Source organism: Typopeltis vanoorti, chromosome 8 (genome assembly GCF_054136105.1).
Source record: "Typopeltis vanoorti isolate ZY-2024b chromosome 8, IOZ_Tvanoo_1.0, whole genome shotgun sequence".
Lineage (NCBI taxonomy): Eukaryota > Metazoa > Arthropoda > Arachnida > Uropygi > Thelyphonidae > Typopeltis > Typopeltis vanoorti.
Genome location: NC_143556.1, coordinates 108,599,407 through 108,665,417, shown reverse-complemented (window position 1 = coordinate 108,665,417; position 66,011 = coordinate 108,599,407). Strand labels below are relative to the sequence as shown.

General features: G+C 36.6%; 1 protein-coding gene across 1 annotated transcript; it reads left to right on the top strand.

The window, feature by feature from the left end:
• Positions 1-16,852: 16,852 nt before the first annotated feature.
• On the top strand, positions 16,853-60,425 carry LOC150104269 (stearoyl-CoA desaturase 5-like). Its single transcript, XM_090396446.1, has 5 exons — positions 16,853-17,044; positions 44,947-45,124; positions 46,809-46,939; positions 58,510-58,715; positions 59,996-60,425. Exons 1-5 carry the CDS (start codon positions 16,853-16,855, stop codon positions 60,423-60,425), a joined length of 1,137 nt encoding a protein of 378 aa, XP_090252572.1.
• Positions 60,426-66,011: the final 5,586 nt, after the last annotated feature.

Here is a 66,011-nt window from a genome sequence, read left to right as displayed (position 1 = left end):
TGTATCCTGAGGTATTCTGGAGCAACTAGCGGTGGATGCTGCTTTCTACATGATCCCACAAATGTTCGATGTGATGCAAATTAAGAGAATTAGACAACAGTTAAGAAAACTGGCACAGTGAGATAAACTCTGTGCCGTTTTCTTACTGGAAGAGTTCAGATCAATCAGACCACATTGTCACCTGGTCCGAAACAATCCCCCTCTAAGAAGTAGCGACCAAGGTGTGTATGTGTGCAGTGTGGCTGAGAGAACCCAGCGATGTTCATGACAACAACCCATACGAAGATATCGCTACTATCCGTCTGTTCTGGAGGGAATGTGATCTGGTTGAAACCAGATCCTCTAGTTCATGATAAGCACAATCTCTTGTTCATCGTTAAAATAGCAGTTATAACTATACACGAAAATAAGAAAACTATGAAAATACGTGATCGCTATTGTTTCGTAACTATGCAGCAAAACAACACTTTCCTGTGAAACTTAAAAACAGTTACTATAATGAAGAAGTTTTTTCTTGAGAATACGTTCTCCTCTGTATGAAAAAGTACTTACTATTGTGCTTATTAAAAGATGACCAATTCCGGTCAGTCAGTCATATGTCCGTTTTTATGTCATTTAAAGACTCGTGGGCGATAAGCTTGCTATCTAGTTCAAGTTCAAGTTTATATCTGTGGTAGCCATCACCTGAGATTACTAAAGATGATGGGTCAGACAATTTTCCTAATGAAGAGTTGTATCGTAGAGTAGATAGACAGCGAAAGGCAAATGCAAACACGAAATTACAAATAAAACTAAATGAGCTGAGATAGGTCTGTTAAGAAATAAAAAGTTAAAGAAAATACCAGCAAATGAAAGTTAAATATAGAAGAAATAGGATTGATAATGAACAGTGCACGAGAGCTCTGTCTGATTACTACAGATTATATATTTTGTTTGTCATTCTAAATTCCTCAAACATCCCAAAAGCTCAAAAGCCAGTGTCCTATCTAGCACTGATAACTGCCCTAAGGCGCGCTAGTGAAGATAATCAGAGGCTTAGTAGGACGTAGCGTTTGCTTGGCAGTGTTATTATTCAAACTCTAAGGTTGGGTTGGATGATGTTACTTCTCAAATCCAATGACACTCAACTCGTACAATTCCATAAAAATATTTTTGTAAATGACCAATTGAAGATGAAAGTTATTCACAGTTCGAAGTAATATAAACCTATTCTGAAACAACTGTATTCAATTTCATGATATTTCATCATATTTCATGAAGAAATATCATGAAATATGAATGATATTTCCATTGATTTTGCATTCCTTATCTGTTCTACCATTCGATGACCATAAGGCCTCTGGAGAAAAATAAATGAATACGTAATCAAATATGAAAATGATACTTAACCAAAACAGAAAATAAATTCTAACATTCTTATGGGAATTATTGTTGCTTTTTGGAATGTTGTAATGTGAAATGGGATATATGATACCCAGGAAAATACCTAGTAATGAATGGGAATGATTTCTCAGATTGAAAAGGACAAAACTGGTTCGTCTTTTAACTAATAAATGTTTAGTGTTTGAGAAAATAAATATGTAATTTTTAACACGTGCAATATAATGTATTCCATTGTAATGCATTTTGCACGCTGGAACTGCAGAACAAATTCAGTTTTTACTTCATGATTAACCTCAGATGGATACAAACTATAAACGAAATGTATCCCTTGTCCTTCCACTATGATGTCTCCAATTTTTTAGAAAACTAAAAAAGTCGATATCTTAACTTTTAATAATAGTAGATTACTACGTCAGTATCAACCATTATGACTATATTACTACCCAGAGATTTATTTGTTTATGGATTTTTTATTGCGTGTTTTTTCCTTTCTTCAATACTAATTGTTTGTTTTAATTTGTTTTCTAATTTAATATCTCAATAGGCACCTAAGTAGCATTTGGCAACATTTCTGGACTGCTAAAAACGAGCTCGTTATACGTTTGATTCTAGTTGTCAAGTAGATGTTTTTCTAGTTATTTTTTCAGTTGGTTTCTGAGTTAGTTGAACTCTGATGTAGGAAAGTAAGTTTTTCATTTTTTTTTTTTTTCAGGAGCTCTGATTGTATCTTGCAATTTGGAAAAATCGACCATAGAACTCACACTATTATATAATAATACAGCCGTACCCGGGTTATGCGAAGCGTTGGGCTGCAAATAACTTACATTATTAACACAAACAAAAATGTAGGGGCAGCGATTCTTTTTCTACTTGTACATATATGGAATGGTGTAATAACATTGTTGTGTAGTCATATCTGTGCGTAATTAATGTAAATATAATATTTAGATCAGATACAGAAGCGAAAATTGAGAATAATTTTCGCAAACGAAAAAGTTATTATGAATGAATTGCTAAAGGGAACACGCCAACCAGTTTGAACATCACTCTATACAGTGAAAAGTTTTCCATTTCGGCCATAAAATTGACATGTGTATGGATAACTGTATTATTGACTAGTATAGCATTTTTTCACTTCACACGTTTAGCTTTCGACCTATCTTAGTGTTCATTACGCCATCGCCACTAACTTTAATCATTTTAGTCCTACTATCTAATGTAATAAATATGTTTACGCGGCTTTTTGATTTCAATGGAAGCAACGGCACCCTTATTTTGAATTTTATCTGCCATTATTAACACAAACCAAAATGTAGGAATCGTAAACGTGATTGTCTCTAAAATCGTCGTATGACCGAATATAGCATCGTATAAATGAGCAGTAGTCAGAATTCAAAAGCACTGCGTGAGCGGATCGTCTTAAAGGGAAGTGCCGTAACGCGGGGTATAGCTGTACTAATCAGAATCTAGAATGTCTACAATTGCCTTCCATACTACTTTCGCTTCCAGATCTTTAAAATCATCGTTAACTGAGTTCATTTTAAAATGAACTCCGTGAAAGCTGAGGGATCTCGACCTGCTGCTAAGCGATTTCCAAAAGTTTCTTAGGGGTAGAAAATTTCTTTAAACCAACAATCTTTATGAAATGAAAAAGACCATAGAAAGATTATTTATTTTAATTTGATAATGAACTATATTTATTATTTAATATCCATAAAACAATAAACGTAAAACTTGCGGCTTGAGTTTTTCCTATAACTTAATATCAATATCAATATAAAAAATTTAAGTCCCCACTGTCTTATCTTATCTTAAAATTTATAAATAAAACACTAAATGACACCTTCAGGGAGTCATAAAACTCATTGAGGAAGAACATATATTCTCCCGACAGCTGGCATGCCTGTTCTTGAATTCATTCACACTGTTTGTAATCACTGCATCCAGGGCCATTCATTTTAATGACACACCACTCTATGATAGATAAATCTGTTTGGCATCTCCACCTTGATAGCATTCATTCTCAACTTCCTAGGATGCCCACTTCTTCTTTCTACTGATCAGTTCTGATACATCTGCATACATATCTACTGATATCTTATATGATACTTTCAAAAGTGTTGCAAGTCTCAATCATGTTAACCCTCTTTCTTATGTCTGCAAGTCACAAATACTGAATTTATCTTCATAAGCTGTATTCCATCCTGATATCATTTTAACACTCTTTTTCTGCACTCACTACGCTGTATCAGAATAACCAAGGAAACCAATAAACAAGGAAACAAGAAGCCCAGACCAGCGCACGCCATTGCCTAAGTCAGATCTTATCAAGGCGTTGTAAACAGGCAAAATGATTTCATTATCTTTGAATGTCAAGGTTCATTTCAGCATTTCAGTTACCCTCTGAGTTGTATTTGTAATCTTTGCTATAAAGCCCTTTGAATTTCAACTTCCATTCTACTAAACCTCCATCATTTATAGCTAGATCGGTTTCTTCTAGCATAATCCTACCAATATAAAATGCCATTGGATATCGAATCACACCAAATTGCATGCCTTTACATTTACGAAAATAACTTCCACCCATTTTCACACGCCCGCAATTTCAGTCGATTGAAATCGTTCTGCAGGTACTGCATATCAGCCGCATTTGTGCGGCTGATATGCAGTACCTGCAGAACGATTACTTTGCTTATTACTTTGCTTATTATCGCATTATCAGCAAATAGCTATATGTCTCTTGTCAAATTCTTCTCAAATCACTAATGTGGGCATTGAATAACTATGGACCACTTGATATCTGTCAGTCAGCCATCTTCTTAATCGCGCTAATATTTTATAGCCAATCACATATTCTCCAATTTATACAATAATCTTCCATGTCATATTCTGATATTCCGGGACTCATTCTGATATCGCATCATTTAAGTATTTTTAAATGCTTCCCATGAACTATCGATATTTTTTCTGTCCAAAAACCGATATCATGGCGCAGAAAGTCAGTATATTCCTCAGTTGGTCATAATCTCCTGCTTTGTGGTTCAAACATGTAACTTTTTTTAATGAAACATTCATAATCTTAGCCAATTCTCATGTACGTAGAGTATGGTAACTGTCACCAATCAGAGGCAGAATGATTACGTCTTTAAAAGTCTTAGAAAAGCAGAACATGTCGTGGTGTTTCCATTCTCCTTTTTTATTAAACGGTAACATTATTACAGGATGTGAGCAAGTTGGTCACAGGTGACCTTCCTTAAGAAAATACATGCTGTTCATAGGAAAGTAGAGATTTTCTGCCAGTCACTTTACGAAAATCTTCAAACCAGTCAAGAGATACTAATAGGACGATAGTTGGATAAATCAGTCTTTGCACCATCCTTGTGCAATGGGATTACCCCACATTCTATTTACACTGTGGAAACCTCCATGTTCTGAGACTCAAATTATATAGTTTGGTCAAAGGAATAGTCAGTTCAGCTGAACACTCTTATTGCATCCGTGATCATATTCCATCTGTTCCTATTACCAAATTCTCATTCAGTTTGTGCAACAGATCTTGTACCTCCTCCTCTTACCCCTGAGTATCTTTATTCAGTGAAGAAGTAGCAATGATCTTAATTTTGCATCTACCAAGTTAATAGTTTCTGAAAAATAGGCACTCATTACTTGAATACTCTATTGTGCATCTTTTACTCCCATATCATCTGCATTGCCTAGAGTGATTTTTTCATATTTATTCTTTGTGTTATTTTAAACACTATAATAGAATTCTTCTGGATTATCTTTAACTGCTGCAAAGTCAGTTTCCTTTCATACTCAGACTTAACTTTCCTTACAACAGTTGTAACTATTCCATCCTGCTGCTTATTATTTTCAAAATGTACATCATCCTTATGCACATGGTAATCCTTCCACATGATCCTTTTCTTACGAATCTCTTCCTTAATAAGATTACACATCCATTCGACTCCTAACCTATTTATTCTTCGAACTCTCGGGGCACATTCTGATATCGCATAATTTAAGTATTTTTAAATGCTTCCCACGCACTGTCGATATTCTTTCTCTCCAAAAACCGATACCATAGCGCAGAGACAGTATATTCCTCAGTTGGTTATAATTTCTGCTTTGGGTTTCAAATATGTAACTTGTTTTGAATGGAACATTCATAATCTTAGCCAATTCCCATCTGAGTACAGTGATAACTGTCACTAATCGGAGGAAAAATAGTTACGCCTTTAATTGAGAGATCCTGTGATACTAATCAAATCTAACAATCTTTTACCTCGAGTTCCTTCTATCACATGCTTCTATCACAAAAGCTCACTGAATTCAGTTCCAAATTTCTGCTGAAGATTCGCTGCTTCCCAATCAATGTTCGAATGATTAAAGTCCACATTATGATTACTCGTTTCTTTATTTGGTATGCATTTCTTCCTTCGCATATTATCAATATTCATATATTCATATATAGATATATAAGAGAACTTTCCAACGCCGCCCGTTCAGTGCCTATCACGCGATATCGCGTGACGAGAGCTCTCGCTTGTCGGTTGATCACGCGTTATCGCGTGGACGTCGCTAACTAAATAAAAAAAATAAAAAAATTGGCTACCACACGAAATTCCAATTTTCAAATTGGCAATGAAAGTTTTAACTTATCTTATGAACAATAACTAGCTGGTTTGTTCAGTGTTATATAAGGAAAATGCATTACTTTCCAATATGAGATTTGAAAATACTCTGGATTTTTTATTGTTCTTTATTAAGAACGGTTTCACAAAAGAGTCAAGCTGGTGAAATGTTTAATCAAAAGCACTAATAACAGCAATACTGGCGTCTGTAGAAGTGAGTTTCTTCCTGTTATCTAGTTCAATAACAAGTAAACAGCGTGATGGATTTTATTTTCCTAAGCTGCCAATCATTTTCGACACTGAACTTTCTATGTTTGGATAATATTTGCTTCCTAGTTCATAATAATAATGAATGACTATTGATTGATTTCTATGACATCTACAATAAAAGTTGTTTTCAATGTGCAATTCAGTCATTGCAACTCTAAACACATTTCCTTTATTCGCATTTCTTCACCAGTTTAAAACATTTCAAAAATGACCTTTCAATTGACAGTTATTTCTTTCTTATGTAATAAACATGCGTCCTTCTATAGTCACGAGACCTTTATCAGAAAAAACAAAGCGTATGACTTTCGAGAAAGTAATTGTAAATATTATTGTTCCTATATTCGAGAAATCTTTTCCTTAAATGTCATAGTAAATCATTGAAAATAATGGAAACAGAAGGAATATATTCGAATTGCGAGTGATATATTTATATTTAAGTCATTTCCTTCCATTTCAAGATTGCCGGAGGTAAACTTTCTTCAAACTTCTTTTCAATTTATTTAAAATAATTCTTATTTGAGAAAACATACATATAATTAGCACATCTATTTAACTAAGTAATGCAGTTTCCTTCTCACCAGAGGAACTGCATCAGTAACTACTGTATCATTTTCTATTACGATAACCTTAATTCCTCATTCATAATTTTTATCTATTAAACAGAGAGCAATACGATAAAGAAAACCAGTTTCTCAAATGTAATTGTGTGGAACAGGTGATTCTCTCAAGTGCTTTTTCTTCATTATTGTGTTTGTCAATCTCATATGGGACGCACCAGTAGATCATGTTCCGTAGATATTCAATTTCTTATTTGAATCTTAATTTATTTCATTCTTTTCTAATTCAAAAAATATTGACATTTAAAATCATATTGATATTAAAATTACTACGAAACAAAAGGTAAAAAATAAGTTTCCTTCCTTTAACTATGATAATGCATATCGTCAGCGTAATCATATTTCATCGCTACTGATTTGTTTTTTCAGATTTGTTAATCTTAACAAGGTAGTTTCATAAAATAATTATTTCTTAATCAAATTTCTTAATCAAATAGTGGGAGTTGTCCACTGTGTACTGTTGTTGTTCATAGCCTAAATGTTCTACTGCAGGATAAAAGACCTCCCACTCTTTATCCTATCCTGGGGCTACTCTTGTCTATGTGACGCCGATTGCCATCTCTTAATCTTTTTCTCTGTCTTCCAGGTTTTCTGACTCCTTCTCTTGCAGTCACTTTGTTTATTAGACGGTCAAAGAGAGTGACTTGGCAGTCACTCTCTTTGACCATCTATCATCTTGATATCTTGCCAAGTGGCCTGCCCATTTCCAGTTTGATTTTCTAGCTCTCCAAATGACGTGTTTTATTTTTGTTAGGTCTCTTAAGTCCTTCCTTATTTTATCTGATCTAGATACTCCGAGTAAACTCCTCTCCATTGCTATTTTGCAAACTTGGAGCTTTTTTTGTCCGTGTAGTGGTTAGTGCCAAGTCTGAAAATCATAAGTCAAAGCTGGTAGGACAATCATGTCTAATAATTTTCTATTTAGACAAATAGAGAGGTCCCCCTTTCATCTAATGGTTCATTTCCCAGTAGCTCTTCTAAACAATGCCGATTCTGCACTGGATTTCAATGTCGAAGCGATTTGACATGGTGATCATTTGTCCTAAGTATGGTATTCAACGTCAGTGGGAATATGTTTGTTTCCTGATAGTTTATTGTTAAAATTATTTTCTTGCTGTTTGTTCTTAATTCATTCATCATCAGATTAAGTTCAGAACCATCTTCAACAAAGAGAAACTACTCATAGGTAAAACATAGTTTGTAAACATCTTAAAAACATTAAAATTGTAAAATCATTAACATCATTGTTTAACCCTGACAATTAATACCATAATCACCCTAATCCAGATTCCTGAAAATGGCTTCAAGGGCAGCTGTAAAATGTTTAGAAGCAATGGGATAACCTCATTTGATGTCTTTCTCTCTCTCTCTCTCCATCCTAAAGCATACTGCATACTGTACCGAGACACAATATGCAGTAGATGAAAACAATTATTTAATGTCCATTTTTTACAATCGTCATGCATGGCAATTCTATAATCGTATAACCATATAATACAATAATACACATTGCTTTGGAGGAAATCAACGGACACCATAGTATCAGGAACACGCACCCACAACGCCCAAATTAATAAGATGTTGGATCTCCTTTCACTGCGATGACTGCGGCAGTCCTACGCGAAATACTTTCCACAAGTGTGTGATTCGGATCAATGGGAAGTTTGGACCATTTTTCGTGGAGGCATGTAATGAGGTCTTGGACTATTATAGGGCGGACGTCTCTTGACCTCACCTATCTCTCCAGTTCATCCCACAGATATTCATTGGGGTTGGGATCAGGATTCTGTGGAGGCCACTGAAGTGTAGTGATATTCATGTTCTCAAACCACACGGTAACAGCAGCAGAAGCAGTAGCCTTATAACACCGTTCATTGTGTTGCTGAAAGAGACATTTGCTCAGTTCCGCAAAAAACGCCACAAAGCAGGGGGAACTTCATTGTCCAAAATGTTCAGATACCTCTCGGAGTTCAGTATTCGTTTCAACACAAACATAGGTCGGAGGCCAAACCAGGAAACACAGTGCCATACCAACACAACGCCAGCTCCGAATATCATAGTTGGGGTTATGCGCTCACTGGGACTAACTTAGACGTTCACTGGAGTCTGAAGAACTCACAACCCTTCCATCTACTCGGTAGAGGGAACAGCCTGACCTATCGCTCCAGAACACAGCATTCCAAACTTCCACGTCCGACTGTATACGTTCTTTGCTCCACTGAAGACGACGCTACATTTTGGTTCGGGTAATGTAGAGCTTGAATATTGCGGTCCTACCAAGGAAACCCATGTTGTGGGCCTCGTTTCTGAATGTTTTGTTACCGTGGATGTTAGGTTCCACAGAAATGTCGCGTTATATAAATCGCGTTATGCGAGACTCGGATCACATAGAAAAAGTAGAATTATATTCCGACATTTGTTTTAAAATTATATAAACAACAATGACTTATCCAACAAAACAATATATTTATTTAATTCAGGTAATTCATGTAATTTAAGAAAACATATAAACTATGAAACAAATACATAGTATAAATTTATAAAAATACAAATTGGACTTCTTCATTCGTAAACTTCATTGCACATAATACATAAATGTTTTAGACAAAAAAAAAATAAAGTGCATAATTTAATCGTAATCACTGTCTTCAAAACGAACATTTCGTAGGTGTTCTTTATTTACGAGTGGCCGGACGTCGTCATCACTTGAAATTTCTTGGACATCATTTCTATAATTCTCATTGCATACTTCAGCTGGGTTAGTTATCAAGAAGTCTGTAATAAGAACTTGCTTACCACTATGCTGCAATTTTTTATTAAGTTCATAATATGGAGCTAAACAAACATTCAATTGTCTCGTGAATTTTCAGGAGGGATCATTATCCGTAAAATAATGTCCTAACTTTCTAGCCAACTCCAATCCTTCTGCTAATTTCTTTAAATTGAATTCTTTAACGGATTCATCACAATCAGAATTTTCGTCAGAACTTTCCCCGCCATTTGGTTCGACGTCATCTATTAATTGTACCAGTTCCTCCTAATTTAAATCTATTTCCCCATCAGTTAATTCACTAATTTCATTGTTCAAATATATCCCAAAAGCCATCTAAGTGGCCATTACTATAAAAATAATTTTTTTACAGAAAAGAGCATTACATGTTGTATGTTATTCACTAGAAAATAAAGTGCTCAGCTTGAATTAACACACTTATGATTTTTAATACACTTTCCTGGCAGAAAACGAAGACAGTTTCCAATTAACACTTTATAAGGTAAACAATTAAAGTACATGCGTGTTAAAGGGTATTTCCCCTAATATAAATTCGGTACTTATAACTACATGCGCGATACGGGCAGACGCAAATTTAACGAAGATAAAATTTGATTTTTAAGTCGTATATTATATGAAAAGATAAAGGGTTACTACAATTTGTAGACCGCGTTATATCGAAACTGCGTTGTATAATAACCGCGTTAAACGAGGGTTACCTGTATATATATATATATATATATATATATATATATATATATATATATATATATATATATATATATATATATATATATATATATATATATATGTAGAAAGTATTTTTAAATTGGGTATAGTTATGTTACAGATACCAAGATGCCAAAACACATCTCCAAGAAGGGGATGTATAATGTTTCGTATTAAAGGCAAGGGGGCCACTACCCAGACCGGTTTCGACCTTTATTGAGGTGGGTGAGAGTGAAGAATAAACCCATCATCGGCCTATTGAAAAATAAAGGGGTCAGAGTGTCCCCGAAGAGAAGTAAAAGAGGGGTAAGGAAGTGACAGAGAGGTCAAGGTGGGGTGCTGGGGGGGAGGGGAGGGGAAGAGGAGAGGAAGCGGAATAGGATGGGAAGGGCGGGTGGGGAGGTAGGGGTAGGGAAAAAGAAGAAAAATAGGCCTCAGCTCATTATTCTCATCTTGCTAGCTTAAGGCTATCAAGTGATATTTCCTCACCCTCCTCGGAGATCTGCCTCAAGAAATCAAAAGGACCACGGAGGGAACCGGTGACCAGGTGACCCGCCCCTTCAGGGCAGCCCGCCTCGAGTTGGCCTGCGCTGCCTGGGTTTTTCCTCCGAACTACCTCCGCGGGAGACCAGGGAACAAAACAGATCACAGGGGGGACGCAGAGACCAAGGAAATGACTCGGAGTGGAGCTGCTGCTGCAGATGGAGATCTTAAAGCAGCAGCAGGCAGAACTTGATGGTGTTGTTTCTGACAGTACACAGGATTGGAGGTGAACACCACTTGATCTTAAATGTGGTGTCACCCAGAGCCTCCCTTTCGAGATGTAAAAATCTCCTTAAGGAACCGTAGGGCATGTAAAATACGATCCGGGAGAGAGCCAACAAACTGGGAGGATTAGCAGAGTTATAAAATTTTTTTCTTACCTTCGAGATGTGATATTTAAGCTCATTTATTATGAAGATTAGCAACTTCTGCCTGTTGTTGGCTGGTGGAGCAAACTGCAGGAAGATGATCTGCTCCTGCAGCAGGAGGGGGATGCGGAGCACGTCGCTTAACCTCCCAACATCCTTTTCGGCCACCTCTCCAAACATCGAGGCTACCCGTCGAGAAAGGACCTGGCATGGAGGATAGCATATGGACACCTTCCAGCGAATGTGAACAGATGGTGGTTCAACAACACCTTGAACCCCCTATGCGACTTCTGTCGGAGCCCGGACACCGTGGGGCACGCCATCTACCGGTGTCCCATTTCAATCTTCATCTGGAGGAGGTTAAGCGACGTGCTCCGGATCCCCCTCCTGCTGCAGGAGCAGATCATCTTCCTGCAGTTTGCTCCACCAGCCAACGACAGGCAGAAGTTGCTAATCTTCATAATAAATGAGCTTAAATATCACATCTGGAAGGTAAGAAAAAAATTTTATAACTCTGCTAATCCTCCCAGTTTGTTGGATCTCTCCCGGATCGTATTTTACATGCTCTACGGTTCCTTAAGGAGATTTTTACATCTCGAAAGGGAGGCTCTGGGTGACACCACATTTAAGATCAAGTGGTGTTCACCTCCAATCCTGTGTACTGTCAGAAACAACACCATCAAGTTCTGCCTGCTGCTGCTTTAAGATCTCCATCTGCAGCAGCAGCTCCACTCCGAGTCATTTCCTTGGTCTCTGCGTCCCCCCTGTGGTCTATTTTGTTCCCTAGTCTCCCACGGAGGTAGTTCGGAGGAAAAACCCAGGCAGCGCAGGCCAACTCGAGGCGGGCTGCCCTGAAGGGACGGGTCACCTGGTCACCGGCTCCCTCCGTGGTCCTTTTGATTTCTTGAGGCAGATCTCCGAGGAGGGTGAGGAAATATCACTTGATAGCCTTAAGCTAGCAAGATGAGAATAACGAGCTGAGGCCTATTTTCTTCTTTTTCCCTACCCCTACCTCCCCACCCGCCCTTCCCATCCTATTCCGCTTCCTCTCCTCTTCCCCTCCCCTCCCCCCCAGCACCCCACCTTGACCTCTCTGTCACTTCCTTACCCCTCTTTTACTTCTCTTCGGGGACACTCTGACCCCTTTATTTTTCAATAGGCCGATGATGGGTTTATTCGGGTGATCTTGATGAAAAAGGGTCGGGCAGAGTACAGACGTGTTTATCAGCGCTCCTTGTAGTATTACAGCAGTGAAGCTAAGTTTTGTTTTTCAGAGTGAAGTTAAGTTTCGTTTTGTGATTATTTGATGCATCAACAGCGTGCTCGATCATCAGAGCAGGTAAGACTTTTATTTTATTTTATCTTCAAAAACATTTTCCAGACCCTCTACTGTTCCCAGCCCTGTGCAGCACTCGGTGTTGAAGGGACAAGGCAGGTCCTTCCCCCACATCAAGTCTAGATTATGGATTCACCATATGAAGATCTCTCCTTCAAAGAACCTCTAGCTATCTTTCGGCAAATTGGTAACATCCTACACACCAAATGGCCAGGAAAGATAGAAGTTCATCAGATTATGGAGGTCGAGACAGAAGACCCTCAAACCTCCGAAATTTCTCCTAGCCTCACTCATGACAGCGTCAATTCCTCCGCTGCAGAAACTGTCACAGATTCTAAGGATTACCAAGAAGTCAGCAGAAAGAAGAGAAAGAAAGGGTCTCTTGCTGCAGAACCTGAATCTGCACCTGAAATGGACACATCAGCACAATCTAGTGCAAGCACTGAGACAAATATACCAACACAGTCCAAAGAGCGGATCCCACCAGTAGTCCTGCGATCGAAGGAAAAATGGTCGTTACTCGCAGAGACGATGAAAAAAAGCAACATAAAGTTCTCGTCAGCCAAAAACACAGATGACGGAGTACGCATACAGCCCGAAGGAACAACGGACTACCGCCAGCTCACCAGACTTATGGACGATCATAAAATCCCGTACCATACTTACCAACTTAAAAGTGAAAAGAACCTCAAGGTAGTGATCAGAGGATTAGTAGAAAATATAACAACAGAAGAAATAGCTACTGACCTCAGATTACAAGGCTGGGAGCCAGTCAAGATTTCGCGAATGTATCGCGCAGACAAGCGCCCCATGCCTCTGGTCTTAGTAGAGATCAGTAAAGACCAGAGGGAAATTTATGATCTTAAAATAGTCTGCAACTTGGTCATCAAGACCGAGCCACTACGAAGAAAGGCATCGGCTGGTCAATGCCATCGCTGCCAAAAATTTGGGCATGCACAAATGTTATGCAGAGCAGACTACAAGTGTGTGAAGTGCGGAGGCAAACATCCCTCGCACACTTGCGTCAAGCCAAAGACCACACCTGCTAAATGTGCGAACTGCAGTGGTCCACATCCTGCAAACTACAAGGGTTGCTCTCTCCACCCATCAAACCTTCAAAAGCCTAGACAGGAATTAACCCAGCCCACTCAGAAAAATATTGTGAGATCTGTGCCTGAAATCCAAGTGCAAAAAGTCACACCAGATAAATCATATGCTTCTGTGGTTTCCTCGAGTAACATTAAGGTACTCCCTGCAACTAGCTGTCAAAATTCCTCAGCAATACTCGCTGCCTCACTTGGGGAGATGCTAATGGCCTTCAGCAAAACAAATCCAAGCCAGGCCGACACCAGCAAATTCCTTAGGAATACTCAAGCCATCTTCTCCATGATTAATGACTAACCCGGCTTTAACATCAAATTCTATGCCGATAATATTCTGGAATGCAAACGGTCTAAACAGCAAAATTTTGGAATTACAGGAGCTTACAGATCATTTGCAAATTGATATTCTCCTCATTAACGAGACACACCTACGTCCCTGCGATAATCCCAAACTCAGAAACTACTCGTTACTTCGAAATGACAGACTAAATGCCAGAGGTGGTGGCACTGCCATCTTTGTCAGAAGAAACATTCGCTATAATGAGACTAAGAAGATTACTACATCTAACCTCGAGGTGACAGGCATAGAAATTCTTACCAACAATGCAGGCAGCTTAAAGATGTATTCTGTATACAACCCCCCTGGCAAACCTCTACTCCCCTCTGATCTCTCTCAGCTACTGGATACAAATGAAGCAGTAATAGTAGCAGGAGACCTCAATTCCAAGCATCCTTTATGGAACAGCAAAAGCTGCAACAACAACGGAATGATCCTCTACAACTTTGCCTTGCAGAGAAATATCGTTATTGCAGGCCCGATTGAGCCAACACATTACGGAGCGACCGGCAGACCTGATGTTTTGGATATTGCTATTTTTAACAATATTTCTCATCAATTCAGACTTCAAGTAGTTGACGAGCTAAGCTCAGATCACAATCCAGTACTCTTAAGTCTAGGGGAGGAACCTGAGCTCATTCCCAGCCAATCCCACACAAACTTGCAAAATTCAAGACTAAAATGAACACTATTATAGACTCAGTACCGACTATTTCCACCCGTGAAGAAATCGACGCGGCAGTCAACAATCTTGAATGTAAAATACAGGCTGGCTTATCCGCAGCTTGCTCTACTTCTACCCCAGCTCAAGTAAACTTACTTCCTGCAGAAATCCTTGCTCTGATAAGGAACAAAAATAGGCTCAGACGCCGCTATCACAACACGCTATCTCCGCAAGACCGTCAAGAACTAAACAGAGCGTCCAACCTCGTCCGTTACGCTCTAAAAGATCACAGAAACCAGCAATGGGAAAGAAAACTCTGTTCTCTCAAAACCGAAGATAATTCTCTGTGGAAGTTGACTAAAGCTCTCCGTACAGATCGCTCTAACATCCAGCCCATTCACGGAGAAAGTGGTCTTGTTTACAGAGATGACGAAAAAGCAGAAGCACTCGTTCAATCCCTCCAACTTCAGTGCCGTCCTAATTATGCACAAGCGGATCTAGTCTTCATAGAAAAAATACACCGTAAGGTACGCTCTGTGCTTCGGAGACCTTGTAGCTGTGAAAATATCTGCCCCACCTCACCTAAAGAGGTCTATTCAATCATCAAGAAGCTCAAAAACAAAAAAGCCCCTGGTCCAGACGAAATTACCAACAAAACAATCAAGGCCCTCCCACACAAAGCTGTCATGCATTTAGTAGCGATTATCAATGCAATTCTGAGAATTAATTATTTCCCCTCAAGATGGAAACAAGCCGATATTTTCCTTATTCTCAAGCCTGGTAAAGCGCCTCAGATGCCTCAGAGCTATAGACCCATCAGTCTTCTATCATGCCTAGGAAAAATAGCAGAAAGAGTCATTCTCAACCGACTTAATGAGGAGGTGATTAAAAATAACATCATTCCGAAAGAACAATTTGGTTTCCGTACTGGACATAGCACTACACATCAAATTCACAGACTGACTGAGTTCATCACTACAGGCTTTAACTGGAAACAGCACACAGGAGCTATCTTTTTAGATGTTGCAAAAGCTTTCGATACAGTCTGGCACAAAGGTCTCATCTACAAATTAATTGCAGCCAACATCCCTCTTTATCTTACCAAAATTATTAACTCCTTTCTACAGGACCGTAAAATTCAGGTTAAGTTGCGTGGAATTAGATCCTCACTGAAAAAAATCACTGCTGGTGTCCCTCAAGGCTCGCTGCTCTCACCGCTGCTTTTTAACATCTTTGTTTCTGATGTTCCTAGCACATCACTAACCACTATAGCTAGTTATGCGGATGATATGGCTATTCTTAGCAGATCTCTCAGGCCTAATATAGCTACTCAGCGATTACAAACTGCAGCAACAAATTTAGAAGACTGGTTCAAAAAATGGAGAATATCTGTAAATGCCGATAAAAGCACTGCCATTCTTTTCACAAGAAGACAAGCATCTCATGTTGGAGAAGTTAAACTTTTTAACACAGCCATTCCATGGAGATCTAGCACCAAATATCTGGGCATTCAACTAGATAACCGTTTAAACTTTAACTCCCACATAGTTTATGCATGCAAAAAAGCAAACTCTGCAATTGCACAACTCTATTCTCTCCTCAATAGAAGAAGTCAAGTCAGCACTGATAACAAACTACGGATCTACAAAACAATTATCAGACCATCGTTAACTTACGGATCACCAGCCTGGGGGCACACTTCCCCCACAAACATCAACAAGCTACAAGTTATACAAAACAAGTGCCTCCGTATGATCTTCAACGCTCCGTGGTTTGTCCGAAATACTCTCTTACATCGAGATGCCGATATTCTAGATATTCCCACTTTCCTCCATAACAGTGCTACTGCTTATTTTGCCAAAGCAGCTGTTCATCCAAATCAACTCATTCAAGAGTCATCAAATTATGACGAACACGATAGGTGGAAACACAAGCGCCCGAAAGCTGCTTTGCTTATCGATTCTGGTACCTCCATACAACCCTAAATAGGGTGAGCCAGGTGCTAGCTAACACTTAATTCATGACTACTCATACAGATTAAGGGATCGAAGTCCACGGGACTGTAATCCATCTAGCCAAATCAGGTTATCAGGTTATCATGGGTTTATTCTTCACTCTCACCCACCTCAATATCGACATCGACAGAACGCAGCGGATTCCAGAGACAGTTCCCGAGGACCCCCGAGAAAGCTCCGGCCGAAGGCAGACGTCTATCTCTCAAGAAGATCCAGTTTCAACGGCCCGAAAAGAGAGCTCCATGCTCAGATTCCGCAGTAGTACCCCAGCTTTGGTAAGACCTTTTTTTCTTTTTATTGCCTGTTTTATCCATCTATTCTGGTATCGCTTTGTTTGCGGCGAGGAACGCCCAACGTTCCTCGATTTTGCCCTCCCTTACATCCCCTTTCTACACCCAGTAGTCAGGAATTTCTGTAACCATGGCGCATTTTTTGCCTAGAACTAGGACGCTCGGTATCCAGCTCACGAAGCCCGTAGATCAGCGGGCGTTAGCGAGAGCTCTAATCGAAACAGTAGGGGCTGAAAATATATATGGTTTTATACCTTATGGGAACAATAGATTCCAAATAGTGGTCAAAAGCGAACAAACAAAAAAGAAATTATTAGAGGGTTACATTTGTTGTGGACAAAAAATCAGACCGTTTCTAGTAGGGAGCCTACGCAAAACGCTAAAAATAACCAGGTTTCCACTAGAATACCTAGAGAACGAACCTGAAGTCAAGAAATTCTTTAGCCAATGGGGGGAAATTCACGATATTAAAGCAATGGAGTACGCAGACTATAAAGGATGGAAAACAGGAGACGTCGAAATCCAGATTGAAATGAAAAAAGAATTCCCCAACTTCGTTTTTTTGGGGGGAACGAGGGTAATGATCAACTACCCGGGTGTGAAAAGAAGGTGCTTTAGATGTAACTCGGAAGAACACCTTGGAGCAGATTGCCCTCGAATACAATGCTGAAATTGCAAAGCATCAAAACATAAAATAGAAAGCTGTCCGGAACCTTGTCTGAAGTGTGGGGATCTTACCCACAAAGTGGACACATGTTCAAACAGGACAAGCTCAGAAGCAATTGGAGGGACCATAACACCGATTAGGGCTACATCCATCGAGAAGCCTGAGACAGTAGCAAGGAGCGATTTTCCGGAGCTCTGCCAACAGGCTGAAAAGGGAGCATCAACGGAAATCACAACCTCCACAAAAACCCAAAAGATATCCAAGGCAAGCGGCCACACGCAGGACAACATCGCCAGCATCAAGGTGGCAAACTATGAAACGCGCAGGAAAGAGGAAGAAGTCACACCCAGTGCCCCAACAAAGCGCACAAGAGAAACGGAATCAAAAGAAAAGAAAAAAGCGAAACAAAGCAGCCTGATGTCATCGGAGGACGAGACAGAGTATACCCACACTAAAGGTCGATGTCAAACAATAGGCACAAAGCCCCTCGACAATGACGTAACAATGCTAGAGAGCCTACCCCCAGTAAGGGATCAACCGACAGAACCACAAGTCCACGAAATGGACTCTGAAGACGAAGGGGAGAGGGACTCCCCATACAGGCTCGTCATTGACTCGGGTGCTGAATGTGAAACCAGCACCGACGAGGAACCAGAACTGGCCTGCATAGAACAACCAACAGATAACGCCCCCCCTCATACTAACACCAACATGGAAGTTAAAATCGCAACCTTAAACACTAACGGACTACGCAACCCCTTTGCGCAAAGCGCTGTCTGGAGGCTAATGTTAACACACAAAATCAATATCCTCCTGATACAACAAACCCATTTCTATAAGCACTGGGACGTGGAGAACTTCTCGAGAAGCTATCCGGTCACCAGCTCCTGGTGCTTCGGGGACGCTCACTCGGGAGGGGTGGGGATACTAATTCGCCCCCCAATCGCGGGGGGATTTTTCAACGTCCAAAAAGACGCCACAGAACGCCTAGTAACGGTGGACTGGAAGTACGGTGGCCATACCATCCGACTGGCTGCAGTTTACGCCCCGAACAATCCATACCACAGAACTGGTCTCTTCTCTGCCCTTGAAAACTATCTCCTGGGAGCAGAACACCTAATAGTTGCAGGAGACTGGAACTGTGTGGAAGACACACGTCTAGACAAAATCGGGGGGAATCCAAACAACGGAACTGGCGGCATTGCCGCTTTAAAACGATGCTGTATTAATTTTGATCTCGTCGATATCTGGAGGCGGAATAACCCCTCCAAAGTAGAAACTACGTGGTGCCGCGGCCAGATAGCGACAAGACTAGACAGGGTGTACGTGTCCCAAAACTTGGAACAATATGTTCAGAGGATACGTCACACTGCAGTGCACAACATGACAACCGACCACAAAATGGTCATACTCAAAATCACGCTCCCAGAGGTTATGGAAACAGCCAGAGGGTCTTGGAGGCTTCCTCCCACCTTTCCCAGTCTTTTTAGCGACCAGCTACAGAACCTCTGTGACAGATGGACAAACACCAACTGGGACTGGGAAAACTGGCTGAGCTTCAAGTGGCAGGCTAGGGAACTGTTCCAAAAATGCGGGCGCGAAAGGGCGCCTACCAACAAAGCAAACGGCTGAGGGATCTCTACAGGGAACTCGGCTGGTACCGGACAAACGAACGGAGCGGAGTTCCCTGCGGACATCTTATCAGGCAAGTAGAAATAGAGCTGCAGCAAGAGCGGCAGAGTAGAGTCGAAGACCTCGATTTTCGAACGAGACTCTATCTCAGAAATTTGGAAACACCTTCCGCCGCATTCTACAACCAACAACGGGTGGCGGCTAATAATGAGAAAACGATTCACCAGATCGAGGAGAAGGGCCAGATTTTACGCTCAACCAACGAAATACTCCGTCACTTTCATCAGCAGTATATCGGTATCTTCTCTGACCGGCAGGGCACGGATGACTTCAGTGAGTGGGACGCAACACGTTTTCCCGATCATCTTAGTGCCCTGCAGGACAGGCCGATAACTGCAGCCGAATTAAAGGCCACGTCCAGAATGATGAAACCAAAGAAGACCCCAGGGCCAGACGGACTGGGGATAGAATTCTATAGATCTATCTGGGAATTTGCATTGGCAGCGTTAATAAACATCTTTAACGAATTCCTCACTTCGGGAAACATCCCCGAGGAATTCGTTAAGAGCCACACCATCTTTATCCCCAAGAAAGACCGAGATCGGACTTTTTCGAATAACTGGCGTCCAATCTCTCTAACCAACGTAGACTACAAGATTTTTGCAAAAATTATCTGCACGCGCCTTAAGGGCGGTATCGAAAAAATAATAACAAGCTCACAGGTCTACGGGATCCCTGGTAGATCTATGGAATTCAATCTCTTTTTGTTAAGAGACTTGATCAAACTGGTCAAAGAGAAAAAATACCCCCTGGCACTTCTCTCCACCGACCTGGAGAAAGCGTTTGACAGCGTCAACCACAGGTACTTGCAGAACATCCTACAAAAAACAGGCGTGGGCCCGAGACTTTGGCGTACAATTAAAAACATGTATGCGGAAGCCACGACCCAACTATCTATTAATGGGTTTCTAACAGAACCAATCCCCATAAAGAGAGGGGTTAGGCAAGGCTGCCCGCTAAGCTCCCTCCTCTTCTCCCTAGTATTAGAACCCCTAATCAAAAGAATTGATAACACCCCCGCAATTAACGGTATTCCACTTCCCCAAGGCTCCAGACAATGCAAAATAGTGGCATATGCAGACGATGTAGTGGCTACACTCAGAGACTCTGAGTCCATCTATATCTATCTGCACACGCTGCAAAAATTCAGCATAGTCAGTGGTCTTCGCGTTAACGCACAAAAAACCAAAATCAAAAGTTTCGGAAATTTCCATAGCACTGGACTTCCCTACGGTTTAACGCTACAGACACAGCCCCTAACTATACTAGGCGTGCCCTTTTCAGACACCCTAGCACTACCAATCCAAAAATTGCAGGAGACAAGCAGGAAAGGATAAGGCTGTTCAAACCAACCTTCTTCTCCTTTTATGGTAGAGCGACAGTAATAAAAACAATCGTCACCCCAATGCTGATGCACACTGTCAATATCACAGGCATCACACTGGCACAAGAAAATAAATTATCAAAAGAACTCCTGGATTTCTTCTGGAATGGGAGAAAACGCAAAGTAAAGAAAGAATACCTACAACTCAAACAGGAAGAAGGGGTTATGCTCTGCCTGATTACAAAAGCTTGCTACAAGCAAACACGTTCAAAACCGTACGGAAGGCCTTAAACTCCAACCACATTTCTGGCCTACTAATTAGATATTTTATAGGACTTTTCCTCCCCCTCTTTGGGATCACGGACTATGCTGGACCCCGCGCAAGGGGGGGGGGTCCAGCCCAAGCGGTACCGTACAGTAGTGAAATCGATCACAACACTCAGGGACAGAGGAATAGCAATCCTCACACACAAACCTAAAGCAGTATACTGGGATTTCTTCCAACTTTCCAGGCGTGATACACCCAATCTTAGTACAAATAATGAAATTCTCTTCAGAAACATCAAAAATAGCTGGGGACAGCCTTTTCATCGGGATCTAGCCTGGAGAATAGCCTACCGGCGGCTCCCGGTGAAACAGGTGAAATCCCGGTATGTACCTAACCCGTGCGACCCATTCTGCGATGTCTGCCGGGACGTGGAAACGGTGGACCACTTCTTTTATTTTTGCCCACCAGCCCAACGCATCTGGCGGAGACTCAGCACAGCATTGGGAATCCCCATGCTGACAGTAGAAGAGGTCGTACGACTACAATTCCCGCCACCAGTCCAAAAAACCCAAAAGTTCACTATCTTCCTAATCATTGTACTAAAATATCACATCTGGAAAGTACATAAAAATCCCAGGTACGAGACGCAAATTTAATGTATGCAAGAATAAGAAAAGGTTTCTTTTTCTACTTACCCAAATTTCTTGCACAAGAAAGGCACTTACTAGGAGACTTTAAATTTGTGAATCAATACTGCAAACCACCGACAATATGCTTTCTTATACAGGGACGCATCAAGCCCTGTATATCTCTTTAGAACCCAAAAAACCCACCCCAGGAAAATGAATAACCACTCTGTCTCCCCTAGCCACAAAGCTTTCGCTGGCACGGTTTCTTTACTCCAAGCAAGGGGGGGGGGGGAAAGCTGAGAACCCGGGCGGCGAAGGCTTACTGCGAGGCGGTGCCGCTCCTCGTGAGCGGCATCTCCCGGGCCAGTCTCTTCCCCATTCTAAGTCCCACTGGTACCAGGTATACAAGTTCCTAAGTAAGTTCCTATTCATTCCTACTTACCGGAGCTTAAGTCCTGTTATTTTAGATTTAAAATAAATATTTAAATAAGTCCTATTATTTACATCTTGTCTTTAAAAAAAAAAAAAATTATTTACCTGGAATAAAAATAAGGATATTATATCTAGAAACATAAAAAGAACCTCCATTAATACTGGAGTAAATCATTACTTTAGATAAAATAATATGTGAACTATAGACAAAAGTCTATGTTTAACCTTTTTCTGAACAGATAAATTGAGATTATATGTTACAGACCAATTAGCCAATAAGGCTAAACAGGTTGACTGAGGCCTCTTTTTACCTCCTACTATCCTACTCTATCTTATATCATACTCCTCTTTTACTGTCTGCTGATCCACAGCATGCTTTATTCTCCAAAGGCCAATGATGAGAGACATGAACTCCCATTCTACCTCAATAAAGGTCGAAATCGGTCTGGGTAGTGGCCCCCTTGCCTTTAATACAAAACATCATACATCCCCTTCTTGGAGATGTGTTTTGGCATTAAGGGTAAATATTAAGATTAGTGATCAGAGCTCGCTCCACCTTTACCTTGCTTACTTGGGAAAAATGGAGTAAAACCAGGTTTAAAATTGCTTGGTATCAGTAACATATATATATATAATATTATGTGACTGCGATATTCCTTATTTCGAGCAGACAGACAAATCTGTCGAAATGCGTATGGAAGAACACATGAGAGACATTACTTACAAGAGACAGCGAGCAAGTGCATTATCAAGTCATACCCTCTTCTCGGCCAATCCTAATGATGATAACCAAAGTCACAAAGTCTGCTGGAAAAAATCTACAAACATCTTCCGCTGCAGTGACGAAATAGAGAGAAAAATTGTGGAATCGAGAGAAATCATCTTCAATCCGGTTCATCTAAATAACAACTTAAGCTACAACCTCCCGGATAGTCATTCAGCTGTAATCATGTACTGGCGTTCACGTGATGCAGCAAGCACGCACTCTCCCAACAATGCAACAAATGAAAGAAAACAGCTTCAAATACAACTACAACGTTTTAATGCTAATTATGTATAAAGACTGTCTATGTTGTTCATAGTCTTTTAACCCTCAATGTTTAGTGTTTTTTCTTTTATAATGTCACCTGAAGAAGGCTGTTACAGGCCGAAACTAGTCGTGTGTTTATATTAAAAACCTTTTTAATTAAATCTCGGTTCTAGTCATTCAATTTTTTTCATAAAACTATGTATGTTAACCGAGTCAATGATCATTCTGTCATATATATATATATATATATATATATATATATACAAGTAAGTATATATATATATATATATATATATATACTGTATGTAATAAAATTTTTAACTTGGGGATATTGTATATATTGTATATATATATATATATATGTAATAAAATTTTTAACTTGGGGATATTGTATATTAGGATAACCAAGTTATTTTATAAACTTGGTTATTTTAACTCCTAATCCCAAGTATGCAAACAATTAAGTTTGCCCCTGAAACAAAGTTCACGTCTAAAGATGGTACAACACCAGGGCAACTCATTGTAAAGGTGGGTAAAGATCTCATCACTATTCTTAGTAGTTTCCCATAATGTAAAGCACATCTCACTAGAAGATGTATATACTGCAATGCATTATGGGTGGGTTTAAACCTTTTTTTTGAGGTCTTCTCAGTGGGTAGCTATAACTTTGGTATTTAGGGTCTAGCTACTCACTGAGGAGACCGCAAAAAAGGTTGAAACCGGTCAGGGTAGTGACCCCACCCATAATGCATTGCAGTATATATATATATTTCTAGTGAGATGTGCTTTACATTATGGAAAAATATTAAGAATAGTGATCAGACCTTTACCCACCTTTACAATGAGTTGCCCTGGTATTGTACCATCTTTAGACTTGAACTTTGTTTCAGGCGCAAACTTAATTGTTTGCATACTTGGGATTAGGAGTTAAAATAACCAAGTTTATAAAATAAAATAACTTGGTTATCCTAATATATATATATATATATATATATATTAGACTAATGTTAAATTGTCTCTGATAATGCCTGCTTAAGCTAGCAAAACGTCGCCTATAAATAATTAATTTTAGAGATTAAATTATTTATTTGCATTCCAGTTTCTACATAGTTTTCTGTTCCAGAAAGTTCGACGTTAATATTATGAACAACTACGAAATTTAAACATGGAAAAGAAAAATCCAACTCTTAGATCACAATTTCCTGAAATACTATCTTGTTAGTATTTCAGGAAATACTAACAAGATAATTTCTCCGTCATTTCAGAAAAAAAAATAGTCAGCCTTCTCCTGATTATACCAACTTTTCTTATTATATTTCAAAATGATGATGGTACTTTCGTTCCAAACAAAATAGCTGTGTTTGATTAATTTTGATCATTATAACTCTTCGTTTGTTCTATTTATTTTATATTTATATATTTTAATGACAGAAATTTTGTGCTGTGCAATATAATGGTCAAAAAATCATCGCAGTCATATGCCTAATACCAGAAATAATAAAAGACAGACGTTGCGTGTGGTTGTATTTATTAACTAGTATTACATATTAATACTAACAAAACAAACCATTAATTTTTAAATACTTATCTTTTCACAATTTACATAGACACCAAAATAAATAAATTTGCATAATATGAAAATTATTTATGCCTTGGTATGAAAAAATTTAATCTTATTTTCTTTGGTAAGAAAATAGGATTAGATTTGAATATATTTTCTTATCAAATGACAGAAAAAGTAATCAAAACCTAATCCTATTTTCCTCTACACTTCTCAAATGTTATAAAGGATCTGAACGTAAAGTAATTATGGTACTTTAGAAGACTATAAGCCTTCTAAAGTAGCATAATCAAGTTGACAAGTTGACAATTAAATACGTTTGACAATTTTCCTTAAAAATTCGATGGTACGATCTTCCTTTTCACTTTAGTGATTATTTCTAATAACTTATTGTTATTAGGTATGTTTTGCAACACACTTTTTTTTAAGACTGAGTAGTTTTGTGTGCCATTGAAGTTATTTGGAACTTCATTTGGTCGTATTTTATTCTAAATGAAAGAGTCCTTGATAACACTAATATAAATTGGTTTTTAATGAACGTCGGGTTTCTTTAATAATTTTATGTAATATCAATTTTAAAGATATTTTTATATATTCATGGCCAATTTCGATAATAATAATAATAATAATAATAATAATAATAATAATAATAATAATAATAATAATAATAATAATAATTATTATTATTATTATTATTATTATTATTATTATTATTATTATTATTATTATTATTATTATTATTATTATTATTATTAAGAGAGACCTCTAGGGAATCAGAGACTCATTGAGGAGGCCACATACTACACACACACAAGCTATCATACTTATTCTTGAATTCATTCACAATGCTTGCACTCACAACATCCAATGGCAATCCATCCCAATGACGCACCACCCTCTGAGAGAAAAATCTGGCCCTTATATCCTTCTTGGTAGGCTTCATTCTCAGCTTCCATGGATGCACTCTCGTCCTTTCCCCACGCTCCATAAATTGAAAAATCCCATCGATTGAAATCCTGTATGACCATTTCAACTGTTTGTAAGTCTCAATCATATCACCACTCTTTCTCCTATTTGCTAGCGTCTGCAATCTACAAATTCTCAACCTGTCTTCATAATCACTATTCCACAATCCTGATATCATTTTTAACACTCGCCTTTGTGCTCTCTCCAATATATCAGAATCACAATGGAAACCAGGAGACCAGACCTGCGCACAATAGTCCAAGTGAGGTCTTATAAAGGCCTGTAAAGAGGCAAAATAACATCCTTATCTTTATGTGAACGGTTGAGCATTGCAATTATCTTTTGAGTGGTATTTGCAATCTTTGCCACATGGCCTCTGAACTTCAACTTCCTATCTATTAACAATCCAAGATCCCTAGTCTCATCAGTTTCTTCTAGCCTAATCCCAGCAATATAATACGACATTGGATAGGTAATCAAGCTGAAGTGAATGACTTTATATTTTACTGACATTGAACTGACACCCATTTTACCATGCCCACAATTCCAACTTATTCAAATCATTTTTCAAGGACTGCATATCAGCAGCATTCATGATTACCCTGCCTATCTTTGCATCATCAAGAAATAACTGTATGTCGCTTGTCAAATCCTTTCCAATATCATTAATGTACAGATTGAATAACAGTGGACCAAGCACTGATCCTTGTGGTACACCACTTGTTACCTTAAACCTTGCAGGCTCAGATCCCCCGTATACCACTTTTTGATATCTGTCAGTCAGCCATCCTCTTATCCATGCTAATGTTGTATAACCCAAACCAATTTTCTCCAATTTATGCAGCAGTCTGTTATGCTGTATTCTGTCAAAAGCCTTAGCAAACTCCAAAAGTATCATGGTGTATCCATTCCCCTTGTCTAGTTCAATGGTAACATTGTCATAGAATGTGAGCAAGTTGCTAAAACATGACCTTCCCTTAGTAAGCCTATGTTGTTTATTGCAAAGTAGAGATTCACTCTCAACCCATTTCTGAATGCGGGCCCTAACTCATTTTTCTAAAATCTTCACCACTACTCCTGAGATACTAATTGGTCGATAGTTAGATATATCGGTCTTTGCACCACCCATGTGTAATGGAATTATCATACATTCCTTACATTCCTGCGGAATCTTCTCTGTTCTGAGACTCATATTAAAATCCTGGTCAATGGAATGGCCTATACACTGTTTAGCACACGTGCTGATATTCCATCAGTCCCTATTACTGAATTCTTATTCCGTTTGTGCAACAGCTCTAATACCTCGGCCTCACACGCATGTGTGAGGCCGAGGTATTAGAGCTGTTGCACAAATCTCGGCCTCACACGCATGCGTTTCTTCATCTAGTGAAGAGGTAACTGTGAGCTCAATGTTGCGTTCACTAGGTTGATAGCTTTTAACGAAATGGGCACTCATTAACTGAACAACCTCTTCTGCATCAGTAATCCTCACTCCATCTGGATTTCGAAGAGGTATTCTTTCATATTTATTCTTTCTTGTACTTCCAGCATATCGATAGAATCCTTGTGGGTTGTCTTTCGCACGCAGAGCCAGTTTCCTTTCATAACCAGACTTTGCTTTCCGTACAACAGTTGTGACTATTCTAACCTGCTGCTCATAACTTTCATAACGGACGTCATTCTTATGCAAACGGTATTCCTTCCACATTATCCTTTTCTTACGAATCTCTTCCTTAATAAAATTACACATCCATTTGGCTCCTACTCTATTTATTCTTCGAACTCTCGGGATACATTCTGATATCGCATCATTTAAATATTGTTTAAATGCTTCCCATACACTGTCGATATCCTTTCCATCCAGCAACCGATCCCATTCCACTGAACTTAGTATACTCCTCACTTGGTCATAATTTGCTACGTTGTAGTTCAGCATGTAACCTTTTCTGAATGGAACATTCATAAATTTAGTCACTTCCCAAGTGAGTACCGCATGATCACTGTCACCAACTGGAGGCAGAATAGTTACGTCTTTAACTGAAATGCCCTCTGACACTGTAATCAAATCTTGCACTCTCTGACCTCGAGTTCCTTCTGTCACATGCTGCGTGAGGAAGTTGTCCTGCAACAGCTCAACAAATGTATTTTCATTCTTTTCATGAGATTCTACTGCTATCCAATCAATATTTGTATAATTAAAGTCTTCCATTATGATTACTCTTTACGCGCTCACCTTTTCTATTTGGTGATAATTCAATAATAGCCTTACTTTGTATGGGAAATATAGAAATGTTTTACATATATTTATGGAAAAGAGATCTATGTTGCAGAATATGTTTATTTGGTATTTATTTAATGTTTATTTAGCGTTTATTTAGATAAGCAGATCTTAATTGCAGTATCTGATACATCTTTAGTACTTAGTGTCACGTATATTTATCCCGAATAATTACTGCTTTATTAAGTAATTCCATAATAGCTATTAAGTAATCCGGTATGTATTCCAAAAAGATATGTCTACATTATGAAGGAAACTGCTTTCAAGAAAATGGCTCTAAATATTCTTCATCATAATCTTTCCCAAGATAAATGTTTGTTTAATAACAACTAGTAAATAAAATAATAGATATATAATTTTCTAATAGGTATATACGAGTAACTATTAGGAAATTATTTGTGAGAAATACTTTCACTCAGATATGCGAGTCTTTCCACTTGAATAAGTTTGTTCAAATCATTTGATTTCGTATAAAGTTATCTAGGTTTCTTGAGGAAGGACGATTCAGGTGACAGATGGAGATGGAATTAAAGAGGAAGAGGATCAATGCACAAAAATAAATAAATAATAATAATAAAGAATAATAAATATAGTTGGTCGCTGATTAACTGATAGGACTTCATGTAACGAAGTTTACGGTTGATGACTTTCTCCATTATTTAAACAGAGAGGGGGGAAGTAATTGCGAGCAATCAAGTTTGAATGCAAATTTGTATCTCTCCTTTTTAAATTGCTTTTTTTTTAAAATAAATACGTTGAATGTATATTTACTTCCACTTATTGTGATAGGTGTCAGATAAGTATAAAATATTGTTGAGACAATATTACTACTAGCTTTGAAGCATGAGGTTTCAGCAAGATTTGAGAAATGCCTTAGGGACCAGAAAACGTTTAAAATGATGCTCAGTTTTCGGGTGGTAGGAAGCGATTTGCCTTGGTCATCTACAGGAGGAGTTCGAGGAGAAGATTGATCCCAGGAAGTGGGTTTTATCTTTAGGTACTGTTGCAATGATGCCATCTAGATGAGAGAGGCATGGGGGACCGAAGGTGAACAGAAGTTTTGTCCAATGGCTTTTGCTATGAGACAAGAAGCCAAGAATACCGCATGAAGCGGAGACCAGTTTCTGCTATTGGACTACATAAAGTCATATTTCGATTTTATGATGGTTGTAGAGCTTATATTGAATGTTTCAGCATAAGAAGAGAATGAGGTTACATTCCATATTGAAAGCCATATAACGAAATCTGAGTTTTTGTGTTTTTATTTCGTCGCTTTGGTACACCTTTCGTTGAACCAAGGCTTGAAAAGTGGATGAGAAATTTCAATAGAAAAGGAATGAAGGTTTTAATATCGATGATTTGTTCTGCAATTTGCTCGGAGCAGGATAGTGAAATCAGTATTTTGACCATGGAAAGAAAGAGTAGAAGTTCAATTGGTTGTAACAACTGGTGCCTTTCGTGAAAGGCACCAGTTGCTAGGACAAAAGGCATGGCCTTACGAGTGGTTTGATGAAAGATGTTTTTCTGTAGGAAAGCTTGCATACGATTGTGACATACTGAGCAGGAAGGCGACCTCTACGGTATACCGGAGGGATAACTAGGTTTAAACAAGATCATGGGTATTGAAACAGTAGAAATGGTTATCAGGAATTCGACTTACTAGGTATACGATTATCGTTAGGCTATAAACTTAAACCTTTAAACAAAAACTTCCGTATCTTGTCGGGAAAATGGAAGCCAGTTGCAGTTGTGAGCATGCAGTTTACTTAGAAAGATGACTTCACGTTTAGATATCTTGAATATAGAAAGTGGAACTAGATGGATAGGAAGCGAAGTTGTCAGAGTGGTTTTCAGAATTTGGAGTTGAGTGTGATAAATACAGCAGTTTAATGGTACTGAATGGGAAAAGCAATCTTAAGCTGTTGGATGTCAAAAGCATAGGATTCTTCATCAGACTTTCTGACAAGCAACTTTCGATTCTCATAAAGACACAGATGCCATCATTGTAGCGAAATCATTCCTTCAGTATATAATTTGGGCAGTGAAGTTGAAATGTTGCTATAGTTAATTTTTCGATTTCTGTCAGTATTGGGATATCCAATCTGAAAACTAAGTGATGGTGTACATCATGCACTCAAGATATATCACTCAACCGCAGCTAGAAACAAGCATTGGTTATATCTTGTTTATGAAAGTAGGGAATTTAGATCCAAGCTGAGTTATAATGATAGAGTACTCAAAATATCTTAGTGACGGTCTCAGTAACTTAGCAAAACAGACAGAAAAAATACCTAAAAAGTGTTGATCATGAAGAAAGTTAAGTTTACCAAGAGGCATAAATAACTATGGACGTTTCAACAAGGAAAAGAGATAACAAAAGTTGACATTAATTCTTTAATTTGGGGAAGAAGGAAATGTGTGCGATTAAAACAAAGATCAAGCATGATATCCATCTTTAAGAAAGAATGGGGAATTTAGATCCAAGCTGAGTTATAATGATAGAGTACTCAAAATATCTTAGTGACGGTCTCAGTAACTTAGCAAAACAGACAGAAAAAATACCTAAAAAGTGTTGATCATGAAGAAAGTTAAGTTTACCAAGAGGCATAAATAACTATGGACGTTTCAACAAGGAAAAGAGATAACAAAAGTTGACATTAATTCTTTAATTTGGGGAAGAAGGAAATGTGTGCGATTAAAACAAAGATCAAGCATGATATCCATCTTTAAGAAAGAATGGCGTAAGAGGAAATTCAAGTATCATTGAAACATCGACTTAACAAAAGGTATTAATATTAACATTCGAACATGCCATTTCTATGCTTGATTTTATCTTTGTTGAATTTGAAGGAAAATCTCATCTCTCATATCAATATCAGGGATTGAATCGTGCCTTCCTGGAAAATATATCCTGTACATCACAGATTTAATCGCGTATGACCATTATAATATGCTGACTTTCAGTACATGACGTTTGAAGAATGATTTATAAACTTCCTCACCGTATTTGGAGGCTTCATAGGTAGTATATTTCACTGCATAGTTTTACAGCAAGTTAAGGGTTCCAATTTACTAAATCTAAACCTGTGAATATGAAATCACGTTAATATTTTGATAAACATGAAGTACTTTCATTTCAAAAGGGAACAACTTCATGCCTAGAAATGGCTCCATGAGAGCAGTTAGTGAAAATTATTATAATTAAATTAAATAAAATAAATAATTTATCAACTTTTATAAACGGAACGTTTTAGCACTAACTGACATTTGTAAATCAGCACATGCACACATTTCGTTTTCACTTTTAATCGTTACCAAAAGTTACGTTCCTAGCACCGACGATTTTGAAGACAGCGGTTGGACATATGTTTAAAATGTGCAATTTCTATTGTCGATTTTTTTTAAGTTATAAGAATAAAAATCATAGCGAAGAATACTACTTTCCTGCTGCAAAGATCGACTTACTCAGGAGCCCTGTTGAAAACGGATCTAGAAAATGCTTCTTTATACAGCTGGAATGAAACCTATAACGATTTTTCTTGCTCACCTCGTATTATCTTAAAGCTACAAAGGTACCTACTAATGAAAGTAGGTACCTTTCATTAGAAGTTACCTACCTGTTCAGGATTTTTAGTTCTTTTTAATAAAGTTTCTTGCTTTTTGCCGAAATTCACTGAATTTATGAATCCAGTTAAAAGGTATGTAATATTTGAAATCCAAATATTTAATCGAGTATACCGAACTTATAACAATCCAATGAGTCAGCTGAAAAACAGTTTACTATGCATATATAATGGCCAAACTGTTACAGTATTTGTTCAAGATATTGCATAACTGTTGATTTTAGTAAAATTAATTTAGATTTGTTCATAATTTGATCTAACACTATGGTGTAATAACTAATAGAAAATATCTTCGTTTAGAATGAAATACACATACACTGCTTGGGAAAAAAAAGAGTCAACAGACACTCCATGAGCAAGGTACATCGTGCCACTGTAACACGTCACATGTTTGTAGCTGGCATATATTGGAGGCATATGCCTCTCAATTCAGCGCAATTGGGTATGGGTGAAATGGATGCGTAAAGGGAACTGAGGAAGTTTGAAGAGGGCGTTCTGAGAGGATGCCATCTTGCAGAACTATTTAACAAACTGTTGACATATTCGGCCATTCCAGGTCAATAATCAGTGATAATTTACTGAGATGGAAGCACAGGGAATCAGCTGCAAGTGCTGCCCGAAGTGGACGACCTACCACACTCACCAAACGTAACCGTAGGGTGCCAATAAGAATAATATGTAAAAACAGCCATTCTTCGGCGGACCCGTTGAATGCGGAGATCCAGGAAACTACTGGAACATGATTCTACACAAAATCATCCAGAACCGTGGCTAACAATATGGGGATTTCATAATTGGGCCCCAATATTCAAGCTCCCACATTACCCGAATGAACATGTCTTCAGTGGTGCAAAGAGCTTATACAGTGGGATGCGGAAGCTTGGGAAACTGTGCTATGGATTGACGAATCAGGCTGCATTCTCTACCAAGAAGATGGACGGGTATGGGGGTGGCAAATGCCTAATGAACGTCACTTACCGGAGTGCGTAACCCCAATAATGAAATTCGGAGGTGTCGGTGTGATAGTATGGCCCTATTTTTCCTAGCTTGGAATCGGATCTCTGTTCATGGTGCCATGAAGTATCTGAACATACTAGAAAATGCACTGCTTCCTACTTTGTCGCTTTTCTACAGAATTAACGATTGCGTTAATTGTCTCTTTCAGCAAGATAGACAATGCACCGCATTATATATCTGTTGCTATAACTGCGTGATTTTCGGACATGAATTTCACCACACTTGAATTACTCCTTCTTTTGCAGATCTGAATCCTCGTCTGTAACCAAGAGACACCACAACAAAATATAAGCTACACCAAAATAAGGTTTTGATAGAAAATCTGAAAATAATGTACGTGGCGATCGAATAAATAATCATACAAGTAGATATGTTGTTATAATAAAGTTGAACAATCCAGCTTATTTAAAAATCCAAAAAATCCAAAAACAGCAATTTATGTTTACATCATGATAGTATGATATTTATACTAAAATATAATCCCAATAATATAAAGAAAATATACATATTTAGTTTACATCGTTTCGATGTAAGAAAAATCAGAAGGATTTACAATAAGAAATTTCGACATCATATCGTAATTTGATTATTATAACCCGCCTTTCTTTGTGCAGCGCTTGTAAATTAGCATTAGAATCCGACTCTAATGATTCTAGGCGATCAACCTTATCCAAAGATGAGACTGCAGTCCGTCATCTTGATTAGACAGTTAAAACGTTGTCTTAAAAATAAATATGCTATCCATTATGCCAAATTCTTGTAATATTTTTTTATTTGTAACATAATTATAAATTTTAAATATATTAAATATTAAAAATTTTAAATATTAAATATATTAATTTAATAAATTTGCTTATTTGATTGTGATAAATAAATGATGCATTTAACTGTAATTTCATTTTTGAAAATAATATGAACATTGCTGAAGTATTGAACTATACACAGTGTCTGGAATGGCTACTAGATGACACCACCTGTTGTATATTAGGTGATGCCATCTTGTGACAGTTTCTGAAACTATATGTACTTTAGTGCTTTATAATACTTATATTATCAAGTATTACACATATACACATATAATACAAGTTTTCCTATATACATAATAAATACGAAATATCTTTATATTTTCTTTGAGACAATAGCGAACCACAAATTTGTATAATTTACAAATTTAATTTATTTTGTTTGAATACCGCTCTTCAAGCTAAGAGATAATAAGAACAAAGGTAATATTCACTTCGGAAAAAATGGGCATTTGGGATAAATTATACATTTTATTAATACAAATTTATGAATAAACTCACAAGCTAATATTCTAAGAAAGAGATGGCATCCAAATCTTTGTAGTATCACATAAGATCAATGAATATTCATTAACTGAAAAAAAAATTATTAATAAACTCATAAGCTAATATTCTAAGAAAGAGATGCCATCCAAATGTACGCAGCATCACATACCATCAATGAATGTTCATTAACTGAAAAAAAAAAAAGAAAAGAAAAGAAAAGAAAAAACAAGCCAACAAACAAACAAAATAGAAATAAATAAATAAATAGATAAATAGATCAGCACGGGAATTGAGAACCCAGAATAATATAGTAAATTTAAAAATTAAACGAAATTATGTTATCAACACATATTTATTGAATACATATCAATTTTGTTGATACATTTCGGATAATAGGATCGATATGAAATATGAATTTCCGAAGAGTGAATTATCTATTAAGTAATTCGTCAAGGTATTCCGTTTATATATTTATTTGCGTAACATAAAATTTATAGTAGCGATATAAACAGGTCACAGATTCCAAATTGGATTAAATGCAAGCAAATTCAAGAGTGAGTAACTTACATAAAGACTAGGATGTGATGTTTGGAATTACTGCGAAACGAACTAAGGCCATGAGGAATGTATGTGAAAACGGTCTATGTTTTCCAGGTTAATTGTCTTTCTTTTAGGATGAAATACCTGAGTTTCCAGGAAGAAATCCTGCAACCTGAGAAGGATTATTACAGGACGACCTTACGATTAAATATCTCCATTGTTATTCTCGCTGATCTTTTGACAGAAAACCACATATTCCAGACAGAAGTGCAGAGATGAAAAAAGACATCCAAAACTTAATAAACGGATTTTTTTCGAATAAATAAATTTTAATAGGAAAAATTTCTCTTTCGTATTTTTTTCTCTCTGAGATAGAAACAGAAAGGAGATCTGCTGCTTGTAGGAAACATCTCTGTGGTTCAGTGGAGAACGATGAGAAACAAATGCTGTTGTATACGGTATTAGGTTAGGTTAGATTATTTGGTTTTACAGCTAAAGAAAATTAGGTTATGAGGCAAAAGTGTTATTATGTAATTCGTCTGTTAATTGTGTGTATTCTTATGGCCGGTTTATTAGATTTGTGGGAAGAAAAGCCTGCGTTTCCTGGAGGGAATCGCCACAGTTTCCCCCCAGAAACCCTAGCAACTCCTTAAGAGGCCAGCTAACTGGCTCGGTTGAAAAACTGTGATAAATATTCTTTGCGGGATTCGAATCCAGGTTTTTCAACCAAAGGATATCATCGAAACCGACTGAGCTACGGAGGCTCAAAGAATGGGGAGGAAATGAAAAGCGTGTATACAGTGTAGAATTCGTACAATTAGATAAGCGTTTCTCAGTTGGGCACAGCAAAAATGGGAGTATCATAGTAGAGATTCGTAATGCACCGACGGTATCATTTGGAGAATATTATTAATCCTTATAATTCTAAAATGAAATATTAGACTTACATCTTATGATTAAGTTAAGATATTAAGCTTACATATTTACTTAATGCTAAATTAAATACTGTTTTGAAACAAATGTTGTGGAAATTTGCAGTAAAATAACTATCCTCAAAACAGCAGAGAAACATCATCTTCGTTAAAATATTAACATGAAGAATGGGTGTGCAATTGTAGCTCGCCTCCTCGTGGTGCACCCTGGACGCTAAAGAGCTAGAGCGACTTGGCAACCAGACTATCTTCTAGATCTCCTGGTTAAAACACACATGAACTCAAACACATGAATTAGCTCTCTTAACGGCAAGATGACTAGAAATATTGGACCTGTTGTCCGAATTTGCCAAATTAACACTGAGGGTATATGTAGAGCAAAATACGAATACCTCCCAAAGATTTTATATGACTACAATGTCGACGTTTTTCTTGTTCAAGAGACTCACTGTAAGGAGTAAGGATGAGGATCAGCTCCACCGCAGGGGCCGAATTACTGGTTATATTATCATTGGAGCCACTTACCATCATATACATGGCCTTGCCACCTGTGTATGCAGTACCCTAGAAGATTCTCACCTCATTACAACCAACATTGTCGGCGGCGTACATCTGATTACAACTCTGATAGAGATTACAAACATTACCAACGTGTATAAACCCCTTGCCCTCTTGTGGCCTCCACAAGTCCTATCAGTATACAACCACCCTACGATGCATATAGGTGACTTTAACACTCACCATAAGCTATGGAAATATGTTTCCAACAATGAATGCGGAGAGACTTTGACTGAATGGGCAGAAATTCACAACATGCACCTAATTTTCTATGCAAAAGATAGATCTTTCTTCAGGTCAGCAGCTAGGAACAGAGAGTACATCCTGATCTCTGCTTCGTCACTCAAGACAATAATGGACGACCGTTACTTTTATTATTATTATTATTATTATTATTATTATTATTATTATTATTATTATTATTATTATTATTATTATTATTACGGGCAACTCCAAGGAGTCCTTAGACTCATCGAGGGAGGTCCCAAATCATGTTCATCACAACTATTCGACATTCACACAGTATCTATCATACCTTGCCTTAAAATCATTCACTGTCACAGCACCCACTACAGACTCTGGCAGCTTATTCCACTCATTCAGTACTCTAAAAGTAAAGAACCCAGCTCTAACACCCTCACTAACCACACTCTTGCCCAGCTTCCATGGATGTCCCCTAGTCCTCCCACCACCAGCCCTGTTCTCAAAAATATCTTCTGAATTAATCTTATAGAAACCCTTCAGTAATTTGAATGTCTCAATCATATCACCCCCTTTCCGCCTATCAACCAATTTCTGCAATCCACAAATCCTCAACCTGTTCTCATAAGGTTCATTCCACAGACTCGCTGTCATCTTGGTCACTCGAAATCAAGATGACAGCAGGTCTGTGGAACCCATCAAGAAGAAACCTAGATGATCAAATCTGGGCATAGTAGTCAGATGGGGTCTTATCAAGGCTCGATACAGAGGAACAATAACATGCTTGTCTATGCTCGTCAAAGTATTCTTCAGCAACCAAGTGATTTGATGAGCTGATTTCGCCACTTTTGTAAAGTGCTCCCTAAACGTCAACTCCTTATCCACCAACACTCCTAAATATATTGCCTCATCAAATTCCTGGAGTATAGTTCCACCAATGTGATATACTGCTGCTAATCTTTTCACCCCAAAATGCATAACCTTACATTTTGCTACATTAAATTTACATCCATTCTCCTTAGCCCAGACGTCCAATCTATCCAAATCATCCTGCAAAAATTTGACATAATCTGCATTCACTATTGCCCTACCCAACTTTGCATCATCTGCGAACAAATGAACTGTTCCTCTCAGATCCTTTCTTATATCATTAATGAACAAATTAAACAGCAGTGGTCCAAGGACGGATCCTTGTGGCACACCACTAGTCACAGGCAGTCTTTTGGACTCTACTCCTGAATAAACCACTCTCTGATATCTCTCCGTCAACCACCCTCCTATCCATCTCACCAATCCTATATCCATCCCCATATGCTGCATTTTACTGATTAGAATTCCATGTGGTATCCTTTCAAAGGCCTTAGCAAGGTCCAGTAGAATCACTGTAAACCCAGTACCCTTATCCAGTTCAGCTGTCACTGTGTTATAATACGTGAGCAAGTTACTGAGGCATGACCTACCCTTCACAAAACCATGCTGTTCCCGATACAGTATCCCATTTTCATCTATCCAATCTTGTATTTTCCTCTTGACTATTTTCTCCAAGACTTTGGTAACGATTTCTGTTATGCTGATTGGCCGGTTATTTTCAACAGCAGCCTTGGAATCACCTTTATGCAGTGGAACTATTTTACCCTCTTTCCACCCCCTTGGAACTGACACAGACCCGAGGTTCAAATTAAACAAAATGGTCAAGGGCACTGACAATTCTTTAGCCGCTTCACGTACGACAAAGTTCAGTATACCATCCAATCCCACAGATGTATTGACATTGAGGTTCTGTAATATATTATTTACCTCTACTTCATTCATCACAATTCCAGTATAAGCTGTTGGTTCTTCCATTCCTGCAATGTCACCACCTGGATGATATACACTTGCAAAGTGCTTGCTCAGTAATTCCACTATATCGACTGATTCGGTTACCTCCCTACCCTCAGCATTTTTTAAAATAATTCTGCCATGAACATTTTTCCTTTTACTTACAACATATTGAAAAAACTGTTTAGGATTCTCTTTAGCCTGCATGATCAATATTCTTTCATAATCCGCTTTTGCTTTTCTTACCACCATTATTACCTTTATGGCCTGACCTTTATACTATTCTGCACTTGCAGGTCACCTTTCTCCTTAAATTCCCTCCACAATTGTTTCTTTTTTTGCAGCTCAAACGTAATGGTATTATTCATCCATTTAACCCCTACTTAAGTTATTATTCGAACTCTTGGTATACAGTCAACCATTGCCTCCTGCAAACACTTCTTAACCACCTCCCATGCACTATCAACATCCAGCACTTGCAGTTTTACATGCCATGGCACTGAGCCAAGCATACTCCTAAGCTTGTCATACTTACCAGCCCGGTAATTCCACATGTACCCTGTCTTAATTGTAAATACCACTTCATTAGCCACCTCCCAAATCATGATCTTATGATCACTCTCACCAATTGGTGGCAACATGGTCATGTTCGTTACAGCCACGTTCTCAGATGTGATTACTAGGTCGAGCACTCCCTGCCCCCTAGTATTTTCCATTACATGCCGTCGCAGATAGTTGTCCTTAATAACCACATAAAATCCAATTCCTTCCTCCCATGTGCCCTATCCTCCTTCCAGTCAATGTTACTATAATTGAAATCCCCCATAATTACCCTCCTTCCACTCATTTCTTCTATTTGCCTATGCATACTATCTCCACCATCCATTCCATCACCTGGTCTAAATAGCAGCATCCAATTGTATATTTTGTTCTGCTAGCCTCTATCTCACACCAAACAGCGTCAAATGTGCTCTGTTCTCTATCCTGCAGTTCAACTTCTATACTCCTTGGCTGCAACTCATCAGCTATCATCAATAACACTCCTCCCCCTTTTTATTCTCCCTATCACTCCTGAACACACTATACCCATCGCATTCAATCCCACTAGCTTTATCATCTTCTGTCAGCCATGTTTCACTAATACCAACAACCTATGGGCTGGAAGTGTCAACCAAGGCCAAAAACGCCTCCTTCTTGTTCCTAATACTCCTGGCATTAATGTACATGAATTGCAGAAGCCTGTTAGTCCCGTCCCTACTTTGATGCCTTATACTAACTATCCCATTCTGATTTGTTGTCCTTGGTACTCGCTCGGGCATATTATACTCATTCATACACTCAACTGCCTCCCTAAAGTCTGCATCTCTACTCCCCCCCCCCTTAATAAATCTAGTTTCCCTGAGTCTGTACATCCACTTCCACTTCATTCATCAACACTTTTTCAAGCCTCTGTACGAAATCCATTCAAATGTAAATCATCCATCTTATATAAATCTTTTCACCCATTGGACTCACTCCACACATCCACAAATTCCACACCTCTCCATGCATAATCCGCGCATAAAGTCATTGGCAATTGGCCCTCCTTCTAAACACTTCACTGTCATGTCGCGGAAAATACTCACCATCCTAACTCTCTCACTCTTCACTTTTGCTACCTCACAACCTCTATCATTTCCATTTTGTCTTCTTTCAAATCATTTGTTCCTGCCACGACTGTCATTTCTTTCACCCACTGTTTTTGCGCCCTAATAGACTCGCTGATGTCCTTAATGTTCGCACCCAGTTGGTACAATTTCGTCAAACTCTCAACTATCACACCTCTTAATAACGAATCTCCGTACAGCACTCGCTCCTTCATTTTGTTTACGTTTGCGAACATTCTCTTATTTTTCGTATTAGACTTTCGCCGTTTATTAGTTGGTACGTTCGGTACACATTTTTGCATACGCTGCAGCTGCCACTTTGCTTTATGTATCGCTCCGCTCAACCTTGCTATCTCACAACTTGCATCTATCTCACCATTTTCATTATCATTTAAATCATCCATTCGTTCTGTATTTTTACTTTCAATTACACTTTCAACGTCGCTCTCACACCTATCTGGTACTACCTCGCAATTTCTTATCACATCACTATTTTCTATATTCTGACTTTATTTAATGATATCATTCTCGCCACCCGAAACAAGCTTTAGATCCTCATTCACCTTACACTTTCTGCACATATTCACCCCACCATCACCATCTAACCAGACTCCAACCGCTCTCTGCAAAGCATACATCTCACAGACAGCGCATTGCATAAACTCTTTTATATCCAAATTCTTAAACAAACATGGCGACCTAGCTGCCATTTTTTTTAATCAGTGCCATCTGGACGCTATCGTGTCTTAAAAATAATAATTGAAATAACACAGAAAGCACACAAAAATCGCACAGACACACTAAGATACGAAAAGCAAACAATACTACGTAAAATTCTAGTGAAATTTCCAATAATAACATAAAATACTATTGATATCAAGTCGAGCCGATATCTTCACCTTTTATTAATGCATTCAGATTTCACTGTCCTGACAGATTTTTTGAACTTTTTGGTTCTCATCACAATGAGGTCTTTTAGTCTCATATTTTAGTAATTTAGCATGCAAATGTTTCTACGGAAAGAGATAAATTACAGCCCAAATCCATCCTTCGTATTACGTTTTCAGAATCACAATTTTCATTCGCATCTTATCCCAGTCATTCATAGGATACAGAGTTGTATTCCTGACTAAAGTAAATAGTATATTCTTGTTTGCATTAAGCTATTTTTTCTATAATCTATGTTTGATAATATTATCAAAATCATATCTTTTGATTAGACCTGTTTTTGATAATTTCATTTGTGATTTGGAAGTGAAAATTTTCAAAAAAAAAAAAAAAATTAACACTCCAGACTGAGACTAAATAACTCACTTGCATGAGGCCTGGGTTGGAACTATGTAAGTCAGTATATTCCATCGTAGAAGCGCACAACGTCTATGTGAAACAAACACTAGTTAGGAATAAAAACATTGATATTATCTTCTACAGAAATGCACTGGCTTGCGCTCACGATAAAAGGCTGAACCTAGCCATTTATAAAGTTCCAGGCAGTGGATGTGTCCCTCATCGACTGCAACCCAAACTGTGTTGTTATCAGAATTCTCAGCTTACTTCTCAGGTACATTTTCTACTCGTTACTGTTTTCAATATCATAAAATCCTCAAATATGTGAGAAAAGGAATTTGTTTTGAATTTGAATTCGAAACATATACTTCTGTTCTAAGGAACTGCCTCCGGCACTGTGTCTTCCCTAAAGGATACAATGTTTTTTTTTTTTTCTTAGATTCTTCCTCTCTTCTTTTCCTCTTGTCCACACACGTCATTAATGTGCAACAGGTGTTGTGGTCTTTCGTGAGTGGATCAGATATTAAAAAAAGAAACAGTTACTTTACTTAACTGATATTATTTTTATTAGACATAATTTTTACTGGAAACTATAAATTGCTATTACTAGAATTTCAGATATGAATTCTCAGCATATTTAGAGATTATGTGAGATAGAAGTGAAAATTTTTTAAAAAGACTGTGTTTATGGTAATTATTACGAGAATAAACTTGAAAATAAGCGTTCATTTATTATTAAAAACAATACAAAATTCCATCAACATATTTGGAACACTGTTGCAGAAATTAGGGAATATAGGTTTGGATAATAAATATCAGCATGAATTAGAGGATAGCTGACTGAGTGATATCAAAAAGTGGTATATGGGAATTTTGTGAGTCTGCAAGGACTTATACTTGTACCACAAGGATCAGTCTTTGATCCACTGTTATTCAATCTGTATATTGATGATATCGGGAAGGATTTGGCAGGCTACATGCATCTATTTGCTGCTGATGATGAAAAGAATAGGCTGGAATTGTGGGCATGGGAAAATGGATATCAGTTCAATGCAGTAAATGTAAACTCATGCACTTTGGCGTAATTAGATATCCAATGTCGTATTGTATTGTACTGGTGGGATTAGGCTAGAAGAAGCTGATCAGGCTAGAAACGAACTTTGACATGCAAACCGAAGAATATAATTTTTCCACTTTACAAGGCCTTGATAATACCTCACTTGTACTATTGTGCGCAGGTCTGGTCTCCTGGTTTCAGTTGTGATTCTGATATATTGGAGTGGAGAGAGTACAAAGGAGAGTATTAAAATGATATCAGGATTGTGGAATACTGATTATGAAGACAGATTGAGAATTTGCTGCAGACACTAGCAAACAGGTGAAAGAGGGGTGATATGATTGAGACTTACAAACTGCTGAAAGGGTCAGAGTTTTGTGAGAAAGCGTCTTTACTCAGGAATTGTTTCGTCTAGTCTGGATAAACGATCGGAATGATATTCTCCGGTTATTGTTTTACCTTTTTCAAGATAATTAATAAACAAAACGCCTTCATCCCAAAACACCGATGCCATGACCTTTCCTGCTGATGGAACCGAGCTTGTCTTCTTTGGCGCTGAACAACCGGCTTCTGTCCACTGTTCTGACTGCTGTTTGGATTCTGGTGTGTTATAGTGAATTAAGTCTCATCCATAGTAATAAATCGACGCACAAAATCAGTTTTATTGTTAAAACGCTCCAAGTACCTTTCAGAGATTTTCATGGCAGTGTGTTTTGGATCTGCTGTGAGCAAGCGCCGCACTCATCTTGCGTAAAGGTTTCGTATGCAATTCTTCATGCAAAATATATCCTACACGTTCCTTTGAAATGCCTATAATCTCAGCAATTTCACGCACCTTGACTGGCCGGTTATCCAATACTATATCGTGCACTTGATGATTTCATACGAGATTTCGTAAGAGAGAAGATATGAAAGGTCTGTTGGAAGACGCAAGAAAAAAATATGAAAGAGTAAAAATTGTAGGATTATTACCTAGATATGATAGTACTGAGTTACGAAGGAGGGTGATGATAGCAAATGATTTCAAGCACAGTTCATGTAGAAGATATGGATGTCAGTTTTAAGATGTGCGGGGTGTGTTTGATGGCAGAAAAATGTGTATAAGAATGAAGGCCTGCACTTGAATTCATTTGGCATCGTTCGTTTCGAAGTCGATTTGGAAGCTGGGGAGTAGTTGCTTCAGTGAGGATTTCTGTTCCACTCCGTATATAAATTGAAAAGAAAAACCACACTTTTCAATATATTTAGCCAATCTCGAGGGGCGACATGTTTAAGTCAGTATAGATTTACAATTATTTATAGGTTTACTTAAACGGCGTTTGTTGAAAGGATATGCTTTTTTTTCATGAAGGATGTGTGAAGTATCAAGTTAAATCGTTATGAAACGCATTTCGTTTAGAGAAAATAAGTGACAACCAGATAATGGCTGAATTAACTATATTATCTTGCAGTTGTATGCAAATTAGTATTCTTTGAATTTTATCGTATTACTTCTTAGCGATGTGTATGGAATTATTAACCTCTTGGAGTGGATCCCTGATGTTGTTATATTAATGTTGTACTTGCTTAAAAAATAACAAAAAAATAACGATTTTTTTTCTCTTGCTTAGTTTATAGCTAACAAAGGGAACGAAACAACTAAACTTTTCTAATGTGAAGTCCTTAGGAGCATTGCAGAATTTCTATAGACAAACGCAGAAAAGTCTTTTTACAATAATAACACTTTGATAACAATGTATTAGTCATTAATAGCAATTTGATGTATAAGAAAGATTCTAGTTTGGCACTAAATGCAACACACTACATTAAGAAGCAAAAAGTAAAGGCTTCCTGTGTACATTGCTTTGCAAAATGTATTTGGAAAATTTTCTTACTTTCCGTTTCTGTATTACAATGCATTGTTATTATTATTATTATTATTATTATTATTATTATTATTATTATTATTATTATTATTATCATCTGAGACCTCCAAGGAGTCAATAATTCAGTCACACTAGGAGCACTCACTACTCCTAAAGGCAAACTATTCCACTCACTCACTTCTCTGTGAGTGGAAATACCTAGCTGTTGCCCCTTTCTGATTGTGGGCAAACTTAACTTCCAGTTTCTCTCCCTACCTTCCATATAACTAAAACTTTTACCAGATGATATCCTTTAACACCCATTCAAAAGTTAATAGACCCCTATCATATCACCCCTCTTTCTCCTGTTAACCAGAGACTGTAATCGACAAACTTGCAATATGTCCTCATAATCTAAATCTCATAATCCGGATATATTCATTGTAACTCTTTTTTTTCACCCTTTCACAGCTTCTTTATCCCCTTGAAATAAAGAAGCTGTGAAACCAATTCTTCCCGGGAAGAACCCGGGAGACCAATTCTTCAAGCAATAATCCAAGTGGGTCAAAATGAGGGAATGTTACTTTCTTATCTTACATGTCAAGGTTCGCTTCAACATCGAAATTTTTTTCTGAGTTGTATTTGCAAATTTGCTATGTGATCTTTGATCTTCAAATTCCTGTTCATCAATGCTGCTCCTTGAAGAATATAGTTTGTTTATCTACCCATTTCTGTATGTGAAATGGGTAGATAAACACGAATTGCACGAATACGTTAAAAAACGTAAAACGTTGTTACTACGTTCATAAACAACTAACTGAAATCAGATAAATAGCTTATATTCAAGTGTCATACGTCAACCTAAGGAAGTGTTTGGGATCGTAAATTACAATAATGTACTTTTGATATGGACATGAGGAAAAGTTTGAACAGAAGAGGTTGTCTACCAATCGTATCTGGTCGTATAAAATTTGAATTACACTGGTAGAATATCGAATACTTATTTCTCAAGCGCATCATCATCAGCGGCAGTAGTAGTAGCAGCACAACACAACAAACGGACAGCTTAGTATAAATTCCGTATGTTTGTAAGCTAATATTATGGATTCATTTTTTAAAACTTATCTCTATGATGCACAACAAAGAATGAATATCTCTCATTTCGAAATATTTGGAACTATTAACAGAACTTTCTATTAATCTTACTTTGTCTCTTTTTACTTAGCTGGAAATGAAAGCTTGCACTGAATCTACAGTTCAGAATACATCTGAAAAGCGAACGTCGATACATCAATTAAAAATAGTATGGAAAAATGTAATTTTCTACACCCTTCTTCACTTCGGAGCATTCTATGGACTGTATCTTATATTCACATCAGCAAAACTGAAAACAGTTGCTTTTGGTGAGTATACTACGCTACGCTGTTTTATTGAAATATCAGACTTCCTAAATTAAAGTATTGGCTATTTGAATTTGCATCATGACTATATATATTTTTTTTTTTTTGCTATCTTCAAATTTTTAACGATTTTCGAAGCAAATAAAATTTACTTACTTATTAATAGTGCACTTCTAGAACAGAAATGGAAATGAACGAACTAACTTTAAATCCAGTAAAATATCAGTATCTTAAACAAACTGTTTATTATTCCACTAGGAAATCGGTGTCTGGTTTCACAATTTCAAAGAAATGTTCGCATTATGTAAGTCTGCATTTTTACATTCACAGATATCGTTTTTTTTTTATCCGACTTCTACCCTACTGTCTTTTAGTTCAAAAAGTCTTTCCTCTAAAAGATCGTGATGATAGTCGATGGAACGTTTTATTTTCTGTTTTCTTTCTTTCATCGAGCGTCTTATGGAAGGTCAAGATATTTATTAATATGCTAAAATAATTTAATAATGGTCAAGATAATTACTAATATGTTCATAGATGCTCTTAGAATTCTGTTGTTCACCTATTTGGCAATGAAGTTAGAATTTTGTAGGTCGCTTATTCAGCAATCTGGTAGCTTTATGTTTTTCAGACTCCCACCTCTTCCATATTTATTTGAGATGCGGTTATAACGTATTCTATTATTTCACAATTCTGTTCTTCTTTCTTTCTTTCGTTCGTTTCATATGTTTCTGGCTATCGTGCTTTCTAGATATATTTGGGCTGGAGTACACTAATACATTTATACCATCTGGTGACGCTTGTTTGGTGGTTTGCCTATATATATACATATATATATGTATATATAGGCAAAAGTATATGGAATGAAAGAAGAAGAGGCTTTTGCCTATATATACATATATATATATATATGTTTATATAGGCAAAATTATATGGAATGAAAGAAGAAGAGGAGAAACGTCTGTTCACTGTTGCACTGAAAAGGGACGCTGGGCTGCTGCCTCACTTTTTTTTGAAGGCCGAACAAAAAGTGAAAGAAAAGATAGTAGTATTAAGAGTATAAAAAGGATCTTTTCCATAGGTTCGAACTATAGAAGCATCTTCTTTTGTACTATTTTTTATTATTCTGCTATTGGCTCATGCCATCATCTTAATATTTATATTTCTGTACTACTTATATTGTATAATGATATATTAGTTGTTCCGATTCTTAGGCACCTTGTAAGCATTTTATTCTTTTATAGTATATTTTAAGTTGTCTTTTATAGCATATTTTATAGTTATCTTTTATATGTTATTTTAAGATAACATTCAGGAAACTTATAGAAAATTGAAAATATCCTCAGAGAATATTAATATTTTATTACTTAATAAAAATCAGGAAAATAACATACGGTTACAGGTGCTAAGCTGGATAAAGTGGTTTTATCCGCTAACCATTTCTCATTTACTTACACATATAAAGGTTAATCAAGCTTCGGTAATAAGTTGTCACGCTGGTGAGAATAAAAATTTTCTATAAAAATTCATGTATGACAGATATGTACATATCTTTAATACAAATTTTGAAAGTTTGCCTATTTACTAATCACACGAAATGTATAAACTGGACATACTCATGATGTTCATAATCGGATGTTTTATATATGTAGCATATTAATCTGTTTATTTGTATATGTTTCTATTTCAGCTTTTCTGCTCTATAATTTTGCTATGCTAGGAACAACTGCTGGTGCACACAGGCTATGGTCGCATCGTTGTTATAAAGCAAAATGGCCTTTGCTTCTTGTACTAGTAATTTTTCAGACAATTGCAATCCAGGTGAGTAAAAGTATAAATTAAATGTGCATCTTTCGTTATCGTGCATTCAGTTAATTTATGAGGTTATTTATGACAGATATCAAAAAGTGGTATACGGGAGATCTGAGTCTGCAAGAATTAAGATAACCAGTGGTGTACCACAAGGATCAGTGCTTGGTCCACTGTTATTCAATCTGTACATTAATGATATTGGGAAGGATTTGACAAGCGAGATGCAGTTATTTCTTGATGATGCAAAGATAGGCAGGGTAATCATGAATGCTGCTGATATGCAGTCCTTGCAAAATGATTTGAATAAGTTGGAATTGTGGGCATGGTAAAATGGGTGTCAGTTCAATGTCAGTAAATATAAAGTCATTCACTTCGGCTTGATTACCTATCCAATGTCGTATTATATTGCTGGGATTAGGCTAGAAGAAACTGATGAGACTAGGGATCTTGGATTGTTAATAGATAGGAAGTTGAAGTTCAGAGGCCATGTGGCAAAGATTGCAAATACCACTCAAAAGATAATTGCAATGCTCAACCGTTCATAAAGATAAGGATGTTATTTTGCCTCTTTACAGGCCTTTATAAGACCTCACTTGGACTACTGTGCGCAGGTCTGGTCTCCTGGTTTCCGATATGATTCTGATATATTGGAGAGAACACAAAGGCGAGTGTTAAAAATGATATCAGGATTGTGGAATACTGATTATGAAGACAGGTTGAGAATTTGTATATTGCAGACGCTAGCAAATAGGAGAAAGAGTGGTGATATGATTGAGACTTGCAAACATATCATATCATATCATATCATATGATTGAGACTTGCAAACAGCAGAAACGGTCATACAGAATTTCAATTGATGGGATTTTTCAATTTATTGAGCGTGGGGAAAGGACGAGAGGGTACTCTTCGAAACTGAGAATGGAGGCCGCCAAGAAGGGTGTGAAGGCTAGATTTTTCTCTGAGAGGTTGGTACGTGATTGGAATGGATTTCCACTGGATGTTGTGAGTGCAAACAGTGTGAATGAATTCAAAAATAACTATGATAGCTAGTGTGTGTGTGTGTGTAGAATGTGGCCTATCTCGATGAGACTCTACTCCCTGGAAGTCTGGGTTAATAATAATAATTTTTTATTTATTTTATTTTATTTTATTTATATAATAATCAATATTATTTTTTATTGATTGCTAAAATATTTATACATACAATAAACATCTTGTGTGACATTGCACCTCGTAGTTTTACAGAGTTCAGCACTATGTGCTGCAATTCCTACATTGGATTTCAATTAAAAATTTTAATAATACTATTTTGCCTTTATATTATGTATTTACAACACATGTTCTTCTAATATTAACAATGAAGATTATACAGAATTTTTGGTATAATTTTTTATTTATTTATTTATTTATTTTTTATTTTTTTTATTAAAGTTTGAGAAAGAGTGGTTATACATACAAATTTCTGCATTTGGTTATAAGGATTACTTGTAGATGAGTGAGGCAAATTAATTCCACTTACTTCGAAGCTTGGGTTAGATTTCATGAAGAGAGTGGGATTTAGCCTTCACTATTTGTGTTGTTGCTACTGTCTATGCATGGGATGTAGGCATTGGATGCTAGTGATTTGTGATGTGTATATTAGTGTTAATGGTTTCTTAACTTTGTTGGTATATTTTCCAGTGTTCGTTTTTTAATGTTCTGTAATTATCGACGTGTTTTAACTTTCTTGTTAGGTTGTTGAGTTGCGTGGGTATCTGATGTGATCTCACAAAAGAACCGTGTGAGTTGTATTGTGCTGAAGGGTGTGGTGATGTACAGAGTTGTTGTAGGTCGTATTATACGATATGCGTCTCTGTTATTTCGATAGGTGATGTTGAAGTAATTCCTTGTTAATGTCATGTAGTGTTTCAGGTTTTTAATGCTCAGAATTCTGTGTATCGCCTTGTGTTTGTCGGATATTGGTTGTTGCGTGTAAGGTGTCCAGATCACTGCTGACACGATTTTCCTGTGTAGTGTTTCTAATTTTGTTCGGTGGCTGTTTGATGTATTTGCATAGACTGTTATTCCGTATCTGAGTAGGGATTCGCAGATACCGTGATATAGGAGATTTTGTATGTTGGGTGAAATAATGTCTTTCACTTGGAAGAGTTTTGCTGCGATGATCCGGAGTTTGGTGTGTAGGTATTCTATATGTTTTGTCCATTTAAGGTGGGAATCTATATACAGACCGAGGTATTTTGCGTGTGTTACAGGTTTGATTTCGGAACATTGGCAGGTATTTTTGTTGTTAATGCAGCAGTATGTGTGACAATGTATCGATAGTAATACAGGGCGTATGATTGTTGGGTGGTGTATTATCAACATCTGTGTTTTGGTGCCGTTGATTACAATTGCGTTTTGTTGGAAGGTATGTTGTGATTTCGTTTAGGTCTTGTACTTTGCAGAGAGCTGTGTTAATGTTTGTTTGGACTACTAGTAGTGCGGTGTCATCTGCGTACTGAAATATTTGACCTCTTATGGCCATGTTATGAACATCATTAATGTATATGTTGAATAGAGTGGGTGATAATATTGCACCTGAGGTACACCGTGTTTTACTTGTATACTCCGACTGTGACATGTACCTATTTTTGTTACTTTTGTTCTATTTGAGAGGTAGTTCTTGAACTATGTATGCAGTGTTCCGCTTATACCTATTGAGTATAGTTTGGTGAGTAGTATGTCATATTCAAGTGTATCAAATGCTATGGTTAGGTCCAGCAGTATAAGGACGGCGTACTTGTTTTTGTCGAGAGCTTTGTTTATTGTGTCGGCGATGTCTTCTAATAAAGTGATGGTGCTTTTTGTTTTCTGAAAGTCGCATTGGTTTTTGTGAGATTAACTTGTACTTCTGTAAATAGTTCTGTAGTCTGGTGTGTGTTATTTATTCTAGGATTTTTGAGATGACTGGTAGTGAACATATTGGTCTGTAGTTCTGAGTATCGTTTCTTTTGCCGTGTTTGTATATTGGAGTAATTACTGCAGTTTTTAGTTGTTGTGGAACAATGACTGTGTCGAATATTATGTTCACGAGTTTCAAGAGTATTGGATTTATTTGTTTAAAGTGTGTTATAAGGTCGGTGTACTGACTTAGCATATCAAGATATGTGTTAGTGGTTGAAGAAGCGTGGTCAAGAGTATTTATGTTAATGTCTACTATTAGGATGAGCCTGTGTGTTGTACGCGGTTCGATGCCGCTTAGCCATGTTTCTAACTCGTGAAGAAAACTGAGTGGATTATTATCTGGGGGTCTGTATATTGTGTTTATTGTGTATTTGATACTATTGTGGCTATTTGTGAGTTCCAAAATTAGTGTTTCCGCATGTTCGAAGTGATTTTTTTTCTGTCACATTGTATTTTTCTTTGATAAATGCCACAATGCCACCTCCTCTTTTGTTTGGTCTACATAAGTTGTAGGTTTGATAATTATTTATGTTGTATGCGTAAATTTCTATGTCGTTTATTGCAACTTCGGTTAGTATTAGCGCATCTATGTTTATCATGATATAATTGAGCTGTGTTATCAATGTAAGCCAGTGTTTTTTTATACTTCTTATGTTTGTGTGTATGCTTGTAAAGTTGATTTTGGTGGAAATGTTGTCTGACCATTTCTTCAAAGAGTCAAACACCTTGAAGCTTATGTTGTCTGACTGGATATGTTCGCCTATGTTTGAGATCTCCATTACATAGTTTTTAATGAGATCTAATCTTATTCTTAAGGATGTAAAGAGTTAGTGTTTCATATTGGCAGGCTGTGTAAGTGAAATTCACTTGTAATTATGTATACTCGGGTGTTTTTTATTTCTGAAAAATATCTGGGAATTCTTTGTCTACAGGAACTTGTAGTTTTTCTCTGTTTTTGTCTTCCTTGCTTGGTATAGAAGATTTTTAAAGTATGGAGTCCAGTGTTCCATTATATAGATTCGTGTTGGGAGTTTCTTATCAGTTAGGATCGTTATTGTCGGCCTTGTTTTCTTTCTTGCTGTAAGAATGGAGTCTCTCAGATTTCTGTTGGTAAAACGAGCGATGATTGGTTGCGGTCTCTCTTTATTTTTTTGTGGGCCTCGGTTGATATAGGTGATATCTGTAGTTGCGATTTGAATTCCAATTTTGCTGCCGATCAGTCAGTTGCATTATGTTGCTTAAGTCTTCTTTATTTTCTTTCGTTATTCCCTCAATTTGAAGTTCTTTTTTTTTTCTTTCTTTTTGTAGCATGCGTTCCATTTGACACTTGAGTGTGTTTACTTCTTTCCGCAATTCATGATTTGCGCGTTGGTGTGTTTCCTGCGTTTCTATCGCTACCGTTAATTTCGTCTTTATTTCTCGCACGGTTCCTAACATTTCTTCAGAGGTCTCTGTATTGAACTGTATGTATTGTTCATACTCCTCGAGTTTTTTGTTAATTTGTTCCATGTGTGCATTTAATAAGTCTTTCACCATGAGTTTAAATGAATGAAAGTTATCTATAATTTTAGGATCCGGAAGCGGCTTACCTTGATGTGCGTCGTTACTTTTCTTTGGTGTCTGGTATTTATTCTTCGTTTTCTCATGGCATTGTTGACATCGTCATTCGGTCCGTTTCACGGCTCCTTTTGCTTTCCACGTGCTTTCTGAGATCCCTGAACAGTGGAAGTGTTGTTTTTTGTTACATACGGAACAATGCGGCCCGTCGCCTTCATCGCTTAGTGGCTTATTGCATTTGTTACAGCTCATTTTGCTTGAACTTCGCTGTCTCGATGACCTTTAGCCTTTCTTCCCGTTAGCGACTATAGTGCGACTTTTAAAATGGCGACGTCCTTTGTTCTTCGTTGGCTGGTGACTGCAGTACACTCTATGTACTGCAGTCACCAGCAGTACATAATTTGAACGTCCCTGTCTTCAGCGTGACTAGTAGAATTAAATAGTAGCACTTTCAAGTTAGAAACATGAGTTAATTAACACTTTAAACCTATAAAACCAGGAGTAGCGATACAGCGTACGTGCATCCGTTTGCCTTAATAATAATAATAATAATAATAATAATAATAATAATAATAATAATAATAATAATAATAATAATACAATGTTCTAAATCACATTTCTTTAATTTTGAATGTCCACTAGTATCTTTATTTCTACAAAACATTGATTTAGTTTTTATTATCTTATTTTCGAAATTCATTCCCATTTATTTAGGAAATAATTTATCAACTTTGATTCTATTTCTTATCCTTTCCAAATTAATCACTTAAGATTTTTTATGGTGAGTTTTAATTATTTGTGAAGAGACATGTTATATATACTTTGTGGACAAAAGTATTTGGACACATAGTTGTGGTCAAAAATTGCGTTTTGTTTACATTTCTATACCGAGTGGGAACACCTTTGCCCTGAATGACAGCAAATACCCTTCGGAGCAGGCTTTCAAAAAATTTCTCATAAGTCCAAACAAGAATTTCTTCCATTCTTTTTAGGACTTATCAGAAATTTTTTTCAATCTGTCTTCATAATTATTCCTTTCTTCAATGAAAAGCTATTCCCCATTGCTGATGATGGCCGATGTGGCCTGCGGCGAATTCTGTGTTCTAATTTGTCCCAAAGAAGTTCAACAGGATCGAGTTGTGGACTATGTGCTGGCTCCAACACTTCAACGTTGTTTTATGGAAACTGATCTTGGACATGCAACGCAGTATGGTATGGAGCATTGTCGTGCTAAAACATGCAGGGGTCACTGCCGAAGCACTTCCACGCTGTCGGAAGAATTATGCTCTTCAGAATATCCAGGTAGCCCAACACCATGAAGTGAAGCCACCACTTCATGGTGTTGGGCACTCCATCAATGAACCAAGCCCCATCCAACTGAAATACCCCATACTATTAATCACTCTCCACCAGACATGATGCAGTCAGTCCTGCAAGATCCGTTCCCTGGGTGATCTCCGGATCCACTCACGACCATCAAAGTGTTCCCAAAGCTCCCAAAGCCACAAATCACAATGTTCCCAAAAGTGAAACATTTGGAAACATTGTGATTCGTGGCTCCACAGAACCCTTTTCTTATCATCTATGGTACAAGAACGGTGTGAAAGACATCATTCCAAATGTTTTTTGGCGGTGATGGGTGGCATGGCGTTTTGCAGCAGCTGTGCCATGGTAACCTGGTAACCTAAGACATGCAACACTCTGCAGACATTTATAGTGCTGACAGATGTCATGCAGCACAGCATTTTCCTGTACCAAAGGTTGACTGCGAGGTTCGCCGCTGGTGACTTGGAGGGGTGGGGATGCTTGAACATTCTGAGATAAAGTTCGGTGATCTTGGTCAGTGAGTGTCGGTAGGCTCCCAGGGAGTTTTCCTGCTGTGGTAGCACTATCAACTTTCCATCTGAGAATAACATAAGCAATGGGGATCTGGGTATTCTGAGACTGGTAGCATTCTCACGGACGGAAAGACCTCTATTGTAACACCCAACTACCATCCCATGTTGAACGTCTGTCATTTCAACTGAAAATGGCATATTGATATCGATTATATTGCTAAACATGCACCGCTTATTATTAGAATACGCAGACATTCTCTGCATATTTGCATGTAATGGTACGATATTTGCATGGCCCGTAAAATGTTTAATACATTTGTGGTATTAAACACAAAAAACATATCTTATTTCTAGCACTTTCACAAATCACTGACTCTTCCTAATTTTTTTAAAGTATTAAAATAAATTTTAAATTTCTAATGTTTATCAGTATGATAATTTTGTACACGTCTTACACATTCACATGTCGTCTTAATTTTTCTTTCATATAATTTGGATAGATAGATAAATTAGAAATATTCTTTTTACTGGACTTAATTTGACTATCAAATATAGATGGGCATTTTTTAAACAGAAAAACCACCAATGGTTTTTTTTTTTCAATACCACATTTAATACATTTCTTCTACATTTGTTTTAAAAAAAATTTTTAAAGTTATTTAGGAAAACTGTGTTACGATTATTCATAAAAATTTTCCTTATTTATTTTATTCAATTTATTTTTAATTTTTGAAGGTATCGAAATTTATTCAGAATTAGTACATTTTGAACTACAAAAATGAGACTATTTTATTCTTAAAAATACACATTCATTGGTTTTTATTCCTTTTACACTTGTTCTGTTTCAGTATGTCACGATGAGTATCTTGTATAATTGTTCATTTTTAAATGATTTTCACACAAAAATATTTTTTTAAATTATTTTTAATGCTTTGACACTTAATACGTTTCAGTGGGTTATCCCTATAATTGTACGGAAGATTCTGATGTAATTTCTACTCATTCAAGATAACTCTGACACAGGAGATGCGCCCTGAGGACTTTGAAAATCGCCTGAACATTAGCTTTAATATTCCTTGTTCGAGTGAAGTTGGACGCTGTGTGGCAGTGGATGATATTGTGGGGAGATAAGACTCACTCTCTCACCTGAAGGGAGCTGAGAATACCCTCAATTACAGGATTTGGGCTACGCAAAACCTGCATGTAATCCAATAAATCCTTCTGCATTCACCGAAAGTTATAGTCTGGTGCGGGTTTACAGCTTCCTTTATCATTGGAACATTGTTCCTTGAGGGTATTCACCAGTCGGGGACTGTGATCGGCTCAGTTACGGAGAGGATCCCGATATGAAAAATAGTTTTATTGTGGTACAGCTTCAGCAGCCACTGTGTATTGATTCCCTCATTTTCATGTATAAATGAGTCGTCCCCTCCACACATCGGTCGATCCGTACAAGAGGCTGTTCAAGAACATTTCATTGAAGCCAGCGTGATCAGCCGTACGTTTCTCACTGCAAGGCCGCAGTTCACCTGAACTGACCCGCTGTGACTTCTGGCTCTGTGGATTTCTCAAAGACAGGTTTATTGGGATCATCGTGATAACTTGCCAGCGCTAAACGACACCATGTGCGCAAAATCAGTTTCGACCAGCTGCGTTCTGCAGTTGAAAACATTGTGCAAACGACGCAGTTTTGGCATACCGTGAGGGCCAGCATTGAACAGGGTCAATGCATTCCCGTGAGCATAACTGAAGTGAATAAAAATGTGTTATTTATGCTTGTGTCGCTTTTCTCCTTCTTAATTCGGTACACCGCATCGATCCCCTGGTAGGGAATTTTGGAATTCGTTTTTCTTTTATTCCTGAAAACGTTCGCAGCATTTGGATCACTGGATGGCACTCCACAAGGTCTTAAACAGGGTTACTTTAATTTTGATCATTCAGTATGTTTTATTATTACTTTTGATAGTAAGAAAATAATTTAAAACTAAGTAAAACCTGTAAAAATTCAAAATCTCTTCTTCCTCGTAAACAAACTAGCAGCAAACGTTTTTCAGACATATAACTATGATCGCAAAATAAAATCTTAAAAATAATATACTGAATATTAACGATCAATTTCATTAATGTGCTAGATCACGAAAGCCCTTCGATGCTTCCTTTGAACGTCATACAATAGATGTGATCTCTGGAAACCCCACACAGGAAATATTCAGATAAGATAAGTTACATTAAATCTGTGTGTGTGTGTGTGTGTGTGTGTGTGTGTGTGTGTGTGTGTGTGTGTGTGTGTGTGTGTGTGTGTGTGTGTGTGTGTGTGTGTGTGTGTGTGTGTGTGTGTGTGTGTGTGTGTGTGTGTGTGTGTGTGTGTGTGTGTGTGATTTCCCATGATGCACCTTCCTGACAGATTCTTTTCGAATGTACCCAATAAAATCTAGATTATTAGAAGTGGAAAGATAACAATTTGAATTTGCAAACAAATTTCAAATAGCGTTCATCAGAAATGTTTCTGTACTCATAGTATTCAGTATTACACCGAAATACTGAAATCTTTTTTCAATACTTCATATGTAAGATACATGCAAACCGCAAATCCAACAAGACAGTTTATTAATGGTGCGAATTCACTGAAATAGTAGTAAGCTATAGGAATGAAGAATACGAAATATTAAAACATAAATAAATCCAGTAAATTGAAATTTAGCGAACAAAATTTAAAAAGTTTCGGATTATCAAAGAAAAATTAAAAGATACTTTTATACTGTTTCAATTTCTCAAGAATATTTTAAAAAGTCTTTTAATTTTTCTTTGATAATTCGAAAACTGTTTAAATTTTGTTTACTAAATTTCGATTTATTGGATTTATTTATGTTTTAATTTTTCGTATTCTTCCTTCCTATAGCTTACTACTATTTCAGTGAATTCGCACCATCAATAAACTGTCTTGTTGGGTAGTATTTTTGAAAGGACTGTCTAATAAAATTAATTTGACTAATAAAGTTACTCTGTTATAGTTTTTCATTATATTTGCAATACTAATAGTGCCTGCGTAAAACCTTTAGCCGGAGAGATAATGCAACATATGTTCTTTAGATGAAAAAAGCATGCGTGTTGTTTTCTTTATAAATTATTCGCGATGTACCTTTCACACTAAACTCCTTTTTGCCTGTTATCCGTAAACAGATTCCTCAAAGGTCCACATGGTAGATTAATAACTATATTAACAACAATTACCTTATGGTTAATCGCTAATCACAGGACATAATCATTGCCTCTATTTTTTTTTATTTACATACTGTTATTTAAATTATATATTTTGCCTTCCTTCTTCCATAAAATAAACGAATGATTAATCTCTTGATCTCTTTGTCCAAACGTTTTTTCTAATATTTGCCATCCTGGGTAAGGCAATCATGATGGTATCATCACCTAATGTCAACATCTAATTGAACTCTGAGTGACTGTCGAGGTCGTATTCTGCTCTCTAAGTTACGAATTCACGCAACTCAATAAATGTTTAAACTTTAAATATTCAGCATTGTAGAATATTGAAATCAAAGAATTATATTTGAAAACACTCACGTATTTGCAAGTAGCAATATCTATTTGCTTACTATTCTTCTAAAGAAATATCAGATACAAAACAAATGTGATTATATTTGGCAAGCTTCAATTGTTGCACCCTTGAGATAGCTACAGAAATTCGAGCCTAATGATCATATTTCTAAGTATGAGACTGGAATAATATGAACGTAAGGGTTCAGAAAATCTTGTTAAAATACAAAGGAAAGCGAAGCGTGAGATTAGATGAGTTTTCTGTGATTATATCATGCGCAGAGATTAAAATTCAAGGAATCATAATAATATGTGTAATCAGTTTGTATTTAAGGATATTCGCTTTTCATACTATAATTTCTGAAAATTTTGCAATTGATACAACTTCACCTTGTAAACTGAATCAGTTTTTATGTGATTCTCACCTAGAAAAAATGTAAATGTGTAGCATATTAGTACTGTGGCTAACAAATTTTTCTATTATTATTATTATTATTATTATTATTATTATTTTGTAATAGAAAAAACATATTAGAAAAAAAAGGAAAAATATCGGCCTTTCCGATTTACAATCTGATCCCATAATCAAATTTCTAATACGAAACTATGTTCTAGAGACCAGACATGGAACGTTTTCAGTCCACTTCAGACCATCAATAAGCGGGGGATGGTGGTGTCATTCCGGACATGATATTCAACTCCCGCATATAGACAATTACATACATCCATGCCCATGACGGGATTCTAATCGGCAGCAGGATATACTAATTAGCCAGGCCAGAAAAAAAAAGACACTTTCTCTTCATTGAAAATTTGTATTCAGTTAAAACAAAGAATTGTTTTAATTGAATACAAATTGAAACAAAAAAAACAAAGAAACAGTGAACCGGAACAAGTGGAAGGCGGTTGACATTGATTACATTGATTGAATCATTCGCATGTGGCAGCATATTTCATAATAATCATGGATAATTATTAATTTCTCAAATTGTAGTTATAAATTTATTCTCAGATAAAAAAATAAAGAAAGAAAGAAAAAAAAAGGCTAAATAATTTGGTTACCGTTTGGTATTCAGGAGGTTGTCTGTTTACAATCCATTGCAACAGTTGGTGTGCATTATATTAATCTCAGCTGAGCAGGATTTATTAGCACTTCTTGACATGTCAGTTAAATAGTTAATTTGCATTTCACTATTATGACATAGAGAAGGTGTAATTTAATCCATAACTGTTCACTATGAAATCACTTCATTTTTTTACTTAGAAGGTGGGTACTGCACCTAAAAACCTATCAACATGGAAAAGTTAATGGGACAACCAAATTGGGAATTGTATGTAGAATTTTGTTTTTCAATGAACATGGTTTACTTAAGATAATTATTATTTCTCATAAACGATTACATAATTCTAAAATTAAAATTAAATATTATATTTTTTACATTAAACAAATCTTATATTTTAATATTTAATGTAATTATAATTATTTTGAATAATTAAAGAATTGTTGTCAAAATTCCTTAATATAAAAAGGCACTAATTGATTTGACATATTTCATACCAATATATATTTAATCATATTTAACAACTGTGGATCTGTTAACTTCAATACAAATAAATGTTTATTTTAATTCAATTTTTATTTAGATGAAATCTAGATGTTGTAATAGTAGTCTTTTTATAAAATATAGAATCCTATTTTCGAATGGGTAAGAGATCACAGACTACATCATAAATATTCTGAAACCGATGCCGATCCACACAACTCCAAAAGGGGAGTCTTTTTTTCTCATATTGGATGGCTACTCGTTCGGAAACATCCAGATGTTAAAGAAAAAGGGAAAAATATAGATCTTTCAGATTTACAAGCTGATCCCATAATAAAATTTCAAATGCGGTAAGAATATTAACATTTGTTTTGTATTAGGTTTAGCTGATAGAAATTGTTAATTTGTGCTAATACACACGAATTATCTTAATAATGAGGAATCACCTCTTACAAAGCCCAGTCATGCTCTATAGCATCAAAGGCTAGAAATTCTACTTCTCCAGTTATTTCTTTTTGTAAGTCTGCTACTCTCCAGCTCTCCCAAGCAGCAGCCGTCGTTGTTTCTTTTTCAGGGTAAGTTTAGGTCAATTCTGTATTTTGCGTGTTGGTCAATACTTTGTGGCATTTGTTGTTTAATTTAAAATAACTTTGTTTCTTTCTTATTTATTTTAATTCTACCATTTTTCGCTGTCTTCTAAATTGTCTCTAATTTTGCTATTTTATCACTGTTTCGATGATATTAAAATTATATCAACTGCAAAATCTAGATCTTTAAGCTGTGACGTAAGATCACTTTCATTCCTCTTCTTATAACCTTTATTGTAATCCTGTCAATGGCTATGATCAAAAGCAATCCAGACATTACGCAACCCTGTGTCACACCAAAAACACCAGAAGCCTTCGCTTTCTTTTTAAATTTCTTTCAATTAGTTTTAGATATTTATCAGAAATCCCAAAGCTTCTAATAATTATCCGCAATATCACTCAATGAATCAGTAACAAATAGTTATAAGGTTTGTAAAGTCCATATTTATTCAATGCTATTACTTAAAGTAAACAAAAGGGGCCCTGTGAATAACTTCCACTTGTACTAAAACCAACTTGCTAATGCCTTGAGAGTTATGACAAAATAAGTATAGTTGCGAAAGTGTTTTTCTTCCAGTAATGTCAGGCAGATACCTACAAGAACATTACAAGAAATGCAAGAATGATTTGCAAGTACTGCTGATTCTATCTCCAATTTCTTGATTCCTACTTCATTCCCTTGCTTAAAATTTCTGCTCCTGTCTTTTGACTCAAATATTTCACGGAATGCAGTTCACACCGGCTGTACTGGTGGATATGTCATTATCTTATTTTTCAGTATACTGCTTTTTCTGATGAGAGTTTATTTCCACTCTCATCCATAACTGAGAATGGAGATATGTGAAATTTTAGAAGGATATTCAAGGGAAAGATAAGCACTAAAATATGAAAATTTCAATAAGAAACACTGAATGAATACGAGGAAATATCTTTAAAATGAAAATATTAATTTGTTTTCATATATATACATAACTCTTTAAATTAAGTGGCTTCATTTATATAGACATGCTAATTGTTTTCTCTTTTTTTTTACATTTCTTTAGCTATTATATACCTCTCGTCCTAATCTGTTCCATTCTGATGCCTACTCTGTTTCCTGTATGGAGATGGAATGAGACCTACACCAACGGCTTTTTTGTGGCAACAGTTTTCCGCCATTGCTTCACTTTACATGCTACTTGGCTGATCAATAGTGCTGCACACAAGTTTGGTAGCAGACCTTATGATTATCGCATAGATCCAAGAAATAACTTGCTTGTTACAATATCGACACTTGGAGAAGGTTTTCATAACTATCATCACACATTTCCTTATGACTATTCTGCCAGTGAATTCGGAACAAAGATTAATTTGACCACAGTTTTTATTGACTTTATGGATTTCTTGGGTTTGGCTTACGACAGAAAGAGAGTATCCAAAGATACCATAGAAAAAACAAAGGAGAGAACTGGTGATCACCTTCACAGCAATTAGCTTACAAACTACTTGTAATGGGGTGTTAAAATGGAATAGTTAAAATGTCCTACAGTTCTGTTTTATCAAAATGTTCAGCTTTAAATATCCGTTTAAACTAAATAAATAATGTAAGAAAATTCTATAATAAAAAAAGATACACAATTAACACGTAGCTTGTATTTCTAGCTATCGTCTCGAATCGATGATTCTTCCGAGAGATCAGGAATTATCAGAAGCTGCTGAGTATCTGGTTTAAAGAAACCCTTAATGAAACGAATATTAAAAAACAACAGGCTTATCAACTTAGGTCCTGGTATGTGGTTTTGTATAAAACACACACACACACACACACACACACACACACACACACACACACACACACACACACACACACACACACACACACACACACACACACGCACGCACGCACGCACGCAGTTTTGATTTACTTTCTTTTTTTTTCTTGTTTCTAATAAGAATAAACTTTTACTAAACGTCCAGAAGCATCTCCATTATCGAAACATATCTCCGGCGCACCTTTTGCATATGGTAAAGTATTTGTTATGTAAACTAGACCACATTTTTATCATGAATATAAATTTATAATTCAGTCGCTCTTAGATACTGATTCCTACCATTCTTTCCAACAAAATCTAATTTCATAGGGAGAGACTATGTAACTACATCTTGTATTCAGATACGGACATACTAAGTGTTTCTTGTTATACAGTAAGGTGTAATCCCTGGTTAAGTAATAATTATTGTATCTCTGTTTTTGGAATCAGCTGAGTGAATGCTTGGTTCCGTATTACGTGATGTCCGATGAAAACCATTGTGAACGTTTATAAAGAAATGCAAATTTAAGGAGGACATACTACATCACGAAGGATATCGTTAAGACCAGAGAACATGTAGCTATGAAAACTATTCAGGATTATTCTGATCATATTGTAATAACGAAAACCAAAATGGTGCATGCAATTGGCTGCTCCTTTTAAAATCGGGAGACGTGGTCTCGTCATTTATGTAGAAATTGGAGGAGGACAAAAAAAGCGATTTCATCTTTGTCTTCTGTTTTTTATAATGCCCATGTCTAGTTAAGATATCCAAGACAGAGAGAGAGAGAGAGAGAGAGAGAGAGAGAGAGAGAGAATGCAATATTAACAAAAGGTGAAGGAATAAAGTTTGCCCAGTGACCATTGGGATGGGACCAAAACACTCCCCTAACATTTAAACAACAGACATATTATTGCATTTGTCCCTTTTAAAAGTGCTATTTAAATTTCGGAATGGTATTTCTGCAGCTGCCTGCTGACAGCTACTGTACCATTTCAGTATCAAGCTGGAGTTTGTGTTTCGAGCCATCTTTGATATGTTCAATTTATTTAATGCATTCCTTGGTACACTTGTTAGGAAAACTAATGGTTTGATGGTGATTTGGATTTTGAGCGGAATGGAATTTTCACTTCTGTTATTTTTTTTTTTTTTAAGTTATTCAGTCAGACATTTCTTTTGATCAGTGTACGAAAATAGTAATCAGTCAAGGAAATGAGCGTATTTTTGCAGTTTGCCCAATATATTTAATTGCATAGAATATATCACCATGAATTTGCCACCTATCGCAGCATTGCTTTCGTTTATTTGGTATCTATCAGCAGTAAATGTAATATCTGAATTTTTTAAGTATTCCATGTAGTCTTAATTAGTATATCGCAGATTTTCTCCTCACCAATATTTAGTATGAGCCACAAATCTACACATTTTCCATTAAATTCCGAAGTTGCTTAGATTTAAACCAACTCTGACATAAACATGGCAATGTTTCGATCACTAATCAAATATCAAATAACTTTATTAAACTCAATACACATAATTATGCAAATAAAAATGCAAAAACATGCTGAGAGGGACAGAAGTGTGACAATTAAATGTAATTTGTATAGTTATAAGTAGAACTAAGTACATTTCTTAATTCTTCCAGGAAATATAAACCTGAGATGGGAAAATTTTCCTGAGAATCTTGGGAATGAATGTACAAAATGTACAATTGATTTATAATCTTAAATGGATATAAATCATATTTAAAAATTATATTTTCTTGAACTTTACCATGATAAGAAAAACGTTTAAGGAATTGCCTCCATGAACTTCCCTTCAGAACAGAATAATCTAACAACATTCAAAGAATTCAAATTACTCAGGAAAAATCCCTTGGAAGTAATCAAACCAAATGATGTAATGAAAAAAAAATTAATCATATCAATTGTTTAAAACAAGTGTATCAAATCAGGAAGCAAATGAAAAGGTCCAAAATGCATACATAAAGGAGGCAAACCCGATGACAAATGAGACCCAAATAGAGGCAAGATATTAACACTGTTCAGTCAAACGCTATTAGGAAAAATTTAAAAATAGAATTTAAAAATAGGTTAATTTGTATGAAAATACAGTACATGATAAACAAACACCTGAAATGAAAGACTAAGTGATGGGTCTCAAAACACTGTTACTCAGATATAATATACCTTGCTCATGTGGTATTAGTTACGTAGGTCAGACCTCTAGAAGCTTTGAAACGAGAAAGAAAGAACACATAGGATATGTCAGAAATAACAGACAAGACATTTCAGGCCTTTCATGCCACTTTGCCTCTACTAACCATCACATTGAGTGGGATAAGAGCCTTATGCCATATATATAGAAGATAACTACCATTCAAGAACCTTTAAAGAAGCAGCTACAGTCGCCCGTAAAACTGAAAACCTAAACAAGAATCAAGGTCTAATTTTACCAGAAATTTGGAAAACTTTTATCAGATCATTAAACATCAAAGAAATGAACTTTCATAACAATTACGTCATGAGCCATAACGAATAAATCACGTTAACGAGACACGCAGATTGTCACGCACAATACCAATTTTTTGTATGAATTAGAACCATCAGATAACCTAGTCTGTAACCTTCAGTTTAGCTTACTAGTTTGTATTCCCTGAGGATGCCAATAGAAAAAGATTGGCGAAACATGTAGGGGGATAAAATAAAGCTACTTGACAAAGATTATAAAAAAAGTGTAATAGTCTTATTGTTACTCAGATTTAGGATTATATTCACCAAAGGTTGCTAAATTATCTTTAAGCTTAAATTGCTCGTTCATGAGTATGACAATGAAATTTATATATAAATTTATACTTATTTATACCAATGAATATATTCACGACATTTATGAAACTAACTAGGATATGAGTAGATATTAATTCAGAAATATCTAAATTCTAGAGTAGAACGTATTGGAATGAAACCTAATACACCCAAAACATGATTTTGATGAAAAAATAAGTATATGTTCGTTTGGTTCGAAATTATTAAGTATGTGCAAGGATTCGTGCGTACGTGAAGCATTAGATATTAAAAGGAATCTGAAATATGTCCGACCGGCTCATGTAACAGAGTAAAGTATCCAAAAAAGCATGGAACTTTTACGTCTGTACATAAATGACAGGAGTATAAGCAACAAAGAGATTCCGTTTGTTGCCTTAGTGAATAAGTTGTGTGCTCCGATTATTGTCATTACCGAGACCTGGCTTTCAGAGATACACGTACGAAATGGTATTGAGAATAAAGAATACCGTATTTTTAAGAGAGACAGAGAGGATAAAAAGCGATTGGATGTGCTGCTAATGATATTGGGTTATTTGAGTTCAGTTAGAGTAGAAATCTGTGACAACAATCCTAGTAACAGTTTTTGATCTAGCATTGAGTTGAAGCCATCTGGTGAGACGTGGAGTATAACAAGATCAAATGCTCAGTGAATCGGTTGCTAGTGGCAACAAAACGAATTACCAAATAAACATATGGGATGAAAAATAAGTAACCATCATGGGAAACTCTAATTATGAATCACTGATTGGGTTGGTAGAAAAATATGAGAAAAATGAAACTGCATTTATTGAGGTGCTGCGTGACAACTTCCTCCAGCAGCTCGTGAGAGAAAGGACGCGAGATCAAATAGTACTAAATCTGGTTATATGTCAGAGTGTCTTCCAGAAAAAAAAAATTAATCTTCTGCCTTCGGTTGGTAACAGTAAATATTCTATTATACTGACGTGGGAAGTAGCTAGTGTATATTCCATTTAGAAAAGGTTACTTGTTGTAATTAAAATCAGAAAATGATGACAATCTGAGGGAAATATCAGGCTTGATCCCATGGTATCGATTGTCAGATTGAAAAGACATTAGCAGTGCATGGGATGTATTTTAAAAATGCATTAATCAGGCAATATCAGAATGTGTCCCTTAAGTTCTAAGAATAAACATAATGGGAATGAAACGTATATGTATGCTTATTAACCAAGAGATTGTTAAGTAAAAGGCATTTGGAAGAAAGCCGTACTCAAAAAGTGATGTCAGTTATGAAAATTATAAGGTGCACGCCACAAGAAGAATTACAACCGTTTTAAGGAAATCTTATTGTGAGTATGAAATGAAATTGGCACCGGAAACAATAAACAGCCCCAAATAATCATATCTTTATATTCTAAGTAAAAGAGGGAATGAATGTGAAAGAATAAATGTTGATGCTGATGGTATGTGAGTGACAGATGCAGAAGAGAATATTTAACTAATAAGTGACCCTTTTGTGTATGCAAGACTGAATTCACTCCGCTAGAGGGAAAACTCAGATGTATGAAAGGAGGAACAAATGCTGTGGCCAGGGGTGCGCCGGCCATGTGCAATGTGTGCGACGCACACAGGCCCCAGGATAGTAAAGGCGCCAAAGATTTGGTATGATATTTTAAATAAAATGAATTTTGTCAGCAAAATACTGCAGTCTTCATCTATGAATCTCGGACTGACTTTAGATGCATTGAATGATCTAAATCAATTTTTAAATGATTATAGGTCTGATGAAACTTTCAAAGAAATTGTAGAAAGCTAAAATTAATTGCAGCAAAATTTGACGCAGAATCTGTATTTTGTAGTAGTAGACCATTAAGGCGACTTAGAAAGACAACACAATTTGATTACGAATATGAAAATGAAAATATGAATTCATTTCAGTTTTTGTATTTGTTAAGTACTTCACTAAATAAAGAATATTTATTATCTTGTAAAAAGTTACGACAAAAATTAACACATGAGAATCATTCGGACATTGACACAGATGATTTATGCCAAGAAAGTTTACACTGTCTACCATTTATTTCTAATTTTAAAAACGATATATATATCATATAATTTAGTATATTTATTCAAACAACTTAATCACAGTTTATCCAAACTTTACAATTGCTCTACGGATTCTTTTGTCATTACCGGTATCTGTAGCATCTGCGGAACGCTCCTTTTCTAAACTTAAAATTATTAAAAAGTACTTGCGTTCCACAATGATACAAGACAGACTTTCAAATCTTGCCATTATATGAATAGAGTCAGATATTTTGGATTCAACTTGATATACATGATATTATTCGAGAATTTTCATTAATGAAAACTAGAAAAGTTCAATTCACTAAGTGATTTTTCTTTCTGTTTAAATATTTATTTAAATATTTCTTTACCCAATAATGTTTAATATGTTCCTATTTTATATACTTGTAAGTTA

What these genes read in the sequence shown, in the direction of transcription:
- LOC150104269 (XM_090396446.1), top strand. Translation starts at nt 16,853, where the DNA reads ATGGGTTTATTCTTCACTCTCACCCACCTCAATATCGACATCGACAGA. An exon ending in ACTGAAAACAGTTGCTTTTG is followed by an intron (nt 45,125 to 46,808) that starts GTGAGTATACTA and finishes TTTCTATTTCAG; the next exon opens with CTTTTCTGCTCTATAATTTT. An exon ending in ATAATAAAATTTCAAATGCG is followed by an intron (nt 58,716 to 59,995) that starts GTAAGAATATTA and finishes ACATTTCTTTAG; the next exon opens with CTATTATATACCTCTCGTCC.